This window comes from Trichosurus vulpecula, chromosome 1 (genome assembly GCF_011100635.1).
Source record: "Trichosurus vulpecula isolate mTriVul1 chromosome 1, mTriVul1.pri, whole genome shotgun sequence".
Taxonomy (NCBI): domain Eukaryota; kingdom Metazoa; phylum Chordata; class Mammalia; order Diprotodontia; family Phalangeridae; genus Trichosurus; species Trichosurus vulpecula.
In genome coordinates, this window is record NC_050573.1 from 23,840,486 (window position 1) to 23,906,076 (window position 65,591).

Genomic DNA, 65,591 nt, shown 5'->3' on the forward strand with positions numbered 1-65,591 from the left:
TTTCTCATCTGTAAAATGAGCTGGAGAAGCCAATGGTAAATCACCCCAGTGTCTTTGGCAAGAAGACCCCAAATGGGGTCACAGGGAGGTGGACATGACTGAAAAATGAGTGAACAACAACCCTACAATCTCACGGCACTGGCCTGCTTGCCTTTCCTAATACTTCTTAATCCTAGTCCTTTCTGTTTGCTGATTACCTACAATTTATCATCTCTACCTTATTCGTATGTTGTTGTTTGCATGTTTTCTCCTCCATTGGAATGTGAGCTTCTTGAGGTCAGGGACTTCTTTTTGTATCTCTAGTGCTTAGCACAGTGCCTGGAACATAGTAGGTACTTAATAAAATAGATTGATTGATATAAATTGTTTGTACATAATTGTTTGCATGTTTTCCCCTGAGTTAGCCTGGGATTCCTTCAGAGCAGAGATTTTTTTTGCCTTTCTATTTACCTACCCCCAGAACTAAATACAGTGCCTGGCACATAGTAGGCACTTAATAAAAATAGATTGAGTGTTATAGCTTGCTTGTACATTGTTGTCTGCATGTTGTCTCCTCCATTGGAATGTGAGCTTCTTGAGGGCAGGGACTGTCTTTTGCTTCTTTTTATGTCTCTAGTGCTTAGCACAGCGCCTGGCCCATAGTTGGCATTTAATAAATGCCTGTTGACTGACTGACTGATTAAAATCCTGCCTTTGACACTTACTAGCTGGGTGGCAGTAATCAAATTGTTTTCTATCTCTGAGACTCAGTTTCCTCACCAGGAAAATGGGAATAATGATACCCACAGTATCTACGTCATCTGTAAATAGATGATACTGTTGAAATTGCTTTGTAACTCTTACCACGAACTCAGTCAACTATTATTATTCACAAATAACAGCTATTATTATTATTATTATAATTCATCTTGGAGACTCCAGTTTCCAACTGGAGACATCTCTTTTTAGAAAGCCTCAGCTCCCCCAGGGTAAAGGAGTCATTCCACTTTAGTCAGTGGGAGTAGAAGATTGAACACTCCATTTTAAGCACCAAAGGGCCTAAGGGCTTAAGACCAGAATTTCCACCAACCAGCTTAAAAATACTTCCTCCCTCAGGATTAACTTTTTGAAATTCCGTTAAAAGGGGAGGAGTAGGGGGCTGTCCTTGGTCCTAAATCTCATTCTGTATTTTGTATCACATTGAATTCACAATCCCTTTTGGGACAATTAAATGAAACCACCAATGTAGCCTCCCACCAGCATTTTCAGACTTAATGTCTTGGACATTACAAGATCATAGACATAGATCCTGAAGGGATCTTCCAGGTAATCTAATCTGACCTTTTCATTTTACAGATGAGAAAACTGAGATTAAGACAAGGGAGTGGTTTGCCCAGAGTCCATCAGCATTAGGTGGCAAAGCTGGGTTTTGATTGTCAGTCCTCTGACTTCACACTGCCTTCATATTATCCTGGATGCAGCCTCAACTGCATAGCACTCCCTTCCAGACTTACATGCCCGACTCCCAACCAAAATGGCAGGCCAATGAGAGAATGATCACTACTATTATTTCTGGTACTATTACTCACAAGCCCTCATCAGTGTGCTCCCTATGCAGAGTTAACTAACTTTGAAAACAAGCACTTTCTAAACCAGTATAACAAGGACATATGATATAGAAACCAGTGGATCTGGATCCCTGTGAACCAAAGAAATAATCTCCCTTTGCACACGCAAAGTTTCTGGAGACAGTAGGCTCAGACTGAAGAGCACATGTGGACAAAAGCTAAACTGACATCTCCTGCATTTTGAAAGTATCTTAGTCCCTTCCAGTTGTCTTCATGAGGTTCCTCTTGGGTATAGCTGTATGCTGGGCTCCCAGAATAGAGTCCTAAAGCTGCTTTTTCTCATTGTGTCTACACTGTCTCTTAGCTCCTGATGCAGAAGCTGCTGGCAGCCATTGTTCAGGGAATACCATTGGGAGAAAAGAGAGAGAAACTCAATACACCTCCATACCTCCCTCCAAGGGCAATTCTCTCTTAAAAATCCTTTGCCACACTATTTGCCACTATGGGATTTGCTGTGGTTGGAATTTGAGATTTTGCTTTTTTTTTTTTTTGAGAGGAGGGAGGAAGAGCAAATGGGGTTAAGTGGCTTGCCCAAGGTCACACAGCTAGTACATGTGTCAAGTGTCTGAGGCTAAATTTGAACTCAGGTCCTCCTGACTCCAGGGCCTGTGCTCTATTCACTGTGCCACCTAGCTGATACCAGGAATTTGAGATTTTTGAAAAGCTTGTTGGTGCCCAGAAGTGTGTCTGATACTTTCAGCCATTAACAAGATATTTCCTTAATGGTATTATCTTCCTTCCTTCCTTCCTTCCTTCCTTTCTTTTCCTTCCTTCCTTCCTTTCTTTCTTTCTTTCTTTCTTTCTTTCTCTTTCTCTTTCTCTCTTTCTTTCTTTCTTTCTTTCTTTCTTTCTTTCTTTCTTTCTTTCCTTCCTTCCTTCCTTCTCACATAAAAGAAAATAGCATAGGCTTACAGAAGAAACCGATTACATTGAACTAGAATTAACAATTTTTTTAAAGTTCCCAATCCCCAGGATTAAGAACCTCTAATTCTAATGGGATATAAACCTCTTTACTGCAAGGACGCTTGTTCTTGTATCGTTGTACCCCCAGCACCCCATCCAGTGTATTACACATGATAAACGCTTAGTGAACACTTGGTGAATTGGCTCTAACCCAGTGCTTCCATTTTGAGGATGAGGATACCAAGGCCTTGACTTGGGGAAAGAATTCGCCACTGTCAAAAGGTAGTCAAGTAGCAAAGCCAGGATTTGCACCTGGGTCTTCAGAACTCAGATAAGGAATAAAGCCAGGATCTGAACCAGGGCAGGTCTCCAGAATCCAAATCCAACCCACTTTCTTTATGGCGGCCTCATGGTTGAAGCTATCTCAGTGATTCCCTCTGGGGTCACAGATCTCAGTCTATGACCTGTTCTTCCTGGTGAAAAGCCTTCATGTTGAGGCTTTGCTTGGAGGGCTGAACCTGAGGTTGCTGGGAAGGGCTTAGCTCTTGAAACGCCTGGCAGTTAGCTGGTGATGTGAGATGCAAAGGTTGTCCTGGCTACATTCCTTGAAATCCATCTGGGGTGGCCAGGAACTCTCATTCTTCTCACTTGCCAAAAGAATGTCAACAGCTAGTATGACCTCCAGGAAACATTCAGGAGGCTACATTCAAGGGGCACAGGGCAGAACTGGCAGCCTATCACTGGAAATGAACCAGCCCAATACCGAGGGTGGTATCTGTGGTCAGTTACACTTTTTCTGACTGATGCATCTTGTCTCTACACTTTAGTTTTCACTCTCAGGTTTACAGACTGTCTTTAATCCCCTTTTTATGGTCTGGGAAAGAGTAAGAGTTTGTAAGGACTAATTTGTTTGAACGAAGCCTTACCAAAGTGCCTGGTATATATGTGTATATATACAGTAGGCGTTTAATGAATGTTTATTGAGTGACTGAACCCAGTCCCAGGGTGCAACAAATAGAACACTTTGTATGATCAGTCTAGAGATGAGAGGCACCTTACAGGTCATCTTAGTCCAAACCCCTCCTTTTTTACAGTTAAAGAAACTGAGGTCCTGAGAGGGTCAGTGACTTACCTAATATTACATAACAACCTAGAAAAACCTACACGACATAATGCTGAGTGAGCGGACTAGAGCCAGGAGAACATTACACACAACCACAGATATATGGATTCTGTGAGGACTAACCCTGACAGACTTTGTTCTTCTCAGCAACACAATGTGCAAAGACAACTCCAAAGGACTCATGATGGAGAATGCTATCTACATCCAGAGAAAGAACTATGAAGTATGAATGCAGATTGAGGCACACTTCATGCTCGCCTTTTTCTCCCCCCCCTTTTTTTTCTCTCTTTTGTATTTGTTTTTGGGTTGTGGTTTTTTTTTTGGTTCTGTTTCTTCTTTCTCATGATTCATTCCATTGGTCATGATTCTTCTCCACCACTTGACTGGTGTGTAAATTAATTCAATGCGAAATTACACATGGAAGTTATATGGGATTCCATGCCATCTTGGGGAGGAAGGGGGGGAGGGAGGGAAGAAAATCTGGAACTCAGAATTTTGTAGAAGTGTGTGTTGCAAACTAAAAAGAAAAAGAAAAAAAAATTAGAATGAAAAAATAAAAAGAAACTGAGGTCCTCCTGAGAGGGTCAGTGACTTACCTAATATTACACAGGTAGCAAGAAATAGAATTGGGATTTCAAACAAGATTCTCAATGTACAACACTTTTTTTCCATTACAACCTTGCTCTTTAGTAATATAATTTTTTTAGTTTCAACAACTTTACTATGAACCTGACAACAATCACCAAAAACAAACATTTCAATATACAAAGAGAAGAAAATGGACTGCGAATGTAATTTTTTTAACATATAGTTTATGCTGGAAAAAATCTGCTCTCTGTGGCTCAGAGGTGTTTCTTTTATGATAAATCAAGTCTTGGGAGGAAGTTTTTTGTAGTTCAGGAAGGGCTGAGTCAACTAAAATTGCAAAGAAAGGCAAAAACTGTCCCTCCCCTTGGGGAACTTACAGTTTAATGGGGAAGACAAGATGCAAATAACTATGGATAACCAAGATATAGACAAAATAAATTGGAGGTTATCTCAGAGAAAAGGCAGTAACGTTAACCAGAATTCTTATAGAACTTGGGATTTTAGTTGGCACTTGAAGGAGGCCGGATTCTCAACTTTTTTTGTTATGGACCTTGTTGAAAGTCTCTGGAAGCCCCTTTCAGAATAACTTTAAAAAAAATAATCATAATAGGAGACAGTGCCAAATTTTAGTTAGAAGTTAGTAAAAATAAAGATATAATTCATTTTCCAAACAAGTTCATGGATTTCCTGAAATCTATCCATAAACCTAAGGGGCTCTATAGACCCCAGGTTAAGAATGTCTGGTCTACCGAAGACCCACATCCACATCCAGAGAAAGAACTATGGAGTCTGAATGCAGATCAAAACAGACTATTTTCACTTTTTTTGTTTTCTGTTTTTTCTTCCTCCCTTTTGTTCTGACTCTTCTTTCACAACATGACTAACGTTGGAAATACATATAACATGATAGCACATGTATAACTTATATCAGATTGCTTGTTGTCTTGGGGAGGGAGGAAGGGAGGGAAGGAGAAAAATTTGAAACTCAAAATCTTATAAAAAATTATACATTGAAAACTATCTTTACAGGTAATTGGAAAAAATAAAATAATATTTACAAAAAAAAAGCATCTCTGGTCTAGATTCTACTATTTATTAATTGTGTGACATGAAGCACCACTTGCTATCTCTGGGCCTATTTCTTCACTTGTAGAAACAAAGGAGGCTGGTCTAAATAAATTTCCAGCTCTAAAGCTAAGAACCCCAAGCTGATGACACATGGGGTATAGAGAAGGATCCCAATTGCCATCCTAACTGCCTGGGATTCCAAAAGAGACCTAATCCACAGCTGTAGTGGCTAGAAGGCTGGATTTGGGAATCAGTAAGGTCTGAGTTCAAATCCTGTGTCAGGCACTTAACCTCTGCCTCAGTTTCCTCATCTGAAAAACAGCTAATGTGGAAAGAAGAAAAGGACCCATATGTACAAAAATATGTATAGCAGTTCTTTGTGTGGTAGCAAAGAATCGGAGATTGAAGGGATGTCCATCAGTTGGGGAATGGATAAACAAGTTGTGGTATGTGATTGTGATGGAATACTACTGTGCTATAGGAAATGATGAGCAGGATGAGTTCAGAAAAATCTGGGAAGATTTATATGAACTGATACAAAGTGAAGTGAGAAAATTGTACACAGTAACAGCAACATTGTAACAATGATCAGCTGTGAACAATGTAGCAATTCTATCAGTACAATAATCTGCAACACTTTCAAAGGAATAATGATGAAAAATGCCATCGTCCTCCAGAAAGGGAACTGATAAACTCTGAGTGCAGATGGAACAAATTTTGTTCTCTTTTCTTTTCTTGCCCTTTTCCTCCCTGTAACATGGCTAATGTAGAATATGTTTTGCATGACTCCATATAGATGATGAATATCATATTTCTTACCTTCTGAATAGATGGGGGAGGAGTAGAGGAGAGAATTTGGAATTGAAAATAAATTTTTAAAAATGTTTTTAAAGAGTTCTTTCCAAAGACGAAACTGGATGAGAATACCCTGCCTAGAGACTCGGGCTGTCGTAAGTGGTACCCGAACACCCTGAGAGGAAAGGAAATAGGGTCTCTTGAGGAAGCCATTTCAACCAGGATGTCTTAGCAAATGGACAGGGTCCCCACATGCTGGACTAATGAGAACACCAGACATATGTTACTGCCTCTTGGCACTAATGAAGAAGTTATAGCAATAGGATATTATTCACAGAAGCCACATACATGTGTTGGCTGTGGGGGAGAGTGAGAAAAAGCAGACCAGATGGAACTTTCGCTACTCTGTCTTGCATGTGTTAGTTTGGGGGATGTGTAGATGCCAAGTCTCTGGGCTTCCACTGTGTGTGTGTGTGTGTGTTTTGCCCACACATTCAGTTGGTTAGGTTCAGGTTATATTTTGGGGGGTTTTTTATTTTTGGGTTGGGTTTTTTTTTTGCACCCAGATGATGTGTTGGGGGCGCTGAGATCTTAATTTCATTAATGAATGACATCTGCATGTTCATTTTCACTTTCTTAAAAAGTAATTTGTGTCACAATAGCCCATCTTACCCAAGCCCCTAACCATTTTTGAATCTCTGTGGTCTTTTGGAAACTAAACTGTATTTACAATCATGGCACCACAGAGTGGGAGAAGCTGGAAGATGTTTGGTTGGAACAATTCAGGATGAGGCTTCAGAAATCCTGGAAGATCTGGAAACAGCTTGAGCAACCTCAGAGAAGGCCTTTCACTTTGTGTTTTTGGTACTTGCTTTGATATTTTTGGCTTCAAAGGCTCCATCTGTTCAGCATTAAATGATACTTTTCTTTTCCTCTCTTTGCCTCAGTTTCTTTCTCCAAAAAAATGAAAGATCAGTAGATGGCATGAGATTCTTAGCTCTAAAATAGGGGTGGGGAACCTGCCGCCTCGAGGCCACAAGTGCTGCTCTTTGACTGAATCCAGACTTCACAGAACAAATCCCTCAATAAAAGGATTTGCTCTGTAAAACTTGGACTCAGTCAAAGGCCACACCCAAGGGCCTAGAAGGCCACTTGCAGATTTCCCACCCCTGTTAGGATCTCCAGAGTTCTGCATGATTGCTGTATAGGGAACTAGATGGCACAGTGGACAGAACACCTGGCCTCAAGTCAAAAAGTCCTGCGTTCTAATCCTTCGTCAGAAATGTAATAGTTGTGTGTCCCCGAGCAAATCACTTGTACCTTCCTCTCCTATAAAATGGGGAGAACAGTGGCCCCTACCTCATGAGGCTGCAGCCTGTGAGAATGCTCGCTGTTGAAATCATTATGTAATTTATTCAATCAAGTTCAGTTCAATCATTCAATCAACATGCATTACTTAGCTATCACCATGTAACAGCTGTAGCGGATGGAAGGCTGGGCCTGGGAGTCAGGAAGGCCTGACTTTGAATCCTGAGGCAGGCACTTAATCTTTCTCTCCCTCAATTTCCTCATCTGTAAAATGGAGATTCCCAGAGGAAACATTTATTTACTTATTTATTTTACATTACATAGATTATATAAATTTATTTATTTAAACTCATTTTGAATTTAAAATATCTAGTCAGGTCATCTACTTTGAGATGTCCAAGAGGCAGCTGGTGATATATAGCTCAGGAGAGAGGTTGGACTAGATATAGATCTGAGAATTACATGCATCTAAATAAAATAATAATAATAATGATATAGCTAGCAATTACATAGCGCTTTAAGGCTTGCAAAGTGCTTTACAAATACTATCTAATTTTATGCTCACAACAACCCTGAAAGATAGCTGCAATTATGATCCAAATAAGGAAACTGAGGCAGACGGCAGTCAAGCAACTTGCCCAGGGTCACACCCTTGAGTCCTGTGCAGGGAGATGGGAAGCATGTTTCCTCACAAAGAGGACCAATATTTATTAGGGTACCTACTACGTGTCCAGGAATAGGGCCAAGCATTGTGGGATGGAGGCAAGAAAAAGCAAGAGATGATTCCTCAGGGAGTGGTTAGTATCAGCATGTTTAAGAGGAAGGAATTGGTTGTATGACCCCAGGCAAGTCACTTAACCCTGATTACCTCACCAAAAAAAAACTGAAATAAAAGGAAAGAATTTGGATCTGTTTGAAATTATGAAATGTGAGCCCACCCTGCTCAAAAAACACACATACATAGATGCCTTTATTGACGTATTTTCAATATATTGGCAAGGGAAAGGAAAACTCTTTGAGCTGGGCCCTGGAATGGTGCCCTTGCCGATCTTCCCCCATTGTTCCTGCCAGTCTGGACCAATCTCATTGGCATGACTCATCTTTCCATGGCTACTCCTCTTCTTCCCATCGCATCCCTTTTCAGTTGCCCTGTGAGGTCAATTTTACTGCAGGCTTTTTCATCTTCATTTAAGACTCAGAGGGATTCAGTGATTTTGTACCAAAGTGCCAGGAGTCTAAGGAAGGGGTGGAATTCCAGACTCTCCATGTACAACCCAACTCAGAGACCCATGATCAAATCTCAGTGAGGGCCTGGACTCAGGTTGCTGAGCTCTGGCCAGCCCTCTCATCCAGTCACCAAGTCTGCACTGCCATGAGCCTCTCCACAAAACAGTCTTTCCTAGGCTGGAAGATGCCTCAAACACCAAGCCAGAGCAATCTGCCACTTGGTTCCCAGGTTGGACATCTTGCTGTTGTCCTAAGACTCCACACTCCTCACCTGCCAAAGGGAGTGAATTCAGTCTTAAATTTCCGACCAATTAAAGAAATGTTTACAGGGGTGTGCAAATCAAAGCAGGATGGTCTCCTCAGTTAACAGCAGGAACCAAGCCCGGACTTAGGTACCTTCTCTCCAGTTCCTACTCTGGACACCTGACTAGCTCCTCCAAGACTTGGGGTGTCCCCATCTGTAAAAGGGGAGGGTGGGGCTCCATGCTCAAGCCCCTCCTGCAGCTTTCTCCTTCTGACATGCCAGATCTAGTGCCCTCCCCTCCCCCCTCACCTTCTTGATATGGGCTGCCATGTCCTTCTCTATGTTATACTTCTCCAGGGCCTGGGTGGCACACTCCACCGAGTTCTGCTGCATCTCCTCTGACATGTCCGCATTTTTGATTTCCGCCTTGCGGTCACACATGGTTACCTAGGGGAGGGGGAAGGAACACAACAGGAAACGGGGACGGAGAGGGTCTAAGTTTAGTACATCGGAAAGGTTCTCTCAACTCAGAAATAGGCTTCCTTCCTCCTCCTCCATTTAATTATTACAGAAATGGGAGGGGCAGATGGGGGGGGAAGCCCCTGCCCTCAGGAAGGTTCCAGTCTAGCAGGGGGCCAAGTAATATTTACAAACTCTGTGGCCCCCTGAACCTCCTCCCGCCCTCAAGTTTCTCCATCTGCAAAAATGGGATGAGGAGAAGAATTAGACTAGAAAGATTCACAAGCTCTGCGCCTGCCCCCTCCCCATCTCTCGCCCTCAGTTTCCCCAACCTGCAAAAACGGTGGGAGGGGGGCGAGGAGATTTGACAAGAGACTACCGAGCTCTGCCCCCTGCCCTCTCCTGCCTCAGTTTCTCCACCTGCAAAAAAGGGAGGGGGTGGAATGCGACTGGAAATCGCTCCTGGGCTTTAAAGCTCGTGCCTAGGTCGGCTACGCCCCACCAGGAAGCCCATGCGCGGCAGCTCCAGCTCCTCCCCTTCCCCTGCTCGGGCCTCAGTTTCCCCCCGTGCACCAGCCCCCCCTAAGGGGAGGGGGCGGCTCGGACTGGAACGCCAGCAGCCGCCCCACTCCCTCGCACGCGTGCCCGCGGAAATGGCCCGGGAAGGGGCGCCAGGGGCCGGGGCACCCTGCTGGCTCGAGGCCTGTCCGCGCGCCGCCCCCCCGCCAGGGCCCGGGGCACGCGCCGCTGTCTCGCGCCCGCCCTGCCCTGCTCCGGGGTCCCGCTCGGCTGCTGCGCTTCTCTGCTCCCACCCTCCTACACTCCCGGGGTCCGCGCGCTCTGCAGGGGGCAGCGGCAAAGCACGGCTCCTCACCGCGGGTCGGTGGCGCTGGCGGCTGCGACAGGTCCCGGCGGGAGGGGGCGGCGGCGGCGCGGCTCAGGCACTCCGTCCGACCCAGCAGGTGCTTTCACTGCCTAAGTAGTAGAGCATCTTAGGCACCCCACCCCAGATGCCGCTGCCTAGAGACCGGCCCCGCCCCCTGCTAGCCTCCAGCCCTGCCCCTACGCCGCGCGCCCATTGGCCCGCCCTAGTGTCCTTCCGGCGTCTCATTGGTGGACTACATCAAAGGTACCAGCAGGCTCCTTCGCCCGCGTTTTGTTGCAGACCACAATGCACCGCTGACGGCGTCGGGTAGCACGGCTGCGGTCTGGGGAGCGGCCACCTCCTCTGGCTTTTCCAGCTGCACGAGGTTTGGAGTTTCTGGATATCGCTTCACAGCAGGGGGTTCGCTGGGCAGGAGCCCGGTTAGGCGGACCGAGGGGCACCTCGGGGCTGGGGAGGCAGGAATAGTCCTGCAGGACAGTGGTGTGGCTGCCAGGGGCACATGACACAGTCGGGAAGCATGGGCGCCCTCCATAGAGTAGGTGGAGAAGGGCGCCCTGCTGGAATCCAGACAGACTGTAGAATGTAGTAGAAGGTGTATGGAATAGACTAGGTAAGACTATAGAATGTAGAATATGTATAGAAAAGACTGCATGGACTATAGACTAGAATGTAGAATAGAATATAGACCCTCCGTATAGAATGGACTACATACACTATAGGATAGGAAAAAGAACACAGACTGTAGAATGTAGATATGCAAAAGATGGAATATAGACTCGGAGCTCTGAGTCTTTGAGGGCCATGAACCCTAGCATTTTACAGATGGAGAAACTGAGACCTAGAATTGCACAAAACCGTAAGGTTTTTAAAAATCTAGGATAGAGCCCAACTGTCCTTTATTTCACCGATATGAAGACTATATCGTATTTAGTATTAGCCCAACCTGCTACAAACAAGGAAACTGGAGCCCAGTTAAGTTGCTCAAGTGCATAATTTTGAAAATCTAGAAGGGTACTTACAACAATCTAGCCTGACCCCCACATTTTACTTAATAATAACACCCCCAGAGAGAGTGGAACTAAGTTGCCCATATCCATAAAGCTGAAAATAAGATCACTGAGCCTAAACACCACCACCTCTTATTTTACAGAGAGGGAAACTGAGGGAACATTTGCCCTGGCCCAAGTCCATAATTTTTAAAAGCTGGAAAGGGTGCCTTAAAAAAGCCCAACCCCTCATTTTACAGATAGGGAAACTGAGGGGGGAGTGAATTGCCTGAGTCCCTATAGGTTAATTTATAGATAGATCACTGAGCCCCAAACCCATGTATTTTACAGATAGGGAATAGTTTTAAAATGACTTGCTTAGTGTCAGGTCTGGCTCAGGAGGAAGTCTCTGTCTCTGAAAGTAATGGGAAGCCCTCCTGAATTGAGGGTGTCTCCCAGGACTGAGGGAGACTCCCTCTGAGGTGAGGGTGCAGCACAGCAGACCTTTATAGATGATGCCTCACAGTTTACAAAGGGCTTTCTTTCCTCACAAAAGCCTTTATGAGGTAGGCAGTGAAAGCCCATGTGTTATTACATCCCTATATTAGGGGGTCAGAGAAGGGATTCGCTCACACCCAAAGCTTGTGTCTTCAGAGTTGACACTGGAACCCAGCAATTTCACTCAATGTCCTTTTCTATCCCATTCCCCTTCTCTTCAAAGAGATAATTATAAATAAAGAGGAAATATAAGGTTTAGAAAGGTGGTGACTTGTATCTGGCTGGAAAATCTGAGTTTACTTACTGTCACTAACCTGGGTTGAAATCCCTTTTTTGCCACAAGCTATGTGTTTCCCAGGGCAAGCCCCGGGCAATTTTCTGAGATTGTATTTGGTGCTCTCCTAGATAGAATAATTTACAAATCCAGCCCCCCATCCTTACTCTAGCAGGGATCAAATAGGAAAAAAGTTTGCAGAAAGGATTGATGGGAAAAGAGGAGGTCTGTGTGCACCTAGAAGCATCATCCTGGAAACAGCAATCCTATACAGCCAGTTTATATGGTCCAAAGAGCCCTTTAAACTCCGACTAAAATCCCATCTTTTACAGGAAGCCTTCCCCAGCCCCTTGAATTCCAGTGCCTTCTTCCCTCTGCTAATTATTTCCCATTTATCCTGTATATATAAATTGCTTTGCACATATTTGTTTGGATGGTGTTTCCCACATTAGATTGTAAACTCCTTGAGGGCAGACCCTTGTTTCTTGCTTTTTTTTTGTATCCCCAGTTTTCTTGACCCCATTTGGGGTTTTCTTGGCAGAGATACCGGAGTGTTATGCCATTTCCTCCTCCAGCTCATTTTTCATGTATACATATACATGTATGTATGTATGTACATGTATATGTATATATAATTCCCCTCGATTACATGTTAAAACAAATTTTTTAACATTTAGGGTTTTTTTAAATAAACTGTTGAGTTCCAAATTCTAGTCCTCCTGTTGAGGAAGAAAAACCCAGGGATTCAAGAATCCCAAAAATACAGATCCCAGAACTGGAGTTACCAGACAGGGTCACTGAGAAGGAGTACCCCTCAAGGACCTGAGTACTGCAGAGGGTCAGGGCCATCCGGAATGAATTCATGATCTCAAGCATTCTTTAAGTCAAGGTGGCAAAGATTTATTCCACTTTACAGCGGGCAAGAGTTCTTAGGGAACCTGCAACCTTACAGGGTTACGGGGAAAGTTTAAATAAGAGATTTGGGGGTGAAACAGGTCAATTAGGTGTTTTGGGGTGGGATTAGGGAGTGGATAGGGGGTGGTCAGTTCTTAAAGGAAAATGCACTTTTTGTATATATTGCACAGGTATCTTACCCAGAGTTCACTGGGAAATAGCCCAAGGGGGGGGGGTTACCAGGGGGTGTGGTTTTGACAGTGAAATGTCACTAAGTCAACTAATGGTCAGGGCTGATAGGGAATATCCAGGTGGCTCTCATCAAATGCCCTGTTAGACAAGGGAGTATACATTTGACTATGTCTAAGATACATATCAGTAAGGTCAGTAAGCAGTAAATATTGTTCTGGCCCAGTGCACAGCCAATTAGCAATATACAGAGAATCCAAACTAATAAATTCTATAGGTGCAGCTGGCTGCAGTATCAGGAGGAGAGATAAGTGTTTTGCTAAGGCATGCTGCCCTTGAACTGGAGAGGAACTGTGTGAGACAGTATTTTGAGGCTAGAGAGAGACGTGATTTTAGAACTGGATGTGGTTTTGGAATTGGGGTCCAGGCACAGGCACCTAAGCAGAGGCTAAGGAGAAATGTGATGTTAGAATTAGGGTCCAAGCACAAGCACCCAAGCATCCCATGACTCCCTCCCCTCTCCTTGAGACATTAAGCAATCAGATATAGGTTCTACATGTGCAATCATGTAAAGCATTTTCATATTATTCATTTTGTCCTAGAATACTTGAATAATAGAAAGTGAAAAATAGCATGTTTCAGTCTGAATTCAAACAATATCAGTTCTTTTTCTGGAGGAGGACAGCATGCTCCATCATGAGTCTTTTGGGATTGTCTTAGATCATCGTATTGCTGAGAAGAGCTAAATCATTCACAATCCTTCATGGTACAATATTGCTGTTACAGTGTACAACATTCTCCTGGTTCTGTTCACTTCACTCAGCATCAGTTCATGTAAGACTTTCAAGGTTTTTTTGAAATCATCCTGTTTGTCCATTTCTTACAACACAATAATGTTCCATTACAATCACATACCACAGCTTGTTTAGCCATTCCCCAAGTGATAGGCATTACTTCAATTTCCAATTCTTAGCCACCACAAAAAGAGCTGCTGTAAATATTTTTGTACAAATAGGTCCTTTTCCCTTTTTTTGAGGTCTTCTCCAGCTCATTTTACAGATGAGGAAACTGAGGCAAACAGGGTGAAGTGACTTGCCCAGGGTCACACAGCTAGTGTGTGATATTTGAACTCGAAAAGAGGAGTCTTTCTGACTCCAAGTCTGGTCCTTTCTCCTCTGTGCCAACTAGCTGCCCCAGCATATATAGTAGGTGCTTAATAAATGTTTGTTGATTGACTGGTAGTGAGAAGTCCTGACTTAAAGGCTAACTAGTCAGGCACCAGTATATGGTGAGTCTGTCAATCTCAGGATTCCCGTGTGTAGATAGTCTTAATAACGATGCTTTCTGCTCTCCGTACCTCACGGGGTCCTTAGGGAAAAAGCCCTTTCTTTTACTTCAGCCAGGAGGGCTCACTGATTGCTGGACCCAAGGCTTTGTGAGACTCTCCACAGTGGGGGATATGAGAGTGTCAAGGAGAGCTGAGACCTAGGACCCCAGAGAGATGGGACCCAGGAAAGATCAGCAGAGAGGAGAGGGAGGCTTCCTAGAGCTGAGCCCCATGAAGTGGCAGCTGTTACGGTAACCAGGGATCAATCACTTTTAATGCACACCCCACCCCCCAAGATGAATCTATCAAATGTGCTCTCCTATCCAACAACTGGCCTTCATTTCAGGAGCCGAGCACTCATCCTAAGGGTAGGAAGAAATCAGCCGCACCTGACATTGTCCCTGGGCCCAGGAAGCCAGTGTCCTGAAGGGGGAGGGAGCCCCAGCTAGGCAGAGGGGTGAGATGAAGTGTAGAGTCCAGGGTAGGGCAAGTGTGTGAGGAGGGCCGGGAGAGGGTCCGATGGGAGAGAAATCTGTGACCAAACTGTTGCTATCTAGTTATTACTAACTACTACTACCACTATTACTACTAGTTACCGTTATTAACTACCACCACCACGACCATCACTACTACTACTAGTACCATCACCACCACCACTACTACTACTTGCTGCTAATGCTACTACTTAGTTACTATTAGTACTAATTAGTACTACCACCACACTACTATTACTACCATCACTACCACTACCACTGCTGCTACTAATACTACTACCTAGTTACTGTTAGTACTATCAGTACTACTACTACTTTCACCATTACTACTACCACCGCCACTACTACTACTACTGCTAATACTACTACCTAGTTGCAAATACTACTAACTACTACTACTACCACTACCACCACTACTACTACTGCTGCTAATACTACTACCTAGTTACTATCACTACTAATACTAGTACCACCATTACTACTGCTACTAACTACTACTACTACCACCGCCACTACTACTACTGCTGCTAACACTGCTACTTAGTTACTATCACTACTAACTAATACTAGTACCACCATTACTACCGCTACCACTACTAATACTACCACCATCACTACTACTACTGCTAATACTGCTGCTTAGTTACTATCACTACTAACTGCTACTACTACCACCACCACCATCACTACTACTACTAGTACCATCACCACCACCACTACTACTACTTGCTGCTAATTCTACTACTTAGTTACTATTAGTACTAATTAGTACTACCACTGCACTACTATTACTACCATCACTACCACTACCACTGCTGCTACTAATACTACTACCTAGGTACTATTAGTACTGTCAGTACTACTACTACGTTCACCATTACTACTACCACCGCCACTACTACTACTACTGCTAATACTACTTCCTAAGTTACTATCACTACTAATACTACTACCACCATCACTACTACTACCACTGCTGATACTGCTACTTAGTTACTATCACTACTAACTGCTACTACTACCACCACTACTACTGCTACTACTACTACCACCATCACTACTACTACTATTGCTAATACTGCTACTTAGTTACTATCACTACTAACTAGTACTACTACCACCACCACTACTACTGCTACTAACTACTACTACTACCACCACTACCGCCATCACTACTACTACTTAGTTACTATCACTACTAACTAGTACTACTACCACCACCACTACTACTGCTACTAACTACTACTACCACTATCACCATCACTACTACTACTACTACTTAGTTACTATCACTACTAACTACTACTACCACCACCACCACTACTACTATTACAGCTAATACTACTACCTAGTTACCATTATTAACTACCACCACCACGACCATCACTACTACTACTAGTACCATCACCACCACCACTACTACTACTTGCTGCTAATACTACTACTTAGTTACTATTAGTACTAATTAGTACTACCACTACACTACTATTACTACCATCGCTACTACTACCACTGCTGCTACTAACACTACTACCTAGTTACTATTAGTACTATCAGTACTACTACTACGTTCACCATTACTACTACCACCGCCACTACTACTACTACTGCTAATACTACTACCTAAGTTACTATCACTACTAACTAATACTAGTACCACCATTACTACTGCTACTAACTACTACTACCACTACCACCATCACTACTACTACTACTACCTAGTTACTATCACTACTAATACTAGTACCACCATCACTACTGCTACTACTACTACTACCACCATCACTACTACTACTGTCGCTAACACTGCTACTTAGTTACTATCACTGCTAACTGCTACTACTACCACTACTACCATCACTACTACTGCTGCTAATATTGCTACTTAGTTACTATCACTGCTAACTACTACCACCACCACTACTACTGCTACTAACTACTACCACTACCACCACCACTACTACTGCTACTAACTACTACTACTACCACCACTACCGCCATCACTACTACTACTTAGTTACTATCACTACTAACTAGTACTACTACCACCACCACTACTACTGCTACTAACTACTACTACCACTACCACCATCACTACTACTACTACTACTTAGTTACTATCACTACTAACTACTACTACCACCACCACCACTACTACTATTACAGCTAATACTACTACCTAGTTACCATTATTAACTACCACCACCACGACCATCACTACTACTACTAGTACCATCACCACCACCACTACTACTACTTGCTGCTAATACTACTACTTAGTTACTATTAGTACTAATTAGTACTACCACTACACTACTATTACTACCATCGCTACTACTACCACTGCTGCTACTAACACTACTACCTAGTTACTATTAGTACTATCAGTACTACTACTACGTTCACCATTACTACTACCACCGCCACTACTACTACTACTGCTAATACTACTACCTAAGTTACTATCACTACTAACTAATACTAGTACCACCATTACTACTGCTACTAACTACTACTACCACTACCACCATCACTACTACTACTACTACCTAGTTACTATCACTACTAATACTAGTACCACCATCACTACTGCTACTACTACTACTACCACCATCACTACTACTACTGTCGCTAACACTGCTAGTTAGTTACTATCACTGCTAACTAATACTAGTACCACTACTACCATCACTACTACTGCTGCTAATATTGCTACTTAGTTACTATCACTACTGACTACTAACTACTACTACTACCACTACCACCATCACTACTACTACTGCTAATACTGCTACTTAGTTACTATCACTACTAACTGCTACTACTACCACCCCCACCATCACTACTACTACTAGTACCATCACCACCACCACTACTACTTGCTGCTAATGCTACTACTTAGTTACTATTAGTACTAATTAGTAGTACCACTGCACTACTATTACTACCATCACTACCACTACTGCTACTAATACTACTACCTAGTTACTATTAGCACTACTACTACCACCACTACCACTGCTACTACAGCTGCTACCACCACTACCACTACTATTACCTGGTTATTACTACTAATTACTACCACCACCACTACTACTGCTACTAACCACTACTACTACCACCACCACTACTACTACTGCTAATACTACTAACTAGTTACTATCACTACTACTACTACTACCACCATCACTACTACTACTGTTGCTAACACTGCTACTTAGTTACTATCACTGCTAACTGCTACTACTACCACTACTACCATCACTACTACTGCTGCTAATATTGCTACTTAGTTACTATCACTGCTAACTACTACCACCACCACTACTACTGCTACTAACTACTACCACTACCACCACCACCACTACTACTACTGCTAATACTACTACCTAAGTTACTATCACTACTAACTAGTACTACTAGCACCACCACTACTACTGCTACTAACTACTACTACTACCACTACCACCATCACTACTACTACTGCTAACACTGCTACTTAGTTACTATCACTGCTAACTACTACCACCACCACTACTACTGCTACTGCTAATACTACTAAGTTACTATCACTACTAACTAGTACTACTACCACCACCACCACTACTGCTACTAACTACTGCTACTACCACTACCACCATCACTACTACTACTGCTAATACTGCTACAGCCTGTACAAATGTTAGCTGGCTAGCTGTAATTAGAAGGGGTCCACAGGTTAATGGCCCAGTGGAAAGAGCACTGGGTCTGAAATCAGGAAGACCCCAGTTCAAATCTAGCCTTCCACACTCACTGGCCATGTGAACCTTTGTTTCCTCACGCATAAAATGGAGATAACGATAATAGCTGTATTTACCTCTCAGGGACGTGGTGAGAGCCAAATGAGATGTTTATAAAAATGTAAAATTTAGAAAAATTATAAAATTTATAAAAATTTATAAAAAATGCTAAGCACAATTCCTGGGACACAGTAGGTGCTACATAAATGCTTATTCCCCTCCCTTCCTTTGCTCTAGATGCTACACTCTGCTTTCCTTATGGGCTAATTTATCCCCCTCCCCACTTCAGCTCCGTATAACCTAATTCGGGCTCTGCCATGAACTAGCTTTGTGTGTGTGTGATCTCAAGCACATGTTTGTCTTCTCATCTGTAAGGCAGGGATCATGATACCTAGCACACGTGTCTGGCAGGGTTATTCATGAAGACAGATGAAATAATATTCAAACATTCTGAAAAAAGTTAAGGGTTGTTACAAAGGCTCAGGTCTTTCTCTATGCCTGGGCTGGGGCCAAGCAGACTGACTTCAGAACAGGCTTCTGGAGTCTGGGGGTCACTGGGATGAGTGTCCCAAGAGGCCGCTGCACGGCCCCAGGACCGACTTCCCACTCGCCTAATGGGGGACAAACCAGGTTTTGAACCAAGACCAGGCCAACGTGAACAAGGCAGCAGCTACCAGGGGAAGTTCAGTGGGATGCTGCCTGGGGAGGCAGGTAAGATGGTCTCGTGGAAGGACACCTGGATTTGGAGGGAGGAGATACAGGTTTATGTCCCAAATTTACACCTTATAGAGCGCCGGGCCTGGAGTCAGGCTGACTCATCTTCCTGAGTTCAACTCCGGCCTCACACATTACTAGCTGTGTGACTTTGGGCAAGTCACTTCACCTTGTTCTCCTTAGTTTCCCTATCCATAAAATGAGCCAGAGAAGGAAATGGCAAAACCACTCCAGTATCTTTGCCAAGGAAACTTTGCCAATGAAGAGTTGAACATGACTGAGAAACAACTGAACAACAACAAATGCAATACATGTCATTAAGAATAACCTCACTGAGCCTCAGTTTCCCTACCTGTAAAGTGGGGACAAGAATGCTTGTACTACCCACCTCTCAGGGTCAGTGCTTTGGATGCACTTTGTAAACTTCTGGGGGTTTTCTGGACCGGACCTGCAATTTCTTACGTCTAATTTTATCCGTGTCTTCTGTTACTTCATCTATGTTTTCCAGTGTATCCCTCTCCCCACCTGGAATCAGAGAGCTGGCCATCCCTTATACAGAGAGAACCAGGAGAGGGGTCTTTACAGACCTCTTCTTTGGGGCCAATGCCCATCCTTCTCATTTCATGGCCTTCCCCTTCAATTGTATGGTTGTCTAGTGGTTTGGATGGTTGGCTGGAGTCATCCAGTATATTGTTTTCCTGGTTCTGCTTTCTTCCCTTGGCTCGGTTCATGTAAATTGTTCCATGCTTCTGTCATATTTATCATTTCATACAACCCACTAATATTCTATTACATTCATGTACCACAACTTTTGTGGTCATCACCCAATAAATGGACTTTGCTTCCAGTTTTTTGCTACCACAAAAAGTGCTGCTACAAATGTTTTTGAGGCCTCTTGGTCACTGACCTCCTTGGAGTGTATGCCTAGCAGCAGAATCTCTGGATCAAAGAGTATGGACATCTTTTGTCACTCTCTTTGAGTAATAATTGCTTTCCAGAATAATCAGACCAATTCTCAGCTCCACCAACAATGTATTAGCATGTTGGTCTTTCTACCACCCCTCCTATGTTGACTGTTTCCATCTTTTGTCATCTTTGCCAATCTGCTGGCTGTGAGGTGAAACCTCAGAGTTGTTTTTATTCTCAATTATTATTAGTGATTTGGAGAGTTCTTTCATATAGTTATTAACATTTGCATTTTTTTTTTCTTGAGAAGTCTTGTTCATGCTCCTTGACCACTTATCTACTGAGGAATGGTTTGGGGAACCTATGATTCCATTGGTCTAGGGAAGTCCCAGTGAGGACTTCCAATGCCAGTCAGCACCTGCTCTGCACCTGAAGAATCCAAGAGAGTTGACTGGGGAACTGAGAGCTGGAGATGATTCTTGCTGGGTCCAAGTACATGTCAGGGGAAGGAATCCAATCTAGGTCTTCCTGACTCCAAGATCAGCTCTCTACCCACTGTACCATGAAAAACTTAAGCTAATTAATTCAACAAGCATTTATTAAGTGCCTACAATAGGCAGAGGGTCTTGTGTGATCATATATATTCAATTCAGAGGCACTGATTAAGTTCTTGCTATAGACCAGGCACTGGGGGAGGGGGAGAGAGGGCAAGAGAGAATGAGAGAGAGAGAGACAGAAAAAGAGAGAGAAGAGAGGAGGAAGGGCAGGGAAGGAGAGAGAAAAGAGCAAAAAGGAGAAAGGAAAGGTCCTGCCCTCCAGACCTTTATATCCTCCTGAATGATTGATCCTTGGCCCTTTGCTGACAACCAGTTTAGCAAGTCTGGGAGCCTCGCTACAAACCCTGACTATAAAAACATTTCTTTCTTTCCAGAAGGGATCTTTTTCTCTCCCTCCCAAGGCTCCCCTTCCCCCAGCAGAGCAACAACTGTAACAGCATTCCTATAGGGCTTCAAGGTTTATAAAGCACTTTCCAAATGCTGCCTCATTTGATCCTTACAACTACTCTGGCAGGCAGGTGGTATTCTTATCTCCATTTTACAAATGAGGAAACTGAGGTGAAGTAACTTGGCCAGACAGGGTCACACAGCTAGTTTGTGTCCCCAGGCAGGATTTGAATTCTGGTCTTCCTGACTCAGAGTCCAGTGTTCTATCCACTGAGATACTTAGCTGCCTACAGGGGAAAAAAAAGAGAGAAAACTTTGATAACACATATGTATTATCCAGGAAAACAAATTCCCACGTTGGCCGTGTCCAAAAACGTCTCCTTCATCATAAGTCCATCGCTGCTCTGGCAGGACACAGGTGGTGTTTCTTCTTCAGAGCTCCTAGTGTATGTACACTTTCCTAAAGAGTTCCAAAGGACCTCAGCCCTGTGAGGTCAATTTTACTGCAGGTTTTTTCATCTCCCTTTGAGAATCAGAGGGATTCAGTGATTTTGTACCAAAGTGCCAGGAGTCTGAGGAAGGGATGGAACTGCAGACTCTCCATGTACCACCCCGCTCAGAGACCCATGATCAGATCTCAGTGAGGGCCTGGACTCAGGTTGCCAAGCTCTGGCCAGCCCTCTCATCCAGTAACCAAGTCTGCACTGCCATGAGCCTCTCCACAAAACAGTCTTTCTTAGGCCGGAAGATGCCTCAAACACCGAGCCAGAGCGATCTGCCCCTTGTAGGTTCCCAGGTTGGACCTCTTGGTGTTGTCCTAAGACTCTCCTCACCTGCCAAAGTGGCCGTTTCAATAGCTAGCTAGTTGATGCACCCATCCCGACTCCCTGCTCCAACCTATCCTTCTCACAGCTACCAAACTGATTTTCCATCTGATCAATATTGAAGAGGTTTGGGGTTGAGGGGTGCTCGATGCCCCAAAGTACTGACACGCTGGGTCCTGCTGAAAGAATTTGACTCAAGCCTTCTCAGCCGAGGGAAAAGACAAAGTTTATTAAGGGTTTGCCATATTGGGTTGTCTTAAGAAATCTCACCCTTTGTGACAAGTGTTTTTACAAGCAGGCCAGATTGAATCTGAGAGCCTCCATGGAGGCAAGATGGAGGTTATATACACAAAGATTGTGGGAGGGATCTAGGGTGGTCCTGGGGTGATGGGAGGAGGGGTTTAGGGAGGATCTTGAGGAGGAGTCTAAGGAGGAGCTTGATGGGACTGAGATGAGGTCAGACTCCAGGAGCCAAGAGCATGGGATTAAGGGTGAGAAGTGGCTGAAGGCGTGGATAATGATAGTATCAAGGGTGGGAAGTATCTGGACCAGAAGGGCAAGGTTAGGTGGAGATTTGGGCCTAACGATAATGTAAGGTTGTAGCCTCAGGCCAAGGTAGGATCAAGTGGGAAGATTCTAGGAGAGTTCAAGGGGGTTCCTAGAGACTGTACCCTCATCAATATCACCACCCCCTTCACCTCAATGAATTCTCTAGGACCTCCAGTATCAAATATAAACCCCTGGAGCATTTAAAGTCTTCCTATTTTTCCGGTCTCCTTATATGTGCCTCCCCTGTCCTCCTTCCTATTGCTCTGTCTCCATGCCTGGAATGTTTCTCCTCTCCTCTACATTCCCTCAAGGCTCAGGTGGGCTGCTGCCTTCTGCAGGAGGCCTCTGGGGGGCCTGTAACTGCCAGCACTACTTAGCCCCTCTAAGGTTTCCATTGACTATACAGAGATCTTCTCCCCATCCGAAGGAAGGCCCTTATGGGGAAGGAATTGTTTTCACTCTTTCTTGTATTCCCTGTGCTTGGCACGTAGGAAGCCTTAACTAAATTTGTGATGCCTGGTGGTTGATGTGTGGCTGGGCCTTAGACATCTTCCTGATTCATTCCAGGAAGACCACAGGCAGATTGTGACTTGTGGGGCTGATGAGGGCACAGTCTCTGGGAACCCCTTGAACCCTTGAACTCTCCTTGAATCTTCCCACTCTACCTGGCCTTGACCTGAGGCTATAACCATTAAGCCCAAATGCCTACCTTGCCCAGTCCTCTATTGTCCAGCTGTTTCCCACCCTTAATCTTGTCTTCCCTAAGACCTCCCGCCCTTAATCCTGTTTCCCATCCTTAAACCTGATCAAAATATCTATACCCCAGCTCTGCTACCCCAGCCCTTTATGGGTTGTCATTTCCATATAGCCTTCAGCTATTTCCCCCACCCGGGAGTCTGACTTCATCCCAGTCTTTTCAGGCTCCTCCTTAGACTCCTCCTTAAGTCCTTCCCTAGACCCCTCCTCTGGCCACCCCAGACCACCCCTCAATCCCTCCCACAACCTTTGTGTATATAATCTCCATCTTGCCTCCATGAAGGTGGTCAGATCCAATCTAGCTCAGACTGGTCTGGCCCGCTTTCCTTACAGGAGTCGCAAGGGGTGGGATGTCTTGGGGGCAGGCCTATGTGGCTAACTCTTAATAAACTTTATCTTTTCCCTTGGCTGAGAAAGCTTGAGTCGAATTCTTTTGGCAGGACCCGGTGTTTCGGTACTTTGGGGTGTCGAGCACCTCTCACCCCAAACCCTCATCAGGGCCAACAGAGGTGAGCAGCTCACGTAAACAGAGAAAGTAACAACAGACAGCTGAGTGCCCACTGGCTCTCGGAGTAGGAGACTCTAAACCAGCTAAGTGGGTCCTATGGATTTACAGAAAATGGCAGAAAAAGACCACCATCACCCCCAATAACAAGTTCTAAGGGATGGTCAAATGGGTGTGTGCCTGGGATCCCCTTCAATTTCATACAATACTTCCCGGAAGGGAACCACTGGAGTGGGGGGTTAGAAATCAGGGGTAGTGGACAGATTTCTGCCACGCCTGAACTCAGTCTGACCTCCCCCCACAATAAGCTAAGGCTGGGGCACTACCCACAAGCTCTCACCAGCCTCAGTCCTGCCCTTCCTAGACCCAGACTCACAGCATGCTCCCTTCATTTCTCTGCCTGCTGAGATTTTCCTCTTCCTCTGAGGCCCAGCTCAGTGATCACTTCCTCCAGGAGAGAAGCCTTCCCTTGGAGACAGCACGCTCTCCCCCTCTTCAGATGTTTCTAGGGCATTGTCTGGCTTTCTCCTCCGCCTTCACCGGACTCTGCCTAGCATTCCACTTTATATACATAAGGTGGAAGATCCTGTTAGACTGTAAGCTGCCTTTCCTTTCTACGTCTCACATGAGTTTGCTCAATATATATTGAACGAACACTGGTTTTGTGGTAAGAAGAAGGGATCGAAAACCTTAAAGGTGACTGAGTCCAAACTCCTCTCCACAGTCCTGGGGCCTAATTGCTATGCAGGTCAATCAGTCCCCAAGAGTCAGGAGGCCCTGAGTTCAAGTGCAGCCTGACACTTACTAGTTGTGGGATCACTTCACTGATGAGGTCTCCTTGACAATAGCTTCCTCATCATAGCAGATAATGACAGCACCTCCCTCCTAGGATTGACAGGAGGTTCAAAGATGATACTACAACAGCCCTTTTCATGGTTGTTTTGTTGTTGGAGCAGCTAGGTGGCCCAGTGGATAGAGCCTGAAGTCATACACTTACTGGCCGTATGACCGTAGTATGTGGGCACACTATGTTTGTAAAGCGCTTAACGCAGTGCCTAGCACATAATAGGAGCTTAATAAATGCTTACTCCCTTCCTCCCCTCTGTAGAGGGTACCAGGATGGTGCAGCAGGGAAAATGTTGGACTTGCAATCGGAGGTCACTGCTTTCAGATCTTCCTCTTCAACCTGACTCTAAGTTTTGGGGCCTTAAGGAGCACATGGAGGCATGGGGAAGCTCCGACTGGCTTTTCCAACTACAGACTCAGAAGGGCAGAGGCCGCCTGTTGCACCTACTTCTTCAGTGACTGAAGTTTGATCAAAAAGGCCTTCACTCTCTTAAAAACAGGGATAAACACAAAATTCAGAAACGGGAGAGAACCAAACCTGAAGAGGTGTGGGGGTCTTCTCCAGTTTGCTACCAAATTTTCCCCCAACAAAGCAATACAAGGGACAGCTACACCCACAACTATCCATTGTACTAGTGGCCACTTAGTAAGTGGTGGTTGATTGACCTGATTCACTTTCTCCCCAGAAGCCCAAACCCCAAATTCCTAAAACAAAAGTAAAAATCCTTAGTGATTCTCAGAGCCCTAAAGGGTTAAGAGCCCTAGGGTTTAAAGACCAGCTTAGCATCACGGTGCCAGGCGCTTTAAGTAATCGATTAATAACTGGTTAGTAGATGAGGAGATAAGAGAGACGTGGTCCCTTCCAGCACTATATCGGACGATCTTTCAAAAAATAAATATAAAAGTATTTTCTCTCCCTCCCACCTCCCCCATTAAAAAAAAAACCCTTCTAACAAGCTTGCAAACTATGAAATTTGTTACAAAGGGTGCTTTGTCTTTCTTTTTCAAAGTCCAGTGGTGGGCAGGAGAAAAAAAATGCATTTTTGCTTGGGGCGGGGGGAAGGAAACAATTAAAAATATGCATAGTTAAGCAAAACAAATTCTGACACTGGCCTTGACCTTCAATGACCTTTCAGGCGTTGGAGAAAGCTAAGTCTTTATTGCCCACGAGACTCAGAGCCGTAGCACCCTCGCCCGAGGGAGCCCATGAGGGGGTTGGATCCGCCCCCCCTCCCCGCGGCTCCCACGCCGTACCCCGCGGGGAAAAGCCGCCGCACGTGAGTGTGCGCGTGGGGGCGGAGCGGGGGAGAGCGGTGATGCCACTGCGCAGGCTCAGTGGAGCGCCGGGCGGGGAGAAGAGAGCCCTTCCGGCGACTTCCCCTTTAAGAAACCTTCTTTTAGAACCTCCGACCCACTTCCGCTCCTGGTTCCCACAATGCGCCGCGGCAGAGAGCGGCCTGGGCTGCGGGAAGCGGCTGAGGGGATGTCGGGGATGATGGGCTGGGGGGAGGAAGATGATCGGGGCAACGACAACGACGGCAGAATCTACGTGGGGAACCTCCCGGCGGACGTGAGGGAGAAAGACCTGGAGGACCTGTTCTACAAGTACGGCCGCATCCGGGACATCGAGCTCAAGAACCGCCGGGGCCTGGCGCCCTTCGCCTTCGTGCGCTTCGAGGATCCCAGGTGAGGCCTCGGCTCCCCACCCCCCCGGCCCAGCCCCCCACTCCCTGACTTGAGCCTCTTCTTCCTCCCTCTTCCCCTCCCCCAGCCCCCCCGCCTGTCTGCCTTCTATGGACCTCCAGCGACGCCCCTCCTCGACCCCCCTCCCCGCTCCGCTAGCTTCTGTCTCCGCCCCCTCCCTGCTGCGCGCGCCGCCCCCTCCTCCGGGCCTCCGCGCTCTCCCTCCTCCCCTCCCCGCTGCGCGCGCCGCCTCGTGGCCTCGCGCTCTCTCCTCTCCTCCCCGTTGCGCGCGCACCCTTCCCCTCCCCGTCCCGGGCGCGCTCTCCCCCTCCCTTCTCTGCTGCGCGCGCCGCTGCTTCCTCGGGGCCACGCGCGCTCTCCTCCTCCCCTCCCCGCTGCGCGCGCACTCCTCCCCTCCCTCCCTCCTCCCCTCCTCCCCTCTCCCCGTCCCCGCGCGCCCCCCACCCCTAGCTCTGCCGGGGGCGCTCTGAACTCGGGGACCTTGACTTTGGGGCGCCCAAGCCCCGGAGGCCCCCCCGTTGCTCCTTCCTCCGGGACGCCGAAGACAAAAGACGGCCCCGTGCGTGGAACCGGACGCTTCTGTTACGGAGTTGGTTTTTTTAAAGCTTAAATTAAATTGGACAAGGTAGTCACCAAACTGCCCGGACTATGTCCCCTTCGAGCTTTCGGCCTCCTTCTGTGTGGTTTGTTTTGTGGCTGTTTCTTATGATGTCACCCCCTTGTCTCCCCGGGGGGGGCGCCTACCCCCCCCCCCCCCCGCCCAACACACCGCAGCCTGCCTAGAAGTGCCCCTGCAGTCAGCCCGCGACGCCACCCCTTCCCTGGCAGGCGCCGACCCTCCCCGTGAGCCCCCAAAAGCCCCCTGGTCATTCTGGTCTGGGGCTCCCTGGAGCGGGTACTCTGTGCCTCTAAACCCGAGAGTTGGAAGGGCCCCCGGAGGCCATCCAGGCCGCACTGCTCCGGAGAAGTCTCTAGCCAAGGGGAGCTTCTCTGACACCCTTGGAGTCCCTTAATATGAAAGGAAGTGTTTCCAGTAGCCGAGGTGTGTGCAGGGGGTGCTCAGCCTGCCCTCAGCTCTGGGGGGGTGGGGGGGGTAGCGTGTGGGAAAAGCTCTGGGTGACTCCTAGGAGGCAGAAGGTTTGGAGGGTCAGCTCCTGGTGGTATCTCGACCTTCCCAGGTCCCTAAGCCCCAAGTTTTCGGGAGGACCCCAAAGAACAGTAGAATCCTGGGTCTCCTCAAGAAGCACTCAGTCCGAAGACAAGTACCCCTGATAATGCCTGGACCCCAAGATGACCCTCCCCATAAGGGTTGGTTCTGCTATGCAGAGACCTCAAAACACAACGATCCTTGGAATTCAAACCTCATTTCTGCAGAGAAGCTTTGGGCATCTTTGGACCTAAGCCAACCCTCTCTCGGTACCTCTCCCCCCACAAGAGGATGTATTGTCAGTAACATGGGTGTGATGGCCTGCTCCTGCATCTCTTCCCTTAGAACGGAGAAGAAGGGTTGGGGGTGGGAAATTGGAGCTCAGTGGTGTCTCGAATCTCCTCCAAACCCGTGGCCCGGTGGAATTCTGAGCCCTGGTCTTACCATCCCTCCCAAAGGAAAATATTTCTCAGGGCTCCTCTCTCCACCCTCCTTGCCTGAAGTAGAAGCAGCCCCCTCCCGGTCCAAAAGCCTCGGTTAATGTTTGGGTTTTGTCAGACATCAAGCTGTCCTCTAGGGTGCCCTCTACCGGTTTATCTAGTCCACTACTTTTGCTCATTTCAAAAAAAATAAAACGGTGGGTAAATGAAGAACTGCTTTAATTATTAGGCCAGAAAAGCTCTTAAGGCTGCTTTTATATTCCACAAGTTTCAGGTGGTTAATGCAGCCTGTATGTGTGGCATTGGAATTTTAAGAGTCCTTAATTTGGAGTCTATGAACTTGTGTTTTTTTTTAATGATATTCAATTAATTTTGTCAATATAATTACCTTTTTTAAAAAGCATTTTATGCTCTTCATAGGCTTTACTGGAAATGGTTCAGGACACCAAAAAAATTAAGAACTCCTGCTTTAGATACTGTGCTTAACATTCCCCAAAGCAACAACTTGGAGTCTGTAGGGAATATTGGAGAAACTGAATGACTTGCAAATAGCTTCTTGCAAATTATCAGAGAAGCACCCGTTTTGCCTGTAGCTCCATCTTGTGTGATTAAATAGCTTTCTTGTTTTCCAGTACAATGTAAAACAGCCCAAGTTGCTGATTGGATAACTCTACCGGTGGTGTTGTGAGTTACCCAAAGACACAGCAGAGTGTTTGAGTCTCCAGAAAGGATCTAGATGTAGTATGGTCTGGAAGCAGAAGGGAAGCCTAATCTAGACTGTAACCCCTTTCCTTGAGGAAGCAGCACATGATGATAATTGAATTATTTTATTACTGACCTCAGTTCTAATGCTGTAATACTTGCCAAAAATATGGAACTTGACATTTCCTGTAGCTAATCCTAGTAAACTTGGAAACTCTGAAGAACAATGTTTCAATACTTGGTCTGTGGGGCGGGGAGACATTGTTTATATTTTATGGTAGTGACCCTTTCATTCTCTGAGGCGACTCGGTGGGGATGGCATTGAGTGCCAACTGTATGTCTGGCATTGCACTGTGTGATTCATTTGTGACTCCATTAATGGTGGTCTGCACATGCATATTAATCAGCAGGGTTGCTTCAAAGATGTGGAATCTAGGGAAAGTCCCCTGCTTGTGCTTCAAGGCTAATAAGCCTATAGCATCTTTAATTCTTAATGTATTCCTGAAGTTTTTGTACTTCTATGGGGAATGGAGATGTTTCACATTCATAGTTCATTATTTTGATGATCAAATCAAGGACTTTATAATTTTGGGACTTGCTAAACCTTTATTAAATCATTTATGTTTAAGGAAATGGTTTTCAGCAGTGTTCTTGATTTACTGGTTCTCTGGAGCCTGCGAAAGGATTTTGAGAAACCTTCAGAAAGACTGAGATCTTCTATCCTCTTAAGTCAAGGGTCCCCTGTTCTTTATAGTTTTTCCTTTATATTCTTGGATCTGATAAGAGAATATAAAATGCAAGGTTGTTGAGTCCAGTGATTAAGGTGAGAGCAAGAGGAGAAACCATCAGCCAAGTTATGAGGAGCTTTCTGATCTGCTCTTATTTTAGTCTCTTTCCAGATTGGGTTTGTATTCTTACAGGTTTTCAAGTTTGGTCTATGTAGTATTAGTCATTCACAAAGTCATCTTTTCATGGAGTCAGACCCCTTTATTATAGGGAATTCATGGTCACTTTAAAAGTTGTGAAACACATTTTTAGAACTCCAGGAACCTCGGATGCCATCTAGGCCAACTTATTTATTTTCACAGAAGAGGAAATTGAGGTTAGGGGGAGGTTAAGTGACTAAAAGTCATACAGCTAAAAAATGGCAGTGGTAGGATTTGAACCCCGTTTCATTGACCCCAAGACTAGTCCTTTTTCTAAACAACCAGCACTTAGTAAGCACCTACCAAGTGTTGTGCTAGGTCCTGGAGCTAAATATACAAAGAATGAAACAATCCTTTACCACGAGAACTTACACTCTAATGGGGAAGACAGTAAGTATGTGTAAAAGCATATGGAAAATAAATGTAAAGAGAATAGGGCCTGTGACTGCTTTAGTAGAGAGAACTTCCTGGTACCAGTGCAGGTTAATATTGCATTCTTCGTAGCCAGCGGTCTTAGCTGCCCAGACCACTACCAGGTTAAGGGTCACATATCCGATAACCCAGGTCTTGGCTTTGACACGAGCTCTCCATTAACTGTACCAAAGTAATTAAAGACGAGGTAATTTGGGAGGGAAGACGCTGGCCATGATGTAGGGAATTGGGAAAGGTGGGAGCTTGAGCTATGCTCCAAAGGAGGAGAGGGAATGACTGTGTGTTTGTGCAGGGACACAGAGGACACATGATGATGGAGTGGCTGAGGATCTGCATCACAGAGTATGAAGGGGGTAGTAATACTTGATGAGATTGGAGCAAAGACAGGTGAAGGGCTGTAAAGGCTACAAACAGTGGAGTTCATCTCTTACTCTGCAGGCATTAGGGAGCAGCTGGAGTTGATTGAATAGTTGGAGAGGAATGCGGTCAGATCTGTGCTTAAGGAAAATCCTTTTGGCAGCAATGTGGAGGATAGCCTTGGAATTTGGAGACCCAATAGGAGGCCATTCCGACAGTCTAGTAGAGAGATGGTAAGGGCGTGCACTGAGGTAGTCAGGTGGGAGATGTTGTGTAGGTAGAAACAAATATATGGCGACTGATTGGCTAGGCGGGGTGGAAGCGAGGTGTAGGAGTCGAGGATGCTACTGAGGTTAAAGACCTGGGAGGATAATGGCGCCCGTCATGGGATTTAGGAGGAAAGGTGATGTTTCAGTTTTGAACATGTTGAGTGAGGGATATCCAGTTTGAAATGGATCGGTAGGGTTAGACATCAGTGCCACATTACCTTTAATAATTGCAGCTTGGTACTGAATCTGAGTCATTTGTACAGAGAGGATAGTTAAAGTCGAGAACGGATGAAATTACTCAGTGTGGGGGGCAAGGAGGTCCATCCAAGACTGGAGAACATCCACAGCTGTAGAGCATGATGATAGGCTAGAAAGGAGATGGGGGATAGACAGAGTCAGGAGAACCAGGAAATAATGCAGTAGGAGCTAAGGGAAAAGAGAATCTCTAGGGAAAACAGTGTAAAGCCCAGCAGACAGGTCAAAAAGGATGGGCTTTAAGAAAAGACTATCAGATTTGGCGATTAAGAAAGTAATTGGTACAATTAAGAAATATCGATCACTTCAGAGAGCCTATTTTCAGTTGAATAATAGAATCAGAAGCCAAATTGCAAAGGTTTGGGGAGTGATGAAGCAGAGGCGATGAGTGAAGACACCTTTCTTCCCCACTGAGTTTGATTGAAAAGGGAGGGGAGGGATAAGGCAATTAGAGTTTGAGGAATTGGTTGGGTCTAGTGATAGGTTTTTAAGCATGGAGGAGACTTGCGCATGTTTAAAGGCACAAGGGAAGGAGCCAGTAGCTAGGGAGTGGAAGAATATTTGAAAGGAAGGACAATTTAAGGTATAGTTTGCTGGAGAATACAAATGAATGTGATCAGAGGGTTGGTCTTGACAAAGAAAAAGGCCATCTATCAGAAAAATGGCGGGGGGAGAGGAAGGAGTAGGGGGTCAATGCTGAGGGGTTCTGAAATGAAGAGAGAACAAATATCCCATGGCCTCAGTACAGTAAGAGGGATGGCTCCCTGGCCCTTAAAGCCAGAACATTAGTTAATCAAGACTGGACATCTCCATCTTCATACCTGGATTCCCCCATCGACTTACATCTCACGGAAAGGACAGAATCTGCTGCCTGAACAGCAATAACTACTAGCTCTTATTTGCAGGGATGCAGAAGATGCTATTTATGGAAGGAATGGTTATGATTATGGCCAGTGCCGGCTTCGTGTGGAGTTACCCAGGAATCCTGGGGGCGGAGGGCCCCGTGGGAGGACTGGACCCCCATCAAGGAGATCTGAATATCGAGTTCTTGTCTCAGGTATGTTACTCTCAGCACTTAAGAAGCTCTAGGCTGGTGGTGCACTGAATATTAACTTTGGATAATGCTGATCCAATGCACAGCCCTGCCAGGGATGCATGTCTTAACGAAGATGAAATGGTGAGAAAGGTTAATATCCCTTTAGAACATAAAGCAGCTTCCTATCAGTTGGAAAGATTCTTGGATGATCTTCTCTTCTCTGGAATTCATACTGGTATAAAGTTAGCTAGAAAGGAATCAAAACAGCCATATTTGACCAGACAACTTGCTCCTAGTCTTGGATCCTGGAAGAAGGTGGTTATGCTGGGATTGTTAAAATTGGAGTCTCCTGAACTGCTTTTCCAAGTCTTAAAAGGGATATACCAAACGCAGCATGTGCTCTGGTAACTGTTATGACAGATAACCAATTCTAATGCCAAAGGTTTGTGCATCGATCTATGCTTTACAGAAGAAGGACAGTAAAAACCCTGGATCTTCTTGTGTCTCCAGGTATGATTTTCCTGTGACCCTGGACCTAACTGAAATGCATACAAGAGCCTGGTTCCTTTCAAGAGAGGAATTACAGTGAATCACATGAAACCCCAGGGTAGGAAAGTGTGGTTCCAGTCTAGTTTTAGCATTCAGGTCTGAAATGGTCCTTGAGAGAATGAGTGTGTCAGTCACCCAGACCACCCTAGAGCAATGCAACACCAACCACGCCTAAGTTTTTTTCATTGGCTGGAGTCTAAATTCCTCCCCCTAAATTCCTGCCCTAATGCTTTGGGGAGCAGTGTCAGTGACCTACTCTATGAGGGGCAGATGAGATTGTTAACAAGTAAATCTCAAATCAGGGGAATCAAGCCACAGGACTATTTTTGAAGGACCTGGAAACAACAAAGATCAAATTATCTGAATTCTCAGGACTACACAGGACTGGCTTCTTGCTCTGACTACAGGCAGAGATTAGTCTCTCCCTTGAAGACTGGCATAGGACTAGCTCTCTGGAATGGCATACGGTACATGCCTTGTGGTCATTGTCTCTGGAGCCCTTTTATGACTTATTAAAGCTTTAAGACTTTGGGACTGGAGCAGTGACAAAGCCTGTCACTGGACTAGATGTGGGGGAGGAGCCCTGGCCCATCTGGAATATTGAGACTTTTCACACACTATCTTGTTTTGTGTTCTCCATGCCCAGGCCTTCCTCCCTCAGGCAGCTGGCAGGATTTGAAGGATCACATGCGAGAAGCTGGGGGTGTGTGTTATGCAGATGTGCAGAAAGATGGCATGGGGGTAGTTGAGTTCCTCCGCAAGGAAGATATGGAATACGCCCTGCGTAGACTGGACGACTCCAAATTCCGTTCTCATGAGGTGGGTTCCCACCTTTTGTGGAAGATCTTCTATAATCCTGTGGCAGTTGGGCCTACAGCTGTTCTCTCTGCACAAAAGGCTGGTAGATAACTTGGTAAATATTCTCAGAGTAACAGTAAAGAACCTCCTTAAGTGGACAAGCCAACATCCTTCGTGCCCAAGTCTTACAGAGCCCTAGCAATGGTCCTTTATGGTGCCAGGAGAGAATCAGCAAGTAGGTGAGCATGAGTGGGCTACCTCTCCCCCACCTGCCAGCCCTTCCTGTTTAAGGGAGCTTTTGTGGATTGGCTTCTAGTGGTTGAACTTGAGCTTTCACACATTCAAGAAGCTGTCATCTCATTGTAGTTGCTTTCTTGAAGTGGCTTAAGGATTGTGCATCCCAGGCCTCTTACAAACACAACCTACCTTGACATGGCTACTGTCCCTTTATATGCCTGGTAATTTGTGAGTGAAATTCTTTTCTGTAAGGAATGACTAAGACCACAAGCTGTTGGCTTCCTGATACCTTGGGGACCTACAGGAGAGACCTCTTGGACCTTCCTTCCCATTGTCCTGATTTCCTTCAACATATAATGGTGCTTAAAAGTCCTGTGTTCCCAGTTACCAATTTGTTTTTCCTTAAAAGTGGTTTACCTCACTTGGCAACTGATAAAAACTATTTGGGGCTAGCATGGTCCAAGTGTGTCATCGCCCAAACCACCTTACACGTCAAGAGCAAGGTGGCCACAGCCGTAAATGAACCTGTAATGATGAAGTCTTCTGCTTGAGTTTAGGATAACACTTGGAGAGCTTCATCCACTTAACAGTCTTTTTTATGTACTCAGAATAGGATGGATATGAGTCCTTGTTCTTCCTTCCCCTACCCCCCTTCTTCATCCCTCACTTTTTTTTCCTTCCTTTTGTTTGAATTTCAGGGTGAAACTTCCTATATCAGAGTCTATCCAGAAAGAAGCACCAGCTATGGCTACTCCCGGTCCCGGTCAGGGTCAAGGGGCCGTGATTCTCCATACCAAAGCAGGGGCTCCCCGTACTACACCTCTTCCTTTGCACCATATTGAAACCGCTTATGGGGAGTTTTTTGTTGTTAACTTTTTTTTGGTTGTTTTTTTGTTTTTTTAGCGTGAACTGAGTTGCTCTCTGCTCGGAATCTACATTCCAAATTGACTTAGTGTCTTAGGAATTTTTTTTAATAACTTTTTTTTTAAAGGAAAAACTACATACATACAGTTTCTACCAGGTCCATGTTGGCAGTGAAATCTTTTGAACTGCTGAAATTGTGGTTTTGGTTTAGAAGCAAGTTGCATATTTCCCCATCCTCCCCCAATTATGGAGAAAAATCAGTGCCGTGTCATGGTGGGTTACTCTGCACAGACACTATATATAGGAATCAGCCCATTCTGTTTAGAAATATATTTCTAAAGTTTAATAATTTACAAGTTGTGGTTATTTTAATTGTGTAAGCTTATTTTTCTGTACCAGGCAGATAACAGGATTAAAAGAATAAGAGAAGTTATATGGACACAGCTCAGTGGCTAGAAGGGGCTTGAATGGAACACTATTTCGGAGGAAAGGAAAAGAAAGTTGAATTGATGAGGGTTTGTCCTTAGCGGAAATCCTGGGCTACCCTTTTCAGTCTCAGTTTTTCTCTGAATGGAGGCTTTGGCAGTAGAGGAAATCATTGATAAAAGAGACTAGGAATAGTGAAGGAGAAAATAGGAATAGTCCAGGTTTCATCTAGTCCTGTGATTGGGAAGAAATAAATTCTTGGGCAAAAGTGCACTTTGGTTAGAAACTCACTCTTTTTAATAGTGCAGAAACTCTGAATCAAAGGTGATTTTACAGTTAACCACAGGGCACTTCCAGCATGTGACCCAGGTATTAAGTGAATACTTGATCCATTTCCTGGGAAGCTTTTCTCCAAGCCCATAGTCCCTTCTTTGACCTCCATCAGAAAGAGCAGGAATTCACTGCACTTCTGTCCTCACTTCATCTTCACAAGAGAGCAGAGGGAGAGGAGAGAAAGGGCCAGAGCCTGACTATGTTAAGGAACTTCGTGGGAGTATTTTCAGTTGAGCCTTTCCCAAGGGTCCTCCACATCATTTCCTGTTCTGAGCACTGTTCCTCAGAGCAGCATTTAACTCTTTGTGACTGGATCTTGTTCACTTTGTTTTGGCAGAGCAATGTTACCTATTTAAAACCAAAAAAGGAAAGAATTACAACAAAGCCTAACTTTTTTTCCCCTTGCTTCCAAAACTGGTTGGTGTCTCATGAAAGTAAGTGTAGTCACCACCCTGCCTTCTCAGCTAGGAATACCTGGATTTCTACCAGATTTGCTATACAATTGTTAGGAAATTCACACAAGTTACCTAACATTCTAAGTCAGTGGGGGTTGCAGTCTGTATTGGCATAAGCAGCATCAACACCAAAGTAATTTCAACTTGAAATATTTAAGATATGCACCTGGGGGGGGATGAAAACTACTTTGCTTAGTTTGGATTGGGGTTTTGTGGGTTTTTTTGTGAGGAAGGAGGTTATCAATGAATGAATGAATGAAGCCTTTTTACACATCCCAAGAAGAGAAATTTGAATCCATGTTCTCTAGAAAAAAAAACTTTCTATATTGCTCAAGCATATTCTTGCATACCAGCAACTACTTGGGTAAGATTGAGTATTTCACAGAACCAGAGGCACCCCTGAGGATCTGCACGAAATTGGGATTCCTTGACCCATGAGTTATCTCTTTCAATACAGAGGTAATATGGATAAGGGGAAGTGATGTGCCCTCTGCCAGCATCCTGGACTAGCAGCTAAGCTGGGCGCAAAGTGGCCCAAGGGTTCTAACTCAGGTCAAAGAAGGGAGGCATGAGAGGTTAGTATACAACACAATATAAAGGTCAGAGTCCAAAATGTACAACTATGATTCAAAAATAGGGTTCAAATGGGCTGCAATTCACTGAAAAGGTTCACCACGTGTCTAGGAGCCATGGTGTCCTCACTACCTTCCAACACCGCTTCCTTGGATTCAAACAGCACTTTATACACTTTTAACCTAATCCTCCCCCCACCCCCAAACCTTCCCTCTCAGCTGCAACATGACTGCCCAGCACCTCAAAGTAGCGTCTACCTGGGGGGGCCACAAAGTACTCCTCGACGGTCTGCCGAGAGTTCTGCAGCAGGTCCTCCACACAGCCGCCTTCTACCACGTCGTCTGCTCTTAGGTACAGGCACCTACAACAGACCAGAAACAGCCCCTTAGGCAAGGGGAGGAGAGCCCCCTACCCGTGGGTCGGAGCAAAGGGCAGGGAACCCACAACCCCGGCTCTGCCGTTGGAGGGCCTGGATTCGGATTCTGCCTCGGAGGCTTGCTACTCATTGGATGGCCTCTATAAGCCAAGTCCACTTTCTAGAGCGGCCTTTTAGGTGCCTTCCAGCCCTGGCTCTGGTCTCAAGAGGGCTCGGGAGTGTTCGGAAAGCTGTGACACCAAAAACCGGCGGATTTTCCATCGCAACACCCACAATCACCTCGAGCCACGTTTCCGTACTTTTTGTGGGGTGGGGAAGGGGTGTGTGTCCTAATCGCGGCCTCCTCCTGACGGGTGGGGGGGTACGCCCACCTCGCTCCTGGGAGGGTAACTGCAGGGGAGATGACGTCCTACACCTAACTGGTTACGTCACCTGGGGGGAGCCGTTAAGACGTCGGCTACCGGCCGCGTTCGGCGCTAACCGCTGTGAGCGATCGGGGCTCAGACCAGGCGACGCCGACCCTGCCCAAGGAGTCCCCGCGTGTTCGCGGACGGAGGGCGGGAGAAGGGCGAGCTGAGCCTACCGGTCCTCCAGCACCGACTCCATGGGCGCCACCCCGTCCGTGTCCACGGCGCGCAGCTGCTCCGCAAACTCGATGGCCGCCTGCAGCCGCTCCACGCCCTCGCGGTTTCGGAAATCCACCAGGGCCAGGCGCTCCAGGTGCTCGATCAGCTCGGCGCTCACTCGGCCGCCCGTGCAGGGACCGGGGGGCGGGGCCTTCCCTGAGTCGCTCCCCGCAGACCGGCAGCTCTCGACTCGTGCTCCCTGCGTCCTCGCGCCGGGGCTCAGCCCTTCCCGCAGCGCCGACTGGAGCGTCCGACGCCACATCTCACCTCCTCTCACTGCCGGGTCACGGTCGCTTCACACGGACCCAGAAAGGGGCGCTCCGGTGTGACGTAAGCGGCGCGCCGTCGGTGACGTCAGCAGCGCCGTCGCCGTTCCACTGCGGGGCTGGTCGCCATGAACAGCGTGGGAGAGGCCTGCACCGACATGAAGCGTGAGTACGACCAATGCTTCAACCGCTGGTTCGCCGAGAAGTTCCTTAAGGGCGACGGTTCCGGGGACCCCTGCACCGACCTCTTCAAACGCTACCAGCAGTGTGTGCAGGTGAGCCGCCCCCGCCCCCGGCCACCGTCGCTCCTCCCCGGGGGGGGGGTCCGCGGATTCGCCTGCGTGACCTTGGTCCCCCGCCCTCCTTCCCTAAAGCTCCTCCGGGTCCCCAGCCGCGACCCCGCGGCCCGCGTGGGCCGCTGCCGAGGCCCGGCGCCTGGGCCCCCAGTCCGGCGGCACGGGGCGGGACCCCGGAGGGCTCGCTGTCCCCCTTCTCTTCTTCTCCGCCTCCGGGGCGCGGTTCCCCGTTTTGTTCCGTATTTATCTTCTGCACTCCGGGAGTCCCGTGCAGGCGGCGGCCTCGTCTTTATTAATTTTCAGTCGCGGTTTCGTTTCTCCCAGTCTCGCGGATCCTGCTTTGTATTGTGGATTCAGTGCTATGAAAACGGAGTTAGGCTTTGCAGAAGACAGGCACGTTTGCTATGATAAGAAAAGTTGCACCGAGTACATTAGAAAGTTTAGAAATTAGGTGCCACGTGAGCTCTGAACGACGAAGTTGTAACAGCCTGCCTACGGATGCCTAGATGCTCCCTAAAGACATTTTATTCCATCCTCCCAGTGCCTTGTACGCAGACACTGCTTCATAAATATTTGCGACATTGAACTTTAATTTTGGATAAGATTGGAGTTATAGAATAAGAATCCAGAATCTTAGAGATGAAGGGAACATAGAGATAGAGAACATAGGCTAACTTGTTCTTTTTACTGTGAGCAAACAGCTTGAGGGGCATGGACTTTCTCAACAGGAATAAAATGTTGGGACTTGGATTTAATTAGTATAATGCCTAGGCCAGTCATATTAGTGCTTTAGATTGTTAAGATACTCCTTTTTCTAACTTTTTACTTGATATATGTAGCTTTGACAGCAGGAACCTGTGTAGATGTTAATTAAAATGTGATTTCTCAATCCACAGAAAGCAATCAAGGAGAAGGAGATTCCTATAGAAGGGCTGGAGTTCATGGGCCATAGCAAAGAAAAGTCTGAAAGCTCTTCTTGACCTTGACCACAGCCTTCAAGATGACCTTTTCAACTACAGACATTAAGACACCAAAAAGACTGTGGTCTCTGAAGATGACCGCTGGTTTTCTGAGCTTTTTAGAGGAGGGTTCCCTTAGGTATATTTACAAAAGGGTCATGTAGACCTTTATTATTTGCTTTCAGGTGGATGGCACCTAGCTGGGGTGGCATCTTGCAGTACCAAACATGGCATGAGAGAAATTCTTCAGACGATCAGAATGTTATTCGGTCTGCTGCACTTATACTGTGTTTGCACACAAATATAGACACCTGTACTTCCGAGTCAGGATGGCTTAGGTTGTCCCGAATGCTGAATCCATGCTGCTAAATAGTAGATTTTGGGGTTTTTTTTTCCTGGAAGCACACCTCTGATGCTCTGTGAGTGACTCCAGTATTTAAATGGCAACCATTTTGTTTGGATAAAGACTGAATGATGGTTAAAGGTGTGAAGCTAGCCAAAAAGGGATCTGCCTTTAAGAAACAACTGCCTGCTTCTAAGAAGAGGATTCAGATGGAATAAAAAAACAAGTTCTTGAAGGCTTCTAAGAAACCATTTTGAGCTCCCAAAATTGGTACTAAGCACACAAATTAAGGTGACTCCTACTTTCCTCTAAATCTTGTCAGTTTAGCTATGAAGGTACTAAAATATGCAGAAATTTGATTTTCCTGATTCTGAGGCTGTTTCATTAATGATAAAAGTGACTATTAAAAAAAGTGCTCTGATGGAAATGGCACCACTCACAGCTTGAGCTGTAGACTATCCAGGGTAGGTTAGTGGAAGAGGGTTGTTTACAAGGCCTCTTGACTACCTTGACGCTTAATTGGAAGGGAATACTTTGCTTTATTTGCCTTATTTGTCCATCATGTTCTATAATATTTGAAATCAGAGATGGAATAAATAACTGCTCTTTGGTTTATAGTTTCTTATCGACCTCACAGCACTTTTAATGGACTTTGTTCATCTCCAACATGCCTGTGACACAGGGTAGAGTCTTGTTCTCCCATGTCTAATCTTATGTTAGAAGAAAAAACAAACATTACCTCTGAGCCTGGTGGCATTATAACCCAGACCTCATTATTTGCATGACTCATCAGCAGGAATGAGTCTCTCTTTGGGTAAAGCAAATTCCTATTTTGGCTTCTCAAGGCAGAGGTATACCATCTGAGTGAGTGAGTGAGCACAGACTACCATGATGCAGGCAGTCCACTGGTTAAACATCATTACCCGTAAACCTTATGTGTATCTTGGGAATTGAGTACTTTTGATAATGGTCATTTAGACTGTATTGTAATTAAACTTATTTGTATATTTAATGAGCCTAAAGATTTAAAAGAGAAACGTAACATTTTTTGGGTTGCTAGAAATCAATGTTTAAACAGAATGCTTAAAAACATAGTTAATGAAATTTCAGGGAGATGATTTACAGTAGCATTTTATAGCCATTTAAGATTTGCAAAGCAACTGAGGTCTTATCTCATTTGGTTCTAATACAGTGAGGCAGGTGCTATTGTAAATGACTTATTCAGGCTCCCAAAGCCAGTTATCTGGTGAGTCTTCCTGACTCCAGTTCCAGTAGTATCTGTTAATGTAGTCAGTCTAGCTTACCAATTCAAATGGGAAAGCAGATGTTGATTTATATCACTTTGGTTTCATGTCACAGAAACTCAGTGTGGGGGGGGCATTAAACTGGTAAGTGCCTTGGGCCAGGCACTTTTTACTCTTCCTGTTATCTCTGTTTATGAGTAAGGATACCAAGACCTAAAAGGTCTGCGTGACCCTAGTCACTCACCTAGTAAATGTCTAAAACCAGATCTGAACAAGACCCACATCTATTATGCTGGTATGAGTTACTTCATAAAGCAATTATATATAATTGGATTTGTGCTAGGCTATACCCCTCTACCAATCCCATCTTCAGGACTTTTCAGAAATCATTAGTTTGTCCCTAATGACTAATGAAAGGTACAATTTTTCTGTAAATATCAGGCAGGGAAGTGAAATGGAAAAAATAACATCCTTGGATTTAAACTGAAAAATTATTTCCCTCTTAATTAGCATAGATTAGGATGTGCTTATAATATAACTTTTATGGGGATGAGATGGCCAGGTCAGGTGCAAGGTGGGCGTTCAAAGACAGCAGACGCTGATATCTTCAGGCTTTCTGCTCCTTAGCTCTCATTACCCCACAGTGACATCCTCTCAGCTGTATCACAGGGGCATCCATAAGGGTACAACAGACAAGATTTCTTACTCATGAGCCAAATAGCACTCATAGCTCTTCAAGATTAATGTCCTGTTAATGATAAACTTGGCCAGGCCACCTAATGCTCAGAAAACACTACAAGAGTGTTAATTTGACAGACACAAGTATTTGAGAAAGAATTCAACAACTTGCCAGTCTAGGGTAAGATTTATTTATTTAAGCTGTCCCAATCACAAGCAAAATGGTAAGGTCAGCATATTTGTCACTGTGGTGCAAGTGAACTTAAGGAAGGTCCCCTATAATTTTCTGTTCCACATAGAAAGAAGGATGGTCCAACCGCTGCTGTGGTCCCCCAGTGCTTGATTAGTATGGTCCCAGTTTGCTTTAGTCATCCTCATACCCAGTTGGGAGAGGATTGACGTGATGGTTATGAAACAGAGTGTGGTTTCCATCTCCCCATGGGAAGGGCTGTGAAGAGAAAGGCCAACAACCGTCAGGCAATTCCAGTTAACCCTTCTAACCCATGGCCTGTTAAGGGCATGGCCCTCATCAGCTCTTGAAGCAGTCCAACCTTTGTATTTAGTAATTCACAGGCTCTCATCAACGCAGAATGAGCATGACTGATCCTGGTGTGTCCAGATGCAATCAAGCAATTAAGGCTTTGTATAATCGTCCCTGTTTCTACGGCTCTTTAAAGAGTCTGCAAAGTGCTTACGCTCACAGATGTGGACAGGGGCTACTATTGCATCTTACATAAAAGAAGACACAGGAAAAGTGACTTGCCCAGGGCCACATAGCTAGCAAGTGACTGAGGCCAGATTTAAACTCGGGCTTTCCTGACTCTAGGCCACCTCAATGCCTAGTGATATAGATCAGAGGTGTCAAACATGGGAATTTTTGAAGGGGGGGGGGTGGGGCACCTATTGGTATAACTCAACATAGCAGTATTCAATCAATTCTTTCGAGTATAACATCAATTCTGGAAATCAGCCTCTTAGTTACAGCCATTCGAGGCTGGCATGATACCTTTCAAGTTATGCCAACAATTCTGATGCCCTGAAAACTGCAAAACAACCCAGTATCCCAACATCATTTTCACCTAGAATTTTTCAGCATTCAGAGCAATCACCAAATAGCAAACAAACTAGGCAAAGTCTGAGCTGAGGGAGGGGCCAAAAGAGGCCTATCCCACATGAATAGCTCGTTTTATACTGTACTTTCCAATTTCAAATGCATTTTCTTCACATCCAGTGAGAAAGATCGTGCAAACAGAAGTTTCCCTTTTACCAATGAGGAAATAGAGGCAAATAAGTTATAATACTTTCCTAAGGTGACACTGAAGGTCACAAAAGTGTGGTACAGTAGAACAGGACTAGCCAAGGTTTAGGGTCAAAGTCCATCTCTGCCTTTAATTACCTTGGAAAATTTACGTAAAGCATCTACGTGACTCAACTCCCTAAGCATTTATTGCAGATCCACAATTTACGAGGGGGCATTAAGATTGTCTATTCTCAAGAAGGGGTGGCAAAGTGGCATTGGACAGAGTGCCAGGCCCGGAGTCAGGAAGTCTCATCTTCCTGAATTCAAATCTGGTCTCAGACACTGAATAGCTATATGACCCTGAGCAAGTCACTTTACCCCTTTTGCTTCAGTTTCCTCATCTGTCAAATGAACTGGAGAATGATGGCAAACCACTCCGGTATCTTTGCCAAGAAAACCCCGAGGAGGGTAAGGAAGAGTAGGACGTGACTGAATGAAATGACTGAACAACAAGTCAAGAAGCTTACACAATCTTCTAAAGGGGAACACAAGTATCACGAACAGAGTCACAGACAGTTTTCTGGTAGCGCAGGAATACCTGGATTAAATACCACTTTTTACATTTAATAGCTGTAACACCCTGGGCAGGTCATCACCTTCTCAAAGCTTCTATAAAACACAGGGTGGCTGTGAGGCTGACATGGGATAACGGGATGTGAAACCTTTCTGCAAACCCTAAATACACATGCCCCAGCAAAGTCTGTCACCACCAGAATTCAACGGTACAGAGAAGGGTGGTGGAAGGAAGTCCAGGAAGTCATCAAAGCGCCTACTCTCCTGCAGAGGCACAGCTGAAAGAGCACTGGGCCTGGAATCAGGAAGACCTTAATTCAAATCCTGCCTCAGACACTCAGTAACTGTGAGACCCTGAACCTGTTTACCTCGCCTATAAATTAGGGATAATAACGCACCTACTTTGAAGGGTTGCTGTGAAGTCAAATGACATAACGACTGTGAAATACTTAGCACAGTGCCTGGCACTATATAAAGGTTAGCTACTATCACTTAACAGGGTTGTATCAGATGAACTCAACATCAGTCGCATTAAGGGTTCTGTACCGACAACGTCAGCTAGAAGACAAACCACAGTTCTCAAGGAGAGTACAAGACACTGAACATCAATGAACCCATGCACGTGAAAGCGCCCAAACCACTTTACAAACTTCATAGCCCAGTGTTTCCTGAGCCCTGTCTAATCCGGGCCCAGGGCCTGTACATAGCTACATTTCTATTTGTCGGCCTGCAACACAATGCTACGATTGCTCAGACACGCTAAGTTGGGGGTGACTGAAAAGCTCATGATTCAGTGGAAAAGGTCTCGGCTGGGGGGGCGGGGAGTCTCCTGGGTCCCTGTAGCTATTCATCTGTGCATCTCACGATGTTTGGCGTGGGGGGGGGGGGGGCTGTTCCTTAGAGATTTAAAAACAAAATGCCTAGTTCATGCAGTCCTAAACCGTGGCATCACAGGCTTGGAGCCGGAAAAAGCGTCGGGGACGATCTAGCCCGACCTTACCAAAGCAAACAGCTCACTAGCCTTTACGAGGCAGGTAGCAGGCACGGAGCTAGGCGCTGAGGATACAAAGGGCCTGGAGACGACCCTGCCCTCGAGATTGGCAATCTAACATGCAAACCAGCCCTAGGCGGCATTAATGGAAAAGGATTAATAAAGAGAGGAAGGGTCCGGATTTCCGCATCCAGGCATTTTGGGCGATAATTAAAAGGGGGCCGAGTAAAGGTCACACCCTAAGTCCCGCCCTAATGGAAAGGGGTCCGAAAAACGCCGGGGGTCCTCACCTTGGTCCGGATGCGGAGGTGGGGGTAGGGGACGAATTCGGGCCGCTCGTGATGCTCCCGCGACTTCAGGTAGGCGTTGAGCATGCTGACCGCCACCCCCGGGAGCGCCACAAAGAAGGTCAGCGTCCTCCACATGCGGCCTGCGGGGAAGGGGGAAGGGAAGCTGTGAGCCCGGCGGCCCGGCCCTCTCACCCCACCCGGCCAGGCCCTGGGGACAAGGTCACCCGGTCACGCCCGGCCCGGCCCAGCCCAGCCCGCCCCGCCGCCGCTCACCCGAGCCCTCCTCGGCGTGGCCGCTGCTGGCGAACGACCGCCTAGCCGCGGCGCGGACCTGGCCCAGCTGCGCCAGCAGCCGACCGCTCGCCGTTACAGCCATCTTCCAACAAAATCAGCCGCCGGAACCGGAACCAGACACGGGGACTGCGGGGCGGGACCCCGGCGTTCCAGGAGGCTTCCTATTGGACGGCTCATTGTCTACGCCTCTTCCCGCTGAGATGGAGAGAATCCCGCATTGGGTCCTGAGCATGCGCAGCGCCCGGCCTAATGCCTCCGGAGCCGCAGTGCGGAAGGACGCGTGCGTCGTTCGCTTCTCCTTCACCTGCGGGCCTCTAACTCACGTGATGCATGCGCTGTACGCAGGGAGCTTCACACCCATCCTCTAAGGGCGCCATGTTGAGGGGCATGCGCACTTAGCAGATCTTGCGGGCGTCTGGTCTTGCTAGGTTTGCCTTTGCCGCCGGTTTCTCCGCATGCGTCGTTGGGGCTCTGGGCTTCCAAAGCTCCACCTGCCTACGTGTTCGTTCCTATTCCCTGTGACTTAACGTGCATTGTGGACTTTTCCTGGTTCAGCGAAAGGGCAAGGGGATCCCCGGTGCTGGACAGTTCTTTGGACCTTGGAAGCTTCAGCCCTTTCAGTCAGTCAGTCGATAAGCATTTATTAAGCACTTACTGTGTACCCGGCACTGTACTAAGGGCTGAGGATACAAAGAACGGCACAATACTGTCTCTGCCCTCCAGCAGCAGCCCACCCGGAGAGGAGTTGGTTAATTAGAGAATATTTATTCAGTTTACAAATCTGCAGCATAGACCGTCATAGAAAGTCATAGAAAATTAAACCTTTTGTTCTCACAGTGATACAAGCCCAGAGAGGTTAATGAACTTGCCTAAGGCTGCACACCTTCCCATTGGCAGAGGCGGGTTTCTAGCCCATCTCAGTGTGGTGCAGAGGAAAGAGTGCTGGATTCGGAGTCACAGAACCTGAGTTCAAATTCAGCTCTGATATTTACTCCCTTCTTTTGGGACAGTCACACTTAACCCCTCTGTGCCTTAGTTTCATCATCTGTAAAATGAAGCAGCTGGAGTAGCGGCTTGCTCAGTGTTGCAGACAGATGACTCTTGGGGAAGGGGAGAAAGTCTCTTTTCAACTCTAAATTTGTGATCAGCTCTTCTCCCAGAATCTTCTTGAGGTCAAAGATTGAAGAAATCACTGAGTTTTTAAACCTGGCTTCAAATCCCAGTGCTGCTATTTTATGACCTCTGTGACCTTGGAAAATTCACCATCCATCCCTCCTTTCCTCCCTTCCTTCCTCCCCTTCCCTCTCTTCATTTCCCTCCCCTTCTCTCTGTCTCTTTCTCTCCCTCCCTTTTTCCCTCCCCTCTGTCTCTCTGTCTCTGTCTCCCTTTCTCTCTGCCATCTCTGTCTCTCTTTGAGCCTGTCTCCCTCCCTTTTTCCCTCCTTCTGTCCCTCTCTCTGGCTCTCTGTCTGCTATCTCTCTGTCTCTGTGTCATTCTCCCTCTCTTTCTGTCTGTCTCTCTCTGTATCTAGCTCTGCCTGCTTCTCTCTCTCCATCTCTCTCTGTCTCTCTGTCTCTTTTTGTCTCTCTGTCTCTGTCTCTATCACTGTCTCTGTCTCAGTTTCTTCCTTTCCTCCTCAGTTTCTGCCACTGGACTCCATGACCTCTAAGGGTCCTTCCAGCTCTCAGCACTTTGCAAACCTTATCATGCTGTATCAATTCAAGCTGTCATTACTAATAAGATTAACTCATTTCCAAAGGGCTCTACAATGCACAAAACCTTTTACTTATGTTGATAGCTCTGGGAGACTGGGAGTGCTCATTGTTAGCCTCATGTTACAAGAGAGGAAATGGGAGTGTAAAGCCAGATGAGGACATGCCTAGGATCAGCTAGGAAGTGCTAGAAAAGAAGATCTTACTGGGTTGGCAGCTGACATTGTGATAGCCCAGGCCCCTTAAGCCCTGCCTATGGACTGGTGGAGCAACCACAACGAGAATTGTGGCCCATAGATCTCCTGTGTGAGAAAGGAAACAGAAAATGAAGGAGCTGGACCAGGCCATCACTCAGGTTCCTTCCGGCTCCAGGAGCCAGTGAGTCTGTTCACACCCACAGCATTCTCATTTCCATCAGTCTGGCCTTCTTGCAGGCTCACAAGTCTGAAAACTTTGATTCCCTTTGCTTTCTCATTTTTTGACAGTCTTGGCCCTTTTTACAGGTAAAGGTCTGGAGTGTTACTAAATGTTACAACTGGCATTCAAGAAAACTGAATGAACAATAGATTGGCAAAAGCCAATAGATGTCAGCAACAGCTGTGAAAAAAAATCTATCCCTAAGTCATGGAAATAAAGCAGAAGGACCTCTGGGCATGAATAAACATACCAGGTCTGATTTCCTTACTGGAACAGGCAAAGGATAAAGTGACTGTCACCTGTTGTGCTCTTGGGCAAGTCATGATGTACATAAAAGAGCACAGGATTAGAGCTGGAGGACCTGAGTCCAAATCCCAGCAGTCAATAAACATTTATTAAGCAACCACTATGTTCCAGAGACTGAGCTAAGTGCTGGGGATGCAAAAATGGGCAAAATACAGTCACCATTTTTTGAACTTTTTTAATGTATCAGTCAGTTCTGCTGTCATGGGATGTTCTCTGGGAGGGATACATGGGATACTACAGTAACATAAAAAACAAAAAGATGACTCCCTGTTCTCAAGGAGTTCTGCCATTTGCTCACTCTGAAACCTGGGACCAATTGCTTCCCTTTTGTGGGCTTCAGCTTCCTTCACGGCAAATCAATTAATTAATACACATTTATCAAGCTCCTACTATGTTCTATGCTACTATGTACTGTGCTAAGCACTGGGAAAACAAAAGATGGTAAGTCCTGGCCCACAAGGAGCTGACAATTCATAGAGGGAGACAACATGCAAACATTTTCAAAGCAAGCAACAGGATATACAGGATAAAGAGGAAATAATTAATAAAAGGGAGGTACTGAAATTAAGAGGGGTTGTGGAAGGCTTCCTGTAGAAGGTGGGATTTAAGTTGCAACTTAAACAAAGCCAAGGAGGTCAGTAGCTGGAACAGAGGAAGGAGAGTGCTTCAGGCATGGGGGACAGCCAGAGAGAATGTCAGAGATGAGAGATGGGAGGTCTTGTTCATGGAAAAGCCAGGAGGCTGATGTTACTGGATGAAGTGGAGAGTAAAATGTAAGAAGATTGTAAGGGTAGGAGGGGGCTAGGTTATGAAGGATTTTGAATGCCAAACAACATTTTGTATTTGCTCCTGAGGGTGGTAGGGAAGACACTGGAGTTTATGTGATATGATCAGCCCTGTGCTTTAGCAAAATCCCTTTGGTGGATGAATGGAGGATAGATTGAAGTGGGGAGAGACTTAAGGCTGGCAGACCCACCAGTGGCTATTGCAACAATACAGGTGAGAGGTGATAAGGGACTGCACCAGGCTAATAGCAGTACCAGAGGAGAGAAGGCTGCTGAATTTGAAAGATGCTGCAGAGGTGAACTTGACCAGAGATGTTGCAAAGATGAAATGGACAAGAGATGAGGCACAGGTGAAATCTACAGGCCTTGGCAGTGGCTTCGATATGGGGGAGGGGTTGGGGCAGGGGTGGTGAGAGAGAGTGAGGAGTTCAGGACGACTCCTAGGTTGGGAACATGAGGGACCAGGAGAATGGTGTAGTAAAAAGGAGAAAAGTGAGGGGCTAAATACACAGAAGAGAACAGAAGAAAGCACAGATAAATAGGGCACTTTTGGAAGTCATGTGTGGAATTTATTACATACTTATAAGAAAAGTGAGCAGTATGAAAGGGAGACTGTTTCATATATGTGTATATACATATATGTTTGTGTGAATGTATATATATATATATATATTCCTCTTTCTGTGTTCTGCTGTATATATTTAAATTCTCGTTTTGGGGGGAGTTTAAGTTTAGAATTTTTTTTCTTTTAAATGAGGAGTTTGACATAGAGAATTCCTTTTTTAAAAGTGTCTATTAAATTTAACAAGACAGTAACAAAATTGCCCTGTTTGTGCCTCACCCTGAAATTCTTTTGGTTTTCTTGTACATTTTTTGTTTTACTAATTCTGTTTTCTAACTAACAGCCCCCAACAGCTCTTCAAGCAGAAATTGTCCCTTGTAACAAGCCATTCAAGTTAAACAAAATACATTCAAATAGGGATACTTCCTAAAATCACTTCTAGGTCCAACACTTTGTGTTCTATGTTCTAAGGTACCTCCCATTGCTTAACATTCAATGTTCTAAGGTCTCTCCCTGTTCATTCTGTTTTCATAGGGTCATAGATCTAGAAATGGGAGGAACCCCAAGGGTTACCTAGTCCAGGCCCCTCATTTTAGAGATGAGGAAACTGAGGCCCAGAGGGATTTAGCTTTAGCTGCAGAAGCTTTTAACCTTTTTGTATGTCATAGTTGCCTTTGGCAGTTTGATGAAAGCAATGGACCCCTTCTCAGAGTAGCATTTTTCAATGAATGAAATAAATGCAGGATTACCAAACACACCAATTAAATTGAAATGCAGTTATTAACATGTTTTAAAAACAAGTTCACCAACCCCAGATTAAGAACCCTTATTCTAACATATTCTTTATTCCCTTGCAGTTTCTCTCACATTCTGTGTTCTAGGTCCTAAGTTCCCTTCCATTTCTAAAACTCTTTAGTCTATGTTCAGACACCCTTAATTCTTTAATGCTCTGTGAAGTTTTCCTCCATCTCTAGAATTCTGTGTGCTGGTTCTGAGATCCTTTCCAGCTCAACTGTTCTGTCCTCTTTGTTCCTTCTATCTCTATCTCTACCATCCTGCATTCTATATCCCCACTAGATTATAAACTCCTTGAGGGCAGGGACTATCTTTTGACCTTTTTTTTGGTAGTCCTCAAACTTAGCACAGTGCCTGGTATATAATAGGCGCTTAATAAATGCTCATTGACTGGCTAAAGTCATCTCTCCCATACTATGTTCTGTGTCCTAAGGTCTCTTCCATCTCTAACATCTATATTCTGTGTTCTAGGTTTGCCCTCGTTCAAGTCAGCCTCAGCTGAGTGTACTGGAAAAGGCAGAATTTTTGCTTCTCTCTTGCTGGAGGAGCTGACCCAGGACTAGACCCCTCCTCCCACTGTGTGGCATCTGGGGCTTCCTCTTATGGACTGAATAGGGACAGCCTTGATGTTCAGAGGTTTAAAGGGCCCCAGGCAGCTGACCTCAAAGTAATCCTCCTTTGCCAGCTTGCTGGGCTTATCTGTCCCTGGAGACCATACAAGGCCAAGCTGATCTGGGCTAAGGGTTTGAAGCCAGCCTTTCTGGCAGCTGGAGATGTTTACTCTTCCCCTATGGTGGCTAAGCCTCCTTCCTGATGACTCTTGTCCCAAGGTCAGAGAGCAGGGAGACTGACAGGGACATAGGTTGCCTAGAGGTTCCTACCTTGGGAGTGTGACCAGGGCTTTCTTGGATGAGGAGAGAAAACAAAAGGAATGGGGGTCAGGGTACCTCCCAAGCAACTCATTCTGTTCTCCCTTCCCCCTTAAGAGAAAAACTATTCTCCCTTTCTAGAACAATGTAAGGTTTACCAGGTACTTCCTTCACTAGGGCCCTAATCCCCATATTACAGATGAGAAAAATGAAGTTTAGTATGGTTAGTGCAGGGGCGGGGAACCTGCAGCTTCAAGGCCACATGTGGCCCTCTAGATCCTCAAGTGCAACCCTGATTAAGTCAAAAGGGCTGCACTTGAAGACCTAGAGGGCCACAAGTGGCCTCAAGGCCTCAGGTTCCCTACCCCCTAGTCTAGTGGAAACAGTGCTACTAGATTTGGGATCAAAGACCTTGGGTTCAAATCCTAGTTTCACCATTTACTTCCTGTGTAAACTTGGGCAAATAACTTTCTCTCGCTGGGCCTAAGTTTCCCCACACGTTGAATTAGATGACCTCTAAGGTCTCTTCCAGCCCTTGACCTCTCTCTTCTTATGCACAGAGAAGTACTTTGTGTCCACACTCATGTCAACAAGAATTTATTAAGCACCTACTATATGCCAAGCCCTGTGCTATTTGCTGTACTCCCTCAGGTGATAAGTGGTTGATAGAGCCCAGATTCTGAGGATCACAGAATTTTAGAACCGGAAGAAACCTGTTTCAACAATTCGGCTAGCAGCTGCTGTGGGGGTGAAAAACGAGCACAGGCCCAACAACAAGAATGCTGCAAGCCCAGATTCTTTTGATCTGCTTTACTAAGGAAAGCAACATTAAGGGGTTAACAATCTTACTTTAATCTAACATACAAATATCATTCACTCAGCTCAGGGGGAAAAGCCAGCACCCTGAGCTTCAGAGCAAACACAAACAAATTACAAACATCAACAGACAGACCTTGTCTGATTCAAATCTCAATGCATAGTTACCAGGTTTAACAAAGTCCCAGCATCCGGGTTTACAAGCCAGAGGGCTCTTAACAGCTGTCCAGAGTCTCCACATTAGCACTCTGCCAAGAGTGAGAGCCCTAAGCAAATAGCTCTGAACTCCCTTTTTATACAGTTTTCAGACATCATCAAACATCATCTGAGGGACCGGAACTTAGGCGCCTACTATTGACTCTGGTCTTAGCAACTCCCCTTAGGATCCTGGGGGCTTCACACCCACATAGGCTTAGCACCTAGTAGATAGGGGTTTGGGCCTGGGGTTTAGCAACTAGTAAGACTCAATCAAAGACACCCAACTTAATTATTTTAAAACAGTAAGAAAGTCCCACCTTAATTGATATTACAAAACCTCAAAGAGAATCTTGACCAGAGGCTAGTCTGGTGAAGCCTACAAACTCTCTTCTCAGAATCATGTTTTTAACTACATAAAAGAAAATAGGATTACAAAAGAGAGAAATTATATTGGAATACAGCTATCAAAATATTTTTTAGAACAAGTTCACAGACCTCACATCTAGAGCAACTCCACATTTTTTTTATAGATGACAAAACTGAAACACAGAAAGGGAATATGACAATATTGCCTTTTTTTTTGGATGGGGGTAAGGGGAGGGAACAAACATTTACTAACTCTATGCCAGGTACTTTTTTTAAAAACAAATACTCAGGGGCAGTTAGGTGGTGAAGTGAGTAAAGCACCAGCCCTGGAGTCAGGAAGCCCTGCCTTCCCCACTCCAAAGGAAAAAAAAACAAATACTCTTTTTAGTCCTCACAACAGTCTTGTAATCTGATTATCCTCATTTTATATTTGAGGAAGTTGAGGCAGAAAGACTTTCCCAGGATCACACAGCTAGTAAATGTCTGAGGCTAGGTTCGAACCCAGCTCTTTCTGACGCTAGGCCCAGCATTCTATTCATTTCACTGCCTAGGATGAGGCAACACTCTCAGAAAGGAGATAGATGAGTTATCCCAAGGTCACATGGGGAAGAATTAGAGCAGCACTTCAGCATAGTCCCCAGATCTTCCAAGGCCAACCTCTGAACTCTTTCCAGCACATTCCGCTGCCTGCCAGAGGGTGATCAGGGTGGACCTAGTTACTTCTCCTTAGAGACTGAAGAAAAGCAGAGGAGGTGATCAGGGTGGACCTAGTGACCTCTCCTTACAGACTGAAGAAAAGCAGAAGAGGCCTGAGTTCTGGGGGACCTCCAGGATCACAGATCACAGAGTCTTAGAGTTGGAAGGGCCCCTGGCATCCATCTGGTCCAACTCTTTTTTTTTTTTTGGAGGGCAGAAGGCAGGGCAATTGGGGTTAAGTGACTTGCCCAAGGTCACACAGCCTTAGTAAGTGTGTCAAGTGTCTGAGGCCAAATTTGAACTCAGGTCCTCCTGACTCCAGGGCCAGTGTACCACCTAGCTGCCTCCCTGTCCAACTTCTACATGACAGAATGGTCGTCTGGATTGTGCTGGAGAACCTCTAACAAAAGGGAACCCACTATTTTCCCAGCCAGGTGGTGGGATAGCACTCATTGGCACCTGACCTCTCTCAACCTCAGTTTTCATCTGCATAAAACAGTAGCATCTTCAACTCAGGATGAAATGATATAACCTTCATAAGGCCTTTTGCAAGTCTTAAAGCACTCTGTCCATCAATGTTAGCTATTACTGACTGTCAATCTGACTCTGCCAGCTTCCACCCACAGCTCCTGGTTCTGCCCTCAGGGACCAAGAAGAACAAGATTAATTCCTCTTCCACGTGACAGCCTTTTAGTACTTGAAGACAGCTACTATTCCTACGGTTTTCTCTTCTCCAAGAATAATAATAACCTGCACTTATGTTGGGCCTTAAGTTTTACAACTCGTTTCTCCTCTGATTTGATTCTCACAAGAAGCCTAAGAGGTAGCTGGTTTCTTTTTTTAATCTCATTTTACATTTGGGGAAACTGAGAGAGAAAAAAATGATTTTACCCACGGTCATACAGGTGATGGTTGGATTCCAGCTCAAGTCTTCCTGGCTTCCGGTCCACTTCTCCAACCCCTGAACAATCAGAGCTACTTGGCTAAACTTCCTGGTTCCTTCAGAATACAGCATGGTCTTTACCATCCCTATCGCCATTCCTCAGACACTGCAATATATCAAAGTCCTTCCTAAAACATGGAGAGCCCAGAGCTTTTTTTTTTTAATTTTTTTTTAAAGGGAGAAGCATTTTATTTTTTTGAGGGGGGAGGGCAGGGCAATTGAGGTTAAGTGACTTGCCCAAGGTCACACAGCCAGTAACTGTGTCAAGTGTCTGAGGTCACATTTGAACTCAGATCCTCCTGACTCCAGGGCCAGTGCTCTACTCACTGCCCCCTACTTATCGTTTTTTTTGTTTGTTTTTTTTTAATCTACATCCACCTTGTGTCACCAACCAGGCTGTAGGTTGCTCCTACTCTTTCTCCTTAGCTCCACATCACCACCAGTACACCCTTATGCACCCTAGCACTGCACGGGACTCTACATATTGTAAGTGGGCGATCCATATCTGTGGAGAAAATGCCTTGGCATCCTGGTGCCCAGATTCCTTTGTGTCTGTTGCTGTCCCCACCCAGCCCAGAGTCATCTCTGCCCTCATCGGATATTACTTAGTAAGCCTCCCAGCTCCCAATGCTGGGCTAGGGTGGCTATGAGAAGTGAGACAGGGCTGAATTCAGAGCTAGCCCCTGGTCAGAATGAGAATGGTTCATGGCTGGGAGCTGGGGGACCCAGGTTCTCCTCCTAGCTATGTGTGGCTTCAGGCAAGTCTCTTTCCCTTGTCTAGAGAAGGAACTAAATCTCTAAGAGCCTTCCAGCCCAACATATAAGATTTTATGGTCTAAAACTGAGGCAGCCAGGCACTGGGCAGGGGGAAGGATTCTGTGGCCTCATCCCCAAGGCGTGCTGAGCCAATGCCAGCAGCTGAGGGTTCAGACCCCTTCCAGCGCTTATAGGGATCGTGAATCTGGAGGCGTAAAATATCTCAGAAGCAGTAGAATTCAATCCCCTCATTTTACAAATTAATACTAATAATAGCTAACATTTATGTGGTGCCTACTATGAGCCAGGCACTGTGCCAAGTGCACGTCTGTGAAAATGAAGGGATTGGAACTGGCTGATCTCTGTAGTCTCTCCATGCCCTAAAAATTGTTGATTCTAAAAAATAAAATAAAATTAAAACTGTCGATTCTTTGCTTTTCCTTTTTCTGACCTATAGGTACATATCTGGGGGCAGCTAGGTGGCACCACAGTGCACAGAGTGCTGGGCCGGTAGGCAGGAAGACTCATCTCCTGGGTTCAAATCCAGGCTCAGACACTTACCAGCTGTGTGACCCTCGGCAAGTCACTTAACCCTGTTTGCATCAGTTTACTCGTCTGTAAAATGAGCTAGAGAAGGAAATGGCAAATGCCTCCACTATCTCCGCCAAGAAAACCCCAAATGGGGTTGCAAAGAGCTGGACAGGACTGAAATGACAAACAGGTAGATGACTATTCACTGCTTGCAGTACCACTGTCTTCCAGGGGGTGGCAGGCTCCACCCAGCAGCACCCAGGCAGCCGTTCGACCTTCAACGTGGCTGTCTGGGTCAAGCAAACCTTGGGGGAGGGTGGGAAGTCCAGGAAAAGGCATCTGGAGGCAGCGACTCTCTTAGCAGTGTTTGCCCAGGGCCTTCCTTTCTCCAGCCTCAACCATGGGCCTCTTCCTTCCCTCATCTGGGCAAACGCAAAGGGACTCAACCACTACTTTCCATAGGCAGGGACACTGACCGCCCTGATGGCCCCTGAGGGCAGATGTTGGGGTGGAGATGGAGGGGCAAGGCCAGGAGGAGTCAGGGAGACCCAATGCCCTGACACACACAGGTTCTTGGGCAAAGCAAATAGACCCCATTACCAGCAGCTGAAACCCCTTGAAAGCGGGGAGGGAAGGGGATAGGAGAGGCAGCAACCCATGACCAAGACACAAGGAGGAGAGACTGACTGATTGATTGTTAGCAATTGGGAGGAGAGCCCCAAAGGGGTTGTCAGAAGAGTGTGGAGTTGGGGACAGTGGAATGATGCTTTCTCACTCAGCCCTAATGGACAGAGATGAAGAATCATAGAATGTTAGAGCTGTGAGAGGCCATAGAACAGGGAATGTCAGAACTAGGAGGGACCTTAGAACAAGGAATGTCAGAGCTGGGAGGGACCTTAGAACAGGGCATGGCAGAGCTGGGAGGGGCCTAACAACACAGAATGTTAGAACTGAAAGGAAGGAGAAAGAGCCCAAGGAAATGACTCAAGGTCATAGATCTGGTATACAGCAGTTTACTAAAATTAATGGAACCCAGACCATCTGACCAGGTCCAGTGCTCAATTCTGTTCTACTTTGCTGCCTTCCACACACCCGAAGAACTAGAAACCAAGTCGATGCTCACAGGTTGGGAAATGCTAAACAAACTGTGACATATGAATGTCATGGCTTATCACTGGGCTGTGAGAAACGATGTGATGAATACAGAGAAGTCTAGGAAGACTTATGTACTGATACAAAGTGAAGTAAGCAAAACCAGGAAAACAGGATAATCAATCAATTTAAATTGGAAAAAAAAACAACCACCAGAAAACAACCAAAATCGAATGTTGTGAAATTATAAAGAACAGGCTTGGCCCCAAAGAAGATGTTAGGAGAAAACTTTTTTCCCTCTCCATGGATCCTCCTTTGCAGAGGTGGAGGCTCCATGGATGTGGAACCCTGCATGTAATAACAGGATTTTTTTATGTTTTGATTGATTTTCTGATTTTTTTCTCTTAAAAAGTTCTTTGTTATAAAAGATGCCTCTCTGTGAGGGGAAGTAGGGGAAGGGATTCTTGGAAGTTAGATGATATAAAAGCAAGATTCACTAATGAAATCTACTCAAAAACTAATCCAACTCTGGTTTCATAGAGACAAAAATAATCAAGACTCATAGAGGGAACCCAATCAATTGATCATGCCATCAAGATGCATTTATTAATCACCAGCTGCTGTGTGTCAGGCCCTGTGCTACAAGGGAATTGTCACAGAGCGAGATACCAGCAGAACCACTACTAAAACCTCAGTCTCCTGGTTCCTGGCTATTGTTCCTCATCTCTTCTGTACCCAAACACATGCCAACTGAAAAGGCCAGGATTGAGGAGGGCCGTGGAGCCTGATAGACATGGTCAGAATATCTGTAATAAGGTGCCTTCATTCCTTTCATTCCCCTTTGACAAAATCCATCTCCACTCCATCTGTCCAAATGCTATCCAGCCTTCAATGCCATCTGTTCTCACCTCCACCTTGAAAACTTCCTTATTTACTGCAGCCTTCATTCATCTTCTGTTCATCAGAATTCCTATAACATTCATAGTCATAATTTGACATTGGTTTCCTTTTGCTATACCACTTACTGCTCTTTTCATTCCTCTTAATGTACTAGGAGAACGTAAGCTTCTTGAGGGCAGGGTCTATTTTTTTGTTTTGTTTTGTTTTTTGTCTTTTCGTGTCTAGCACCTAGCAGAGTGCCTGGCATACAATAATGTGCATAATAAAGAAGTTAAATTAAACCAAATTGTTACTGTATATTATAGATTCAGCCAAGTTTTCTCTCCCTATTAGGCTGTAAGTTTTTGAGGACAAGGAAAGGCAGGGATCTGTCTTATGTACACCTTGTGTCTCCGTCAGTGTTCTGCATTGCCTTTCATTATTATAGCTATAGTGTTCATACCAGTATACCCAGCTGGACTCAGAACCCTGCACAGGACCAACAGTAGAGCTTGGAAGTTAAAGATATACCACTCTACTGGACAGTGGCTCTCAGGTGACTTCTTTGTTCCAGTGTTCCTAGGAGAAACACTTGAGGAAAATTCCATTGAACCTATGAAAGAGTTAGAAATCTGTGGTTTAAATGATGAGGACTCTCCTTTCTAGGCTGCATTAGAGTGAGCTTGCTGCAGTTTGCCAAAGAAGTGATGGGTGTTCCTAGGGAAGGAGAGTCCTTGGTTTTGATATGTCCCTGACATGTAAGCTTTGCTGAGGACCGATGCCAGGTTATTCAAGATAATAATAGCTCCTACCTCCTAGAGTTGTTGTGAGGACCAAATAAGAATAATTTGTCAAGCCCTTTGCAAACCTTAAAGGGAGGTATAAACGCTACCTATTATCCGCGTGTAACCAGGGGCTTAAAACTCATTTGCATAAGAGCATGCTCATTGGCGGAGATTGATTACTCAGAACTTTGTGTTGTGGGGGGAGGGGAGAGAGGAGTGGGTCAGAGCTTTCGATGGGAGAGATCATGGTCTTCTGGACTCAGTGTTAACAAATTCTCTTTAGGGAGAGGTACCCAAAGGGAGAGAAAGACTTCCCAGCATTGAGCATTGAGTAATCTGTCTCCATCTATGAGGAGTGCCTTATGAGCTCTGGGTTACGTTAGCAACGTACTCCAGGACTCAGTAACTGAACATTTTGTCCTTCTCTGTAGTTTGTACGGAAGTATTGACAAAGATAGAAGCAAAATTGCTATCAGAGTGCTGATTTCTCCGAAGTAGGAACAGTAAGATCTAGAGAAATGTTACTGTGGTGACTCCCTGGTGCCTGAAAAACTAAGGACTGGGTAAGGGACCATCTCAGTAAGAGGTCTAAGGCATTTTCCAACTGAAATCAGGATGTGTCCTAGGAGAAACTCACAGCATCCTCTTCATGGGCCCTAGACCATTAACAGGGAAGATCTCTGAAGCCATCTGAGAGAAACTGTTTATCAACAGTATCACAGAGCTCGGCCATCCATACACACTGCTTATAGTAATGGCATGAAAGAAGACTGGGAAGAAGATACAAATGTGTGTGGATTGTCAACTTTCAACAAGAGGGCTAGAGTGTAGCAGGACACCATGGCAAAAGTGCAAAATGCCTTGGGTGGATTGCTAGGTTCTCAGTCGGAGGTTTACACAATGGGATAGTGCCTGATCCCAAAGGTAGAAGACAAAGAGGAGATAGAGCTCATCCTCCCAGATGGATTTTTACCATTTTGAGTAGATATCTCAAGGCATCTCAGGAGTACCTGCCACCTTTCAATAGCTTATGAAGAAGGTAGATGGGGATATGAACAAAATGGAAGTGTTAGCATACCCATATGACCTGGAGGACCCCGTTGTCTTTGAAAAGATCCTAGATGAACATAAGGACAGACTGATGACATGTTTGACCCACTACAGGAAGGTGGTCTGAAGTTGTTCATTGACAAACAGCCAGTTTTACAGAGCTGCCATCAGAGTCAGTGGGTCACGCAGCAAAGGTGCAAGGAGTGAGTCCTGATCCAGAGAAAAGAGTAGCGCTTCTCAACCAGCCATGTCCAAAGAACCCACGAGAATGACAGATTTTTTTTTAAGGATTCAATAGCTACTATGGCAAATTTGTGAAGAATTATACTGCTGTTGCTAATTCTCTCACTGATACCGATCTCACTGGAAGATCTATAACTAAAAAGAACCAGAAGCAAGTCAAGTGAACAAGCACCACTGTTTTGTTTAAGCACTCACTATGTGCCAAGTACTGTGCTAAATACTTATATAGAGAGAAAAGTAAAAACCAATCTCTGCTCTAAAGAGACTTCCAGTTTAAAGCAGAACAGGCAGCCAGCAGGTACAGTAGATAGAACATACCAGGCCTGGTTTCAGGAAGGCCTGAGTCAAATTCAGCCACGAACATTAAGCTGTATGACCTTGGACATATGACTTAACCTCTGTCTGACTCAGTTTTCTCATCCACAAAATTGGGATGATAATAACTCCTACCTCCCAGAGTTTTTGTCAGGAAAAAATGAGATAATGTTGGCAAAGTGTTTTGCAACCTTAAGGTGCTATATAAATAGCTATCATCATCATCATCATCATCATCATCATCATCACCATCATCATCATCATCACCACCACCACCACCATCATCACCACCACCACCACCACCATCATCAAAATCTTTTGGTAGCTAGGTGGTACAGTGGATGGAGGCTTGGAATCAAGAAAGCTCATTTTTATGAGTTCAAATCCAGCCTCAGACACTTAGTAGCTGTGTGACCCTGGGCAAGTCACCTAATTGTTTGTATCAGTATCCTCATTTGTAAAAAGGGCTGGAGAAGGAAATGGCAAATCACTTCAGTACCCTTGCCAAGAAGACCCCCAAAGGGGTCTGAAACAACAACCAACAACCAACACCAACAACAACATTTTAGGAAAAATAAAAGAAAGGTCAGCTGGCTTAAAATTATGGAAACTATTTGGAGACCCCTGATATGGAAAAAGTGGACAACCTTTTAAAGATCTGGGTACCCACCTCATGCATGCACCCATGTTAGCCTTTGCAAACCTGAGAAAACCCTATTTGCTATATACTGGTGCTAGCTTGAAAGGCTTGGGAGAAGTTCCATACCCAAAACAATGATGATCACCAAAAGCCTTCTGCCTTCACCAGACTCCTTGGCAGTGAGGCTTAGAGTTCTTGACTTTGAAGTAGAACGTTCAAAGACTGTGCATATGGAGCTTATTTTCACAATAAATTGTGAATAGACAACAGTCCATTGACATATTTGACCAATGCCACATTGGATACTGCCTGCCAGAGATGAGCAGCAGCATCAGCTAACTATGAATTCAGCACATAATACTGGCCAAAAAAGACTAATACGGAGAAAGATACCCTGTCCTGTAGGGTCATGACGTTGCAGTTATGGTGAAACTCCAAAGAAGGCATGAAGAGGCACCTGGGTTACCCAGTGGTGCTTTGCAATCAAATGAAAGTATAGTTGAGCACTTGGGACATCCGCCCAAAGGGATACCACCAATATATGGGAATTTTGTTACATCAAACAAATTCTCTTGGCCTCAGTCATCCTTAGTTGATTGGTCAGGGACAAAAGTGTGATGAAGGAACACAAGAAGTAATATAAGCAATAACGTCAGGGGCTGGCTCCCAGGACCTCAAATTTTATTCCCTGGAGAAAATTAAGACAGTGACAGAAGTTGGAGCTATGCACCAGCATACTCTACTGAATTGTAACTGACCTCAAATAAGGCGCCAGGAAGCAATCGGTACTACTCCAAGACTTTCATGCTATGGCCCTGAAGGCTCTCTACAATGACTTTGGGTATCTGGATCAAGAGAAGAGTCTTCATCTAGAGAGAACAAGATTTCACTGACTCCAGATAGCGGAAGACATGTTTAAGAAGTAAGGTCCTTGTTCTCCTGTCTAAAAGACAGAGCTATTAACTTCTGCTGTATCCTAGGAGAGTATAAGTACCAGCAAACTGCTGGAGCTTCTGTCAGTCAATAATCATTTATTAAGCACCTGCCGTGTACCAGGCACTGTACTGACCTCTGAGGATAAAAAAAGGCAAAAGCCAGTCCCCACACTTGGGGAGCTCACGGTTTAACTGGGGAAAGAAGATGCTAACGACTGTGTACAAACAAGATACAGATAGAACAAATTAGAGATAACTAATAGAGGGAAGGCACTAGAATTAAGGGGCATCACAAAAGGCTTCCTGAGATTTTAGCTAGGACTTAAGGAAGCCGGGAGATGACATGAGGAGGGAGAGAATCCAGGCATGGGACCACCAATGCAAGTGCCTAGAGTCCCGGAGGTGGAGTGTCATATTCAAGGAACAGCAACTTGTACTTTGACAAAACTATTCAAAGACTTTTTTTGTCTTTTAATAATATTTTATTTTTTCCCCATTCATTTTCACAAGATTTTGAATTCCCTATTTTTCTACCTCCCTCCCTCTCTTCCCCTCTTCTGAAAATGGTAGGTAGTTTGATATGATTTATACATATGCTATCATGTAAAAAATATTTCCATATTAGTCACAGTTGTGAAAGAACCAAAGACATTTTTGTCTTTGGACAAGAAAACAAACCACATTCAAGTGGCTATGCACAATCCTAGCCAAATAGGAACTATACTATGAGCACAAAGGTCTTATGTGAAAAAAAAAATGCTTCTGAGTTTATAGTCTCCTAGCCAGACTTATCTCTGACCAAAGTATAGACTTATAAAGGGATTTGTTTTCAGTTAACGAGCATTTATTTCCTCCCCTTCCCATTGAAAAAGAAGAAAAAGACTCCTCATAACAAATATGACAGTCAAGAAAAACAAATTCCTCCTTTGGCTATGTCCAAAAATACAGGTATGCCAAAGTTTTAGTGCATTTTTAAGCAGCTCTGTTATATTTCATTGTATATGGTGAATGTTATGTATAAGGTGTATTACACTTTGTACTGAACCTGTATCAACTATATGAGTTACTAGAAATGCTAATGTCATATAGTAGGTGATAAATGAATGTTTATTGATTGATATCTGTATGCTATTTTGAACCCAAGTGATGTGTAGGGACTGCAAATTTTTCATTGAGGGGAAAATGTAAAGGTATGCCTCATTTCCACTTCAGAAAAGTTAAAGTTCGTAAGGACAAAGATGAGGACAATGAAATGTAAAGGCAAGACCCTTTCAGGTATAGATGAAGCATCCCACCCCTTGGAAGAAATTCGGAGGTTTTGGATAGCTCAATTCAATAAAAAGGTCAGCAAAGACAATGAATTTTCCCCAAAGCACAGACTGCCCCAAATCTTTGTCTCCAGACCCTCATTTGCCCAAGACCCCAACAGAAATCTCTGAACCTATCCCCCACCCCCAGACCATACAAAGCTTGCTTCCAGCCTGGCCCCCATAGACAGCCTTCAGGGGAGCAAACCCTGTAGCAAAGAGGCCCATTATTCCTGCCACCACTGCCAACCCCCACCCCCAATTATAGACTAGCTATCCTTGACGAGGCAGGCCTAACTGAAGCAGCAGGGCACCCTGAGGGAGAGTCAGGAGACAGCATGTACCAGATGGTCAAAACACCACCTTTACCTTCCCTCCAAACATGGTTAAGACAGCCCGGGACACTGAGCCCCAAGAATCCCAGGAAGAGCAGTGCCCCCCAGGTCATCAGACTTGTCACTGCACTGTGAGGATCAGGGGACCTTCCTATCAGACTTGGAGCTGAAATCTTCCTTAAGTGTAATCTCCTCCAATTAAAACTGGAGAGACAAAACAGAATGAAACACATTTTTGGACATGACCCATGGGGGAATGCATTTTGCTTGACTGTGCTTATGTTATAAGGATTTTCCTTTTTGGGACAGGGGGCTTAAGGGGAGGAGAAAGAAGAGAAATTAGAGAAAATAAATGCTTGTTAATTAAAAAAACTCATTTTAAAAAGAATGTGACTTCCTTGGAGGCAAGAATTGTCTTGCTTTTGCTTTTGTTTGCTGAGAGCATAACATAGTGCTTTGTACATAGTAAATGCTTAAAAATGAAGTTTTCAATTCACTGATTCATTTATTCATTCAACCACTCATTCCTTTATTCATTCATCTCCTCCTTGAAGGAGGAGTTCCCACTGTCTAGTATGTTCTCCCTCTTCAATTACCTTATATTTTCTTATCTGGGTACATACTGTGTGCCCCTAAGTGCCTGTAAGTTCCTTGAGGTCAGGGATTGTTTGGTATTTGAACTTCTCCCTCCCTCGCATCCATCACAGTGCCTGGCACATAACCTACACTTAGTAAATGCTTATTGAAATGTTTGTTGTTTAACAAACTCTAATGACCATAGCAGAGAAAACTAACTTTAAAATGCCATGAATCAGATCCCTGTTTAACCTATTAAGCAGGATAATTATTTGGTACCTAAAGTAAGACTCTGTGCCATGATTATAGTAGTCTCTTTGTAGAAATGTTGACAGAACCTAGGTCCCCACCATGAAACACAAGTCCTCAAATTTAACTTTATATGTGTATACGTTAGTGTGTGTGTGTGTGTGTGTGTGTGTGTGTGTATGTGTTAATAAACACTAAGGTCCATTTTAAAGTGACTAGCCTTCCACAATAAGGTTACACTGATAATCCTGTCATGTTGCTCAAGGGCATAAGTGATGTGTCTATGTAACTAGAGCAGAGAAGGTCTAGAAAACCCAGTGATCCATCAAAGAAGAGATGATTTTACATATATATACATATATATACACACACCTATAGTATGTATGTATGTATATACACACACCACATATATATCCCCCATACACAACACATACCTACATATCTACACACACTTACATATATAATACACACACATACACACACTACATTACCAGATAATTCTGGCCAAAATGACTCCACTCAAGACACCAGGGCTTAGTTTAAAAAGCAGATTATTAGATCTGACAATGGATGTGAATTCAGGACTCTGATGAATAAGTTTGTCAGTGAGAGGATGGGTGGTGTATTGGTTGTGCAATAGACCTTGGACAGGAAGTTAGACATGGAATGGAAGCATGGCCCAAATTCAGAAAATCTGAATTCTGTTCTCTTTTCTGCTGCCGTTTTGAGGATGCCTGGCACTTAGGTAAATCAAATCCCCATTCTGATTCTTAGTTTCCCTATCTGCAAAATGCAGATCCTAATACCTGTACTGGGCAGCTAGGTGGCATAGTAGATAAAATGCCAGGCCTGGAATCAGCAAGACCTGAGTTCAAATTCAGCTTCAGACAATTAGTAGCTGTGTGATCCTGGACAAGTCACTTAACCCTGTTTGCCTCAGTTTCCTCATCTGTAAAATGAGCTGGAGAAGGAAATGGCAAACTACTCCAGTATCTTTCCAAAAAAAAAAAACCCAAATGGGGTCACAAAAAGTCAGGCACAATTGAAAAAACGACTCAACAGTAACAAGAACATACCTGCTGCCTACTTCGAGGGTGGCAATTGTCTGGATCAAATGAGATCATTCATCTGCAAGGGCTTTGAAACGGTAAAGGGCTTTACAAATAAATGTATTATTGTGAGGTCCAAATGAGATAGGACCTGGACCTATGTAGGGAACTCTCTCTACCAATATAGTTCAGCACATTCTCTACCATTTTATAATCTTATGGAGCTCAAGAGCAGAGGTGCCAGATGAGTGGCCCCCAACACTCCCAAAGTGCATTGAAATTTAACTGGGGGCAGCTAAGTGACTCAGTGGATTGAGTACCGGGCCTGGAGTCAGGACAACCTGAGTTCAAATCCAGCCTCAGACACCTACGAGCTGCGTGTGGGCAAGTCACTTAACCCCGATTGCCTCCAAAAAGAAAAAAGAACTATAATTTGGAACTATTTAACAAAAATTACAACAAATCATAGATGATGTTAATATGTGGTTTTCTAAGTCAATTTTAGCCCACAATTTAGTGGGTTTGCCACCCCTGGCCTTTAGTACTTAGAAATTAAGTGACTTTTCCATGGTCACACAGCCAGTATGTGTCAGAGATAGATTTGAACCCAGGTCTTTGTGGCTCTAAAGGCAGTTCTCCATCCACTATACCAGGCTGCTTCTCACTAATGAAAATGTTTTGCAAATATTAAAAGGCTATATGCGGGTCAACCACCTTCTGTTATAATTACCTTGTTCCTGTCCTTTTCCATGAAGTAGAACCCACTGTGGGTCAAGTTCCTATCACTCTCTTGTTCTTTCCCATCTGATCTTCCACAGACCATCACCCAGGTGGATTTGTATTCAGGTGAGAGCATTGAGACATGAGCTCATCTTCCCTGCGCTCACTGGAAAGAGCGTCCTCAGGAAGGCTCTCGTGTCAATGGAGAACGGGGATGGCAGGTACCCCATCTCGTTCCCATAGAATTTTGATTTCTTATTCTATCTTTCCTCACACCAGCCATTTGTCCAGGGCTCCGCGTGGTTCTTGACCACGATTCCCATGGAAAACACCACTAGCCAAAAGTTCCTGTAGAACAAAGAGTAACGTCATATTGTGGCACAGGGAAAAAGCCCCAGATTTCTACTAAGTGGATACTTACCTGCATGATGTTGGGCAAGTGACTTTGCCACCTGGGCCTCAGTTTCCCTTTCAGTTTTCAATCTCTAATCCTATACTTTCTGTCAATCTCTTCTGAAATCTGATCGTAAGTCATAGATTCAGGGCCGCTAGGTGGCGCCATAGTGCACAGAGCTCGCCTGTCTTCCTGAGTTCAAGTCCAGCCTCAGACACTTCCTAGCTGTGTGACCCTGGGCAAGTCTCTTCACCCTGTTTGCCTCAGTTTCCTCACCTGTACAATGAGCTGGAGAAGGAAATGGCAGACCTCTCCAGTATCCTTGCCGAGAAAACCCCAAATGGGGTCGCGGAGAGTCGGACAAGACGGCAAGATGACCCAACAGCAACAAAGATTCAGAGATGGAAGGGAAGGATTTCAGAGACTATCCGATCCAATCCTCTCCTGCTACCTAGAGAGTTTAAGCGCCTTCCTGAGGTCACACAGCTGGTAAAAAGTCAGAGGCAGGATTTAAATCTGGAGCTCTCTTCCAGCTATGATAACAATAATTAATAATAATATTAAAAACTAGCAATTATGTAGCCTTAAAAGTTTATACACGTTCCCATTTGACACTCACTACAACCCCAATCAGCAGGTCCTATGATTAGGCCCATCGTACAGATGAGGAAACAGGCAAACAGAGGTTAAGCAATTTGCCCAGGATCATGTAGCTTTAGATCTGAACTCAAGTCTTTGTAATTCCAAGTCCAGCTGTCTCCCCACCGCACCACCTAGCCACCTCTAAATGTCCAAGAGACTGAAGGAGTCCCCAGTATGTGAAATGCTCGGTTCCCTCAAGTCCTGGGAAGCCATGCCAGGCTTTTCCTCCCTGCTGAGGACTAGCCTGATTTTTCTT

General features: G+C 45.2%; 4 protein-coding genes and 1 long non-coding RNA gene across 5 annotated transcripts; 2 read left to right on the top strand and 3 right to left on the bottom strand.

The window, feature by feature from the left end:
- Positions 1 to 8,332: 8,332 nt before the first annotated feature.
- On the bottom strand, positions 8,333 to 10,447 carry LOC118834454. The gene is made up of 3 exons (XR_005009351.1): positions 10,197 to 10,447; positions 9,173 to 9,310; positions 8,333 to 8,890 (listed from the first exon to the last, which is right to left on the bottom strand). It is a non-coding gene; the product is annotated as an uncharacterized LOC118834454 (long non-coding RNA).
- Positions 10,448 to 26,112: 15,665 nt separating this feature from the next.
- On the top strand, positions 26,113 to 34,762 carry SRSF9 (serine and arginine rich splicing factor 9). Its single transcript, XM_036757178.1, has 4 exons — positions 26,113 to 26,379; positions 31,831 to 31,982; positions 33,157 to 33,329; positions 34,244 to 34,762. The coding sequence occupies exons 1-4, from the start codon at positions 26,129 to 26,131 to the stop codon at positions 34,385 to 34,387; spliced, it is 720 nt and encodes a 239-aa protein (XP_036613073.1). The 5' UTR covers positions 26,113 to 26,128; the 3' UTR covers positions 34,388 to 34,762.
- A 347-nt stretch (positions 34,763 to 35,109) lies between these two features.
- Positions 35,110 to 37,489, bottom strand: GATC (glutamyl-tRNA amidotransferase subunit C). Its single transcript, XM_036757190.1, has 3 exons — positions 37,156 to 37,489; positions 36,454 to 36,557; positions 35,110 to 35,516 (listed from the first exon to the last, which is right to left on the bottom strand). The coding sequence occupies exons 1-3, from the start codon at positions 37,458 to 37,460 to the stop codon at positions 35,464 to 35,466; spliced, it is 462 nt and encodes a 153-aa protein (XP_036613085.1). The 5' UTR covers positions 37,461 to 37,489; the 3' UTR covers positions 35,110 to 35,463.
- TRIAP1 (TP53 regulated inhibitor of apoptosis 1) lies at positions 37,063 to 40,074 on the top strand. Its single transcript, XM_036757201.1, has 2 exons — positions 37,063 to 37,739; positions 38,657 to 40,074. The coding sequence occupies exons 1-2, from the start codon at positions 37,593 to 37,595 to the stop codon at positions 38,738 to 38,740; spliced, it is 231 nt and encodes a 76-aa protein (XP_036613096.1). The 5' UTR covers positions 37,063 to 37,592; the 3' UTR covers positions 38,741 to 40,074.
- Positions 40,075 to 41,152: 1,078 nt separating this feature from the next.
- LOC118858053 (cytochrome c oxidase subunit 6A1, mitochondrial) lies at positions 41,153 to 44,483 on the bottom strand. Its single transcript, XM_036768483.1, has 3 exons — positions 44,352 to 44,483; positions 44,079 to 44,218; positions 41,153 to 41,432 (listed from the first exon to the last, which is right to left on the bottom strand). The coding sequence occupies exons 1-3, from the start codon at positions 44,452 to 44,454 to the stop codon at positions 41,349 to 41,351; spliced, it is 327 nt and encodes a 108-aa protein (XP_036624378.1). The 5' UTR covers positions 44,455 to 44,483; the 3' UTR covers positions 41,153 to 41,348.
- Positions 44,484 to 65,591: the final 21,108 nt, after the last annotated feature.

What these genes read in the sequence shown, in the direction of transcription:
- SRSF9 (XM_036757178.1), top strand. Translation starts at nt 26,129, where the DNA reads ATGCGCCGCGGCAGAGAGCGGCCTGGGCTGCGGGAAGCGGCTGAGGGG. An exon ending in GTGCGCTTCGAGGATCCCAG is followed by an intron (nt 26,380 to 31,830) that starts GTGAGGCCTCGG and finishes TCTTATTTGCAG; the next exon opens with GGATGCAGAAGATGCTATTT. An exon ending in CCAAATTCCGTTCTCATGAG is followed by an intron (nt 33,330 to 34,243) that starts GTGGGTTCCCAC and finishes TTTGAATTTCAG; the next exon opens with GGTGAAACTTCCTATATCAG.
- GATC (XM_036757190.1), bottom strand. Translation starts at nt 37,460, where the DNA reads ATGTGGCGTCGGACGCTCCAGTCGGCGCTGCGGGAAGGGCTGAGCCCC. An exon ending in GAGTCGGTGCTGGAGGACCG is followed by an intron (nt 36,558 to 37,155) that starts GTAGGCTCAGCT and finishes GGTCTGTTGTAG; the next exon opens with GTGCCTGTACCTAAGAGCAG. An exon ending in GTACTTTGTGGCCCCCCCAG is followed by an intron (nt 35,517 to 36,453) that starts GTAGACGCTACT and finishes GGTTTTAAATAG; the next exon opens with GTAACATTGCTCTGCCAAAA.
- TRIAP1 (XM_036757201.1), top strand. Translation starts at nt 37,593, where the DNA reads ATGAACAGCGTGGGAGAGGCCTGCACCGACATGAAGCGTGAGTACGAC. An exon ending in GCTACCAGCAGTGTGTGCAG is followed by an intron (nt 37,740 to 38,656) that starts GTGAGCCGCCCC and finishes CTCAATCCACAG; the next exon opens with AAAGCAATCAAGGAGAAGGA.
- LOC118858053 (XM_036768483.1), bottom strand. Translation starts at nt 44,454, where the DNA reads ATGGCTGTAACGGCGAGCGGTCGGCTGCTGGCGCAGCTGGGCCAGGTC. An exon ending in CCACGCCGAGGAGGGCTCGG is followed by an intron (nt 44,219 to 44,351) that starts GTGAGCGGCGGC and finishes CCTTCCCCGCAG; the next exon opens with GCCGCATGTGGAGGACGCTG. An exon ending in ACCTCCGCATCCGGACCAAG is followed by an intron (nt 41,433 to 44,078) that starts GTGAGGACCCCC and finishes TTCTCTTCACAG; the next exon opens with CCCTTCCCATGGGGAGATGG.